Below are 72089 nucleotides of genomic sequence, written 5' to 3'. Positions count from 1 at the left end.
TGGAGTGATGCACCATATGGCAGGTTTGTTGCCGAAGTGTGTATGAAGGGAGTACACGATGAGTGTACTTTGTGTGGGGTATGGTATATGTGGGAAGTACATGTGGAATGTACTCTATGTGGTGGACGATGCACCATATGGCATGTATGCCATAGTGGTGCTGTGGCATAACGTGCATGGAGTATATGCAGAGTGTACTCCATGTGGTGGAGTGATGCACCATATGGCGGATATGCCATAATGGTGATGTGCCGTAGTGTGTACGAAGAGAGTACACGATGAGTGTACTCTGTGTGGGGTATGGTATATGTGGGGAGTACATGTGGAATGTACTCTATGTGGTGGACGATGCACCATATGGCGTGTATGCCATAGTGGTGATGTGGTGTAATGTGCATGGAGTATATGTAGAGTGTATTCCCATGTAGTGGAGTGACGCACCATATGGCGAATATGCCATAATGGTGATGTGACGTAATGCATGTGGATGGAGTACACAGGGAGTGTACTCCATGTGATATAGTGATGTACCATATGGCAAGTATGCCATAGTGGTGATATGGCGTGGTATGTATGAAGGGAGTATATGTGGAGTGTACTCCACGTGGCAGCGACACTCCGTGTGGCGTGTCGTAGAGATAAGGATGGTTATGTATTTGATGGGCGTGGAACATGATGGATAGTGTCGAAAACTATGGAATAGTGTCCCGAAGTAGCTATGGCATAGCCTGTAGTCTGAAGTGACAAGTGTCACCGTGATGGACTTATGGCTAGGAGTATGCACGAAGTAGCGGAACAAGTACAAGAGGAAGCATGACTGAGGAATGTCACGAAGTGACATGACTACTGACAGTCGTGCTTGTGATGGGCGAAGTAGTGGAACAAGTGTAAGAGTACGTAGCGGAAGCATGACTGGGCAACGTCACGAAGTGACGTGGTTATTGGAAGTCATGCTTATGATGGGTGAACTGTTAAAGTGTAGGAATGGCGTAAGGGGAACGTGATGGGATGTCACGATGTGACGAGAATACGTGAGGAACCGTACTCGTGATGAGTCAAGAGCTGACGTAGCAGAATGTTGGGTAACGCGACAAGGTCACAGTGTAGCTCTGGAGCAATCTCGGGCTATGTGACATGACATAAGGTGTAGTTGTGAATGGAGTCTTGTCGTGTTAAGTGTTGGGATGAACTATCAAAAGGGACGGGTAGCATGAAGAGTCATGCTAGCCGGGTTAAGAGAAGATTGGTATCGGAGTATGGCTCTTGTCCCTATGAGTAGGTGATCAACATGTTATATGTTGATCTTAGGTGATAAAGGGGTAAGGTACCTGTGTAACATGGTGAGACACACGTGCCGGACAGATTCACTATATGTAATGGGTAATCTGTCCTAAGTACAGTTACACAGTGCTTGAGCCTCAAAGTTGGCTTACAACCGTGTGGCTTTTATGGATGGGAATGAGGATTTAGTGTGGGCTAAGATGCATGAAGGTAGTGACAGATGTATCATTTGGATTGAGATGTGTGATTCCATCGGTCGGAATCATGCGTCGAATATGGTTGTAAGAAGAGTAAGATGGATGTCTTAGTGTCTTAATCCTAAGGTGAATCATGGGTTCACTTTGGTGGATAAGCATTGGAGACAAGACTTTGAGTTGGAAGTTGTGGTAAGCGTAAGTGGTCCTCGAAGGATTTAACATAGTGAAGGTCACATAAGTGCATGGGATAGAAGGAGAGTGTTTCAAGTATAGTGTAGTTCTAGTTATGGTTCAAGTTGCTTATGCATTAGATAGAGAATGACGCTAAGGTATGTGTATGCATGTAGGTTGCCATCTGACAAGCACATGAATGGACTGAATGACATGCAAGTAGCATGGAGTCCAGGTAAGTGTTAAGTTCATACTCTTCTAGAGTCTTTATAAGATAAACAAAAATGAAAACGAAAACGAAAGCATTTCCTTTATGACGCTTTAAGAAAAGACTAAAGACGTTTTACGAAAAGAAAATGTTAAGTTTTCAAAGGTATAAGTATGTATAAGTATGTATGGCCCCTGTTTACGCACCCAAAGTATTAATTGTACGCATGTGAATGGATGACTATACGTTGTATCTATTGTATGTATTTTCTAAGAAAATCCATAAACTGATGAAGATGCATGAAAGGCATGATAGAGGATGCTTTTATGGATCCTACGAACCGACGCTCTCATGTGCGCCACGAGGTGACGCTCGTGGATGCCACGATTGACGACATTCAAGGTGACGCTTATGGATGCCACGAAAGCTGACGTTTAACCCCATGTATGTTCTTAAATGAAGTTTTCCACGAACGAACTGTTAAAGAAAGGATAGGACTGAAATGAACTGAAAGACGAAAAAACTATTTTCGGGCTTACGCCCCAAACGATATTTTCTCACGAAAAGAAATATTTTCTCATGAAAAAAGGACTGCTAAATGAAAGAATGAACTGAATGAAAGCTTCAGCTCTTTCGAGCTGACATCAACGAATGAATGAAAAGCAAGAAAGAAAAAAATGAAAGCATGAATGTATGAAGATACGTAACGGCCACATGAATGAATGAAAAGGGTACCAATGAATGGGCAGATTGCAATGCCGGGTAAGTAGTATTGGAAGTGCACCCAGTGCTGCCCCGTATGAAAGGGATTCTCAACCCGTGGCCACGGGCGGAATCCTGGTCCAAAGGAAGACCGCTAACCTCAAATACACGGGGCGTAACAGTGTGTACTGACCTATGAAAGTGATAAGAATGAATGGATGTATGTATGAACGCACGAACGCACGAACCTTTAAGAAATGAAGGCACTGACGGGGGACATGTTTTAAAGAAAGGAAAGCATTTTAAAAAGAAAAGCCTCGTCCAGTGACGTTTTCAAATGAATGCACGCATGCACATAAACATGCACGAACTCTTGAAGAAATGAAGTTTTCAATCGAACGCACGTAAGCATGTATGCATGCACGTTATAGTATCTACGAGTGATGAATGCATGAATGAAAACCTATGTTACTATATTTTAACTGTATGAAGTAATACTTATGAGTCTTCGACTCATTTTAGTTTTTATGCATGTCCCTCCCCCCACAGGAACTGTAGGATCGGGATGGACATGGCCCATGGGGAGGAGCACGGAAGTCTAGGCACGAGTTTTAAACGTACGAGAGACCTTTTTATTATAAGATTTTTTTAGCTGTAAACCTCTTTTATCCCAAAGCACATTTTAAATTATAAACATGGAGTCTCGCACCTTGTGTATGCAAGTGAAAAGTTTTAAATAGGATGGTAATTCCCGTCATCCTTTAATAAAAATATTTTGTAAAAAGTCCAACCACAACGACGGGCGTTATAACAGACCCTTAAGTTGCCATGGCGATGACTGAGTTTTTAGTATTGAGAACTCGGTCGGCATATAATGCGATCATTGGGTGACCCACGTTGAATGTGTTAAAAGCTATTACCTCGACCTATCATCTAAAAATGAAGTTCCCAACAAGAGAGGTGCATGGACCAAGAGGAATAGGTAAAATGCACGACGAGCAGGTCTTAGCCAGAGAATGTTATGTACAGGAACTTAGACAAGGGCAAGGAGAGGTCAGTATCATGGATACTAAAGAACAAACAGTCCTCTCACTTGGACCTCAGGTAATGGCGATGGAGTAAGAGACTAGATATGAAGATGCCCTAAAGCACGGGGAGGTAGATGAACCTTTAGAGCTAGTCACCCTTGAGCAGAATCATCCCGAAAGCCACGTGAAGATCAAGACAAAATTGGTACAGGGAGAGAGACAGCAACTAATAGATTTCCTTCTAAACCATAAAGACATATTCACATGGATTCATAAAGATATGCCAGGGATAGGTTAGGAAGTCATCGAACATGAGCTGAACGTCGACCCAAAGGTATGCCTAGTAAAACAAAAGAAGAGAAACTTCAGTACTAAGAAGTACGAAGCAATCACAGAGGAGGTGGATCGGTTATTAACAGCTGGATTCATAAAAGAAGCACAACATCCAGAGTGGTTGTCTAATGTGGTATTGGTGAAAAAGTCCAATGGGAAGTGGCAAATGTGTGTGGATTTTACCGACCTTAACAAGTCTTGCCCGAAATACAGTTTCCCATTACCAAGGATAGATCTGATAGTAGATGCAACAACGGGGCATAAAATGTAAAGCATTATGGATGCCTACTCGGGATACAATCAAATCAGAATAAAAAAAGGCTGATTAGGAGAAAATTGCTTTAATAACCGACCGGGGATTATACTGCTATAAGGTGATGCATTTTGGCTTGAAGAACGCAGGGGCAACTTACCAGAGGTTAGTGAACAAAATGTTTAAAGGATAGATTGGAAGAAACATGGAAGAATATGTCGATGATCACCTAGTGAAAAGCATGGAGTTTGACCAACATGTGGATGACCTTAGGGAGGCTTTCCAGGTTTTACGTCGGTACCAAATGAAGCTTAACCCAATGAAGTGTGCATTCGGAGTACAATAGGGAAACTTCCTCGGAGTTATGGTGTTAGAGAGAGGAATCGAAGCAAATCCCGAGAAGCTCAGAGCAATAATAGTGATGAAGTCGCCCGCACACGTAAACGAGGTACAAAAGTTGGCAGGCAAGATAGCAGCTCTGAACATGTTTGTATCCCGATCAATGGATAAATGTCTTCCTTTCTTTTAGGTGCTTAAGAAAGCATGAGAATGTGATGCCAAGTGCAGGGAAGTATTTACTCAGTAAAAAGAATATTTGGTTAAGCCACCATTGCTCAGTCATACCAAGCCATGAGAGCCATTATCGTTGTACTTAGCAGTGACTCCAGACGCAGTGTCTGTTGCGTTGGTACGAGAGGAAGGGAAGGAGCAAAAACCGGTGTATTACATAAGCAGGGCGTAGAGAGGAGCAGAGGCCAGGTATCCAAAGGTTAAGTAGGTCGCCTTCACTGTATTAGTAGCATGAAGGCGATTATGGCCTTATTTCTAAGCCCATCCAATAAAGGTAATCACTTCGTCGCCTCTGCAAAAAATGTTGCAGAAACTAGACATCTCGAGACAATTGGTCAAATGGTCAATTGAACTAAGTGAGTACGACATCAGCTACATACAGAAAAGCGTTGTGAAATGATAGATACCAGCCGATTTTATAGCAGAATTTTCAAATTTCAGACAAGAAGTGCATAAACTACCTAAGAAGAATCCATGGCAAGTGTATGTAGATGGATCAGCCTGTCGAGCAGGTGGAGGAGTCGGTATGTACATAGCAACAAGTGATGGGAAAGAGTCGTACCATGTAGTACGATTGGAGTTCAAAGTGACAAACAACGAAACTGAATATGAAGCAGCTTGTCGGCGTGGCGATCATGAGGGTATTAGTAGGTGAAGAAGTCGAGATGAAAGCCAATTCATAGGTAGTAGTCGGGCAAATCACAGGGGAGTATTTGGCGAGGGGATCCAAGCTAATAAATTACATTCACCAAGTTCAGGAGTAGAGCAAAGGTCTCAAATACTTTTGAATCGAGAAGATACCTCAAGGAGACAATTCCATGGCTGACAGATTGGCACGCGCCTCTTTAGCAAAGCAAGAAGAAATGCCACCATGTACGATTGATTTACAAACGATGGCTAGACCAGCAGTAGGAGAGGTGTTAAAACTGTCCGATTAAGTTGCTTAGGTGAATAAATTGTTCAACCAAAAAAGATTTAAGCACTTAATTATGCAGTAGATTATGATACTTGAGTCAATTGATAAATTATAATATTTTTACACTTAAAAAGATTTATATTGCGGTTGTTCCACATCAGAATAAATACCCCAATTTTACTCCTCTCATATCATGCCTATATGTTGCAGAGCATTTATTTTTTAGAAAGAAATACATGAGTTGCTGACATCCCTTTTGAGAATAGAGAGACATTGCAACAAAAGAAGCATTCTTCGAAAATCTCAACTGATTACAAAACCTATGAGGGGACCAACTATCACGTGCATGGGCTGGAAGGCTACGACATGAACATTTGAGATGCTACTGCGCACGTTGGTGGAGTGGCAGCTGGGACGTGCAGCAGGCTGGAACGGACTGAAGGAGTTTTTTTTTGGAGAGAGAGACATAAATGGGAAAGAAAAAAATTGGATGGGGGCACCTCATTATTTTTGGTTTTACTATTTCCTGGAGCTACAGTTTCAACTGGATTTTTTTTTTAATTTTTCAGCTTTCTGGGTTGCATATATTCATTTTCCATTCTGTGGGTTTCCTTCGATTTTATTTCTCTTACTTTTATGCTTGGTTCGAGGTTTTATCATTTCTAGGGTTGTCTCCATTTGATTTGCTGGGTATTTCCTGAGACCATTTGTTCTGCACTTGAGGGTTTATCTCATTTGGGATATTTTCTCAGATTTTAATATGGTTTTGCTTAGATTAATTTTTGCTGCAAGAAATACCATGTGTAGCTAGTTTCTGAAGTTTGGGTTGTGGAATGAGACTTGATTTGTTTTAGGTTTTAGTTTAATGCAATATTTTGTTGATAAATGTTGATTTCACTTGTTACTAGTCAGATTCAAATTGAAGATAGATTGCAGCTCTTGCTCTAGATGTGTTGTTGACGTAAGGCATAACAAAAGCTTGAAAATTATCAAGGCTTCTCTCAGTTGTTTGTTAATGTGTGTTTGGCTAGTAAAGTAGTAAATCCCTTAGAGAAATATTGCAGAACCTGAGCATAACTTCTTTTTATCTTCCATTTATCAATGCCTTGACTGGGTTGTTAATCGAGAAAATTATCTAGGAACCGAAACAAAAAGATTCTCATACCCAACCCAAGTGTTTGTTAATTTGCCTTTTTTATTAGAAACTTTAATTCCAACTCTAACTTAATTTTTACGGAAATTAAATTCATACTTTTTCTTTTCTTAATTCATCTTCAGGATTCCTCACCTTGCATTTCATTTAATTTTTCACCTCTCATAGTTAATACATTTTTTTATAACAAAATTTCAAAAATGCTTTGATAATCTTTTTGTCCCTGTAGAATAAGATCTTGAACTTATCCTTGATACAACTTGACATTTCTACACTTGGAAGCACATTCGAGACTAAGTCAAGTTTTTGGCGCCGTTGCCGAAGAAAACTGGTGCTTATTAGAGCATTCCTCTACCGCTGAAAGGACGTTTGTGGGGTTGTGAACCTCTTCACAGCCTGTGTGATATCTGATCTTTTCCCTTTTCTCTGTTTATTTTTCATTGTCTTTGATTTTCTGCTCTTGTGTGTGTGACTGTTGGTCTAGAGACCAAACATCTCGGTTGGTTAGTACAGAATCATTGGCATCTTTTAACTCTGCATCACTGTCTCTTGAAGCATCATCTAACACTAATAGCATCATGGCTGAATATGAACATCATGATAGGGAAATGGTAAATCAAAACATGATATTTAGAGAGAATCTACAACCTGTTAGGATTATCACCCCTTTTTGCATCATTTTGCCTCTCAATGCAAATGCTTTTAATTTTAAACCCAAGATGATTCCATTGCTACCAGACTTTCATGGTATGGAATTCGGAAATCCCTACTTGCATATCAAAGAGTTTGAAGAAGTTTGTTCCACATTTATGGATAGAACATGCACTGAAGAGGTTATAAGATTAAAATTGTTTCATTTTCCTTAAAAGACAGGGCTAAGACATGGTTGAATTCCTTAAGACCAAGATCCGTTGGAACTTGGCAAGAAATGCAAACTGAATTTTTAAAGAAATTTTTTTCCATGCATTGAACCAATGCCTTGAGAAGACAAATCATGAATTTGTGCCAAAAGGATGTGGGAACGATTCAAAGACCTTTTAAATGCATGCCCTCACCATGGATATGAGAATTGGAGAGTTATTAGTTTTTTCTGTGAGGGGTTGCAACAAAAAATGAGGCAATTTGTAGAAACCATGTGCAATGGTGAATTCTTCAACAAAGGGCCCGAGGAAGCCTTTGAAAATTTTGACTATTTGGCTGAAAATGCCCAATCTTGGGATGTTTTTGACTTGTATGATAGATCTGAAAATCAAGAATGTATTAGTGGGGGTGGTAAATACCACTTGAAAGATTCTGATGATTTACATGCTAAGCTTGCATTAATGTCTAAAAAGTTGGAGTCTTTAGAGTTTAAGAAAGTCAATAAAATGCATGTTTTACCATCAACATATGTGAAGATCCTGGGCATGTGACTAATGCATGCCCAACAATTCCTGCTTTTAAGTTTTGCTTGATCAATCCAACCCTGTGCATATGGTTTTTAAGAATTTTTCTAGACCTTATTCTAATACTTACAACGCAGGTTGGAGAAGTCATCCAAATTTCAGCTGGAAAAATGAACAAACTGGGCCATCTATAGAAGGACAAAGTCAGTATATCCCCTATGCAGCAGCTGGCCAAGACTTAGGACCCTCTTATTTTGCAAATCAGCCCCCTCCAATGCAGAAAAATGGAGTGTAAGACTCCGTTCAGAAGCTAACTATTACCCTACAACAATTTATGCAAAGTCAGACCATGGTCAACAACCAAAATGCCCAAGCCACCAACGACATTAGAAGGACCCTTACTAGAGTAACCACTACTCTAAGTAACAAAGAGAAGGGCAAATTCCCAGCTCAAACCCAACCCAATCCACAAGTGCAAAGTCAACCATCTCAGAATAATGGTGAAGGGCCAATGTGAAATCAGTGAAGGCCATTACAACTTTGAAGAATGGTAAAGTGTTAGATATCCCTACCCATAGTGTAGGAAATTCAGGTAAAAAAGCTAACCCTCCTCTAGTTAGTGGTGAGCCAAGCACTTCAGATTTAAATAATGATGCATGTCCCATACCTGCACCTTTTCCACATCGTTTGCTTTCTTTGCATAAAGAAAAACACCATGCTGAAATCTTAGAAATTTTTAAGCTAGTTAGGATTAACATTCCACTTCTTGATGCTATTAAACAAATTCCTGGTCATGCTAAGTTTCCAAAAGAATTATGCACTGTGAAACGCAAACTGAATGTGCAAAAAAAAGGCTTTTCTCATTGAGCAAGTTAGTGCCATTATTCAAAACCACACACCACCTAAGTACAGGGATCCTGGTTCACCTACCATTTCATGTGTCATTGGAAATTCTAAGATTGGTCAGGTCTTGCTAGACTTAGGTTCGAGGATTAATTTGCTACCTTATAGTGTATATGAACAATTGAGGCTAGGGGAATTAAAAGCCACTTCAATCATTTTGCAACTTACCGACAGATCCATAAAAATTCCTAGGGGTATTGTTGAGGACGTCTTGGTCCAAGTAGATAAATTTTATTACCTTGTGGATTTTGTGGTATTGGATATGAAGTTGTCATCCCACTTAAACTCTTCACCACCTGTGATTCTAGGAAGACCATTCCTAACAACTTCTAATGCTATAATTAATTGTAGGAGTGGTGTTTTAAAGCTGAGCTTTGGAAATATGACTTTAGAATTGAATATCTTCAAGTTGTGCAGGCAACCTCAAGAACTTGAAAACGTTGAAGAAGTCAATGCATTGAAATCCTTGCTTGCTTATAACTCTTTGTTAAATTACAATTGTGATGAACATTGGGAGGATTTGGAAGACTCCCTTGATTTAATTGAATCTACTAATCCATTTTCTTCTATTTGTGTTGCATGAAATTCAAATAAGATGTTGTGGAAGTAAATTTGAGTCACTACTAGCACTACAAGTCTCGGTACAGCCTTCTAATGAAAATACCCCAGTGCTGGAATTAAAGCTACTACCCTCAGAGCTGAAATACACCTACCTTGGACCAGAAAAGTCATTTACAGTGGTGATTTCTACACTCTTAACCCCTGACCAAGAGAGTAAGTTGCTGGAAATCTTGGCACAACACAAATCAGCCATTGGCTGGTCCTTTGCCGATATCAAAGGTATGAGCCCTTTTATCTGCACACATAGGATATATTTGGAAGATGACACAAAACCCTCTAGAGAGATGCAAATGAGACTAAACCCCACAATGAAAGAAGTGGTAAAAAAGGAAGTCTTGAAATTGTTAGACGTAGGCATCATCTATCCCATTGCTGATAGCAAATGGGTTAGCCCAATCCAAGTTGTTCCAAAAAAATCTGGTATAATTGTGCTGAAAAATGACAAGGGAGAATTGGTGCCTACTAGAGAGACCACAGGTTGGAGAATGCGTGTGGACTATAGGAAATTAAATGCCACCTCTAGAAAGGAACATTTTCCCTTGCCTTTCCTTGACCAAATCCTAGAAAAGGTGGCAGGGCATGAATATTATTGTTTTTTAGATGGCTTCTCTGGCCATTATCAAATAGAAATAGCCCCTGAAGATCAAGAGAAGACTACCTTCATTTGTCCGTTTGGGACTTTTGCCTTCAAGAGAATGCCATTTGGGTTATGCAATGCCCCAGCCACTTTTCAAAGATGCATGCTAAGCATTTTCAGTGACTTGATTGAGGACATTGTAGAGGTTTTCATGGATGATTTTTCAGTCTTTGGGAAAACATTTGATGCATGTTTGTCTAATTTACAAATTGTCTTGAAAAGATGTGAAGAAAAACAGTTGATATTAAATTGGGAAAAAGGCCATTTCATGGTGAGACAAGGGATAGTTTTGGGGCATATTGTATCTCCTTGGGGCATAGAGGTAGATAAAGCTAAGATAGACTTAATTTCAAATTCGCCTAAAAATGTGAAAGGTGTTAGATGTTTTTTAGGGCATGCTGGTTTTTATAGAAGGTTCATAAGGAATTTTAGCTTTATATCTAAGCCTCTTTGTCAACTTTTAATGCATGATGTCAAGTTTGAATGGACCAAAGAGTGTCAAAATTGCTTTGACTAGCTGAAAACATTTCTCACCACTGCACCTATCATTTAGCCCCGGATTGGTCAATTCCTTTTGAATTAATGTGTGATACAAGTGACTTTGCTATGGGGCTGCACTTGGACAGTGAAAGGATAAGCTGCCATATGTCATATACTATGCTAGCAAAACTTTGAATGTTGCCCAAAAGTATTATTCTACCACAAAAAAAGAATTACTAGCTATAGTCTTTGCATTGGATAAGTTTAGATCATATCTCCTTGGTTCAGAAAAAGAATTACTAGCTATAGTCTTTGCATTGGATAAGTTTAGATTATATCTCCTTGGTTCACCTGTCATTATATTCACTGATTATGCAGCTTTGAAATTTTTATTGTAAAAAAAAAACACCAAGCTAAGACTGGTAAGATGGATACTTCTATTTCAAGAATTTGATTTCACAATAAAAGACAAAAAAGGAGTAGAAAATGTAGTGGCGGATCATCTTTTTTGCCTTGCACCTGAAGTTTCTGAGCAGTTTCATTTAATTTCTTATTCTTTTCTTGATGAACAACTATATTCGGTTGAGACTTTACCCTGGTATGTTGACCTTGTGAATTTCTTGGTCACAAGAAAGACTCCACCTCATTGGAATGCTCAAGACATCAAAAGGTTAAAAACTGAAGCTAAGTATTTCTTTTACGATGATCCCTACCTTTTCAAGTATTGCTCAGATCAAATCATTAGGAAGTGTGTGCCCAATAATGAAATTTTTGGTGCTTTAAATTTTTACCATACAGAAGCTTGTGGTAGGCATTTTTCAGCCAACAAAACAGTGGCAAAAATTCTTCAAAGTGGATTTTATTGGCCAACAATGTTCAAGGATGCCTTTAGTTTTTGTAAAACTTGTGAACCTTGTCAAAAATTAGGAGAATCACTAGGAGAAATATGATGCCTATGCAATCCATACTAGTGATTGAAATTTTTTATTGTTGGGGAATAGATTTTATGGGACCATTTCCTTCTTCTTATGGCTATTTATACATTTTGCTGCTGTTGACTATGTTTCTAAGTGGGTTGAGGCAGCCCCTTGCAAATCTAATGATCATCAAGTTGTTTTAAAATTTTTGAAAGAAAACATTTTTGCAAGGTTTGGCATGCCTAAAGCCATAATCAGTGATAATGGCACCTATTTTTGTAACAAGCACTTCTCGACCTTAATGAAGAAGTATGGTATCCATCACAAAATCTCTACTCCCTATCATCCTCAAACCAATGGACAAGCTAAACTAGCAAATAGGAAAATTAAAAACATCCTTGAAAAACCAGTTAGCCCAAACAGGAAGGATTGGTCTTTGAGATTGTCTGATACCTTGTGGGCTTATAGAACAACCTTTAAAACCATTTTGGGCATGTCTCCATATAGACTAGTGTATGGTAAGGCTTGCCATTTGCCTGTATAGTTGGAACATAGAGCGTATTGGGCCATTAAGCAATGTAATTTTGACATTGTGAAGAAATTGCAGCTCTGTGAGTTGGATAAGTTGAGAATGGATGCCTACAACAACTCTAAGTTGTCCAAGGAAAGAATGAAGAACTTCCATGACAAACACATCCAACGTAAGACTTTTGAGCCTGATCAACAAGTGATATTATACAACTCTCGGTTACACTTGTTCCCTGGTAAGTTAAGGTCTCAGTGGAGTGGGCCTCATGTGGTGCAAACACTTGTTCCCTATTTTTCCCCATGCGAGGGAGGTGGGTGGCTCAGGTGGGTACCGTACTACCGTGGGTCACTGGGTTACGGTTTTTTGGATCTGAGAATCGAGAGGAGGGGGTGACATGAGTGAAGACGGGAGTGAAGAGGGGAGCGACTGTGTGCATGGGCGTGGGTTGGGAACTTAGGGTTTTTTTAGTTTTTACTTTTAGGTATAATGGTATAATTATACTTTTAAATTTCTTGACGTTTCATAATGGGTTGACCCGTTATCGACCCATTAAGCAATCGTATCTTAACAAGTCAACCTGTTTTGATCCGAACCTGTTAAGACTAAATTCAAACCCGCTATTATCGTGTTGTGTTCGTGTTGGGTTAACGGATCGTGTCACATATTGCCAGCCCTAATTGTTGGTCATCTCGAATGCCAGTTTCATAGCGTAATGAATTTCCTCGCCTCTTTTGGTTACGAGCTAGAGGCCTACTCCCCCTCCACTGCAACAGGAGGGTCCATCGACATACACCTGCCAAGGAATACCCTTCGATGCCAACTACAGCTCCTCTGGGAAATTAGTAAACGCAACAACAAAGTCTACTAGGATTTGTTCCTTATGGTCGAACTCATGGTCAAACTCACTAAGCTCAATTGACTAGTTCACCGATTGACCCAAGTTGTCAAGCCTATGTAGGACTTTCTTTAGAGGGGCTTCTGTTAGCACGCTCTTGGCATGGGCCTAGAAGTAGGCCTTATTCGGTGTGCTGCCACCATCAAAGCGAACACCAACTACTTTGTTTGTTGGTAGCGTGTTTCAATTCCTCTTGAGGCTCTACTCGTGTAATAGATTTGCCTCTACTTCTGTAACACACCGCTCCTTCCTTCTTATGTACGCTTATCCTTTCTAACGTATGTCTCGTCTTTATGACGTAAGCAAATCCCGAAGACAGAGATTTTGTGATCATCTGCCTTTCTCACTAGCGACTGCGAGCCATGCTATGCGTGTCGAACCATGATGGCGTGTCTCGAAAGATATCGTGTGACTTCTAGGGCACGCCCAATGTTTTAAATATATTGCAAATATTTATAAAGAGTATTTCCAGTGTTATTGAATTAAGATTGATCTTAAATACGACAATCATAATATTCTTGAAGAGTTCCAAAAATATTATAATTGTCAGAAATCATTTTAATATTATTATTAAAATGATTTCAATTATTTAAGATATTATGAGATTTAAATTATGTTGAAAGTTTTTATTAATCAAATGGTTTTATTCTCTTTAATATGTTTAGTGAAACTTCATCATTTTATTAATTATGAAGAATATTATTTTATAAACTAAAGTTAGTTAAAATAATATTCTACCTTAATTCCTCTAAGCGTTTTTAATTAAGTTAATGTTTTACGTATTTTCAAATTAGTGTTTAAGATCCATCGTTAGATCATTACGTGGATTTCCGGACGAAGGGACTGGGTTAAATACCCAGACCCCCTTACTTTTCCCCAGCCCCCTCTCTCTCCTCCCTCTCTCCTTCGGCGTACGCAGTACGCAGTGTGCCTCTCTTCACGCCGAAGCCTCCAATGCATAGCCCGATGCCGTCGTGCGCCGGTGAACGTCACCTCCACCACCAACGGCTTGCTCCCACTATGGCGAGCCTCCCTAGCTTAGCCCCTCTCCCTCACGCTCCCTCTTCCTCTCCACTGGAAGTGCAAAGCCCGAATGGGCTTGCTGTCCTTAGCGCCTCCGTGCGTCGTCCTCCAGCGCCACCACCTCCACAGCAGCTTCCTCTGCCACTGGCCACCATCCTCCAGCAAAACCAGCACCTCCCATGCAGCCACCTTCTCCCTCCGTCGCACACACGCACGCACAAGGAGACCCAAGCACTGCCTCACCGTGCGCGGCCTCTAGCGCTGCCATACGCGGCACCCACGGCCACCTAGCGACACCATGGCTCCTCCCCGAGCTCCTCCAAGTCAGCCAAGCTCTCCACCCCTCTCAAGCCTCTTACTCATGCAAAGCTTCTCCCTTTCTCCAACACACGGGTTGCACCCCTCCACCACCATGCGCCGCCACCCACGGCTGGTAACCGCCACCTTGAGCCTCCTCAGGCCGCCACCAAGCCAACCCAACCAGATACGGCCCCGATCTGACACCCACGCATGCACACTCTCTCTCACTCTCCCACGGCCTCTCATCCACTTCACGACCTTGAACCGCCACCGTGAGCCACCGTGGCGCCACCTCGATGCCACCACGAGATCCACCGCACCTCCCTTAGCCGAGCCCTAGGTCCAAACCACCACTTTATGTGGTGGGTAATCACTGCACGTGATGGACAGTCACTGCGCGTGACTGATCGCCACTCTACACGGCTAGATATGCTGTGTACCGCCTTTCACCGCCATCACAAGGCCATCACAAGCCGTTCCAAGACCACACCTAGCTATCCAAACGCCTAAACAGTCAACGTATGCGGTTTAGCCACCACGTACGACCCCTTCCTACGTCTTCTACCGTGACGGTCAACGAGCAACGCACGGGTTATCCCGTCGATGGTTGCCATCTTACAAGCACATGAATGGACTGCATGACATGCAAGTAGCATGGAGTCCAGGTAAGTGTTACGTTCATACTTCTAGAGTTTTCCAAGATACAAGAAACGCTTTTCCTTTAAGATGCTCACTAAAAGAAACGAAAGACGCTTTAAGAAAGAAAATGCTAATTGTTTCAAGGTTTAAGTATGTACGGCCCCTCCTTGGCAGCCCCTGTTTACGCACCCAAAGTATTAATTGTACGCATGTGAATGGATGACTATATGCTGTATCTATTGTATATATTTTCTAAGAAAATCTACAAACTAATGAAAATGCATGAAAGGCATGACAACTGATGCTTTTATTGATCCTATGAACCGACGCTCTCATGTGCACCACAAGGTGATGCTCGTGGATGCCATGATTGACGATGTTCAAGGTGACGCTTATGGATGTCATGAAAGCTGACGTTTAAGCCCATGTATGTTCTTAAATGACGTATGCATGAATGAACTGTTAAAGAAAGGATAGAACTGAAATGAACTGAAAAAGGAAGAGACCATTTTCGGGCTTACGCCCCAAACAATGTTTTTCCATGAAAAGAAATGTTTTCTCATGAAAGGACCATTAAATGAAAGAAAGAACTGAATGAAAGCTTCAGCGCGCTAGAGCTGACATGAACGAACGAATGAAAAGCAAGAAAGAAAGAAATGAAAGCAGGAAATGTATGAAGATACGTAACCGCCACATGAATGAATGAAAAGTGTACCAATGAATGGGCAGATTGCAATGCCGGGTAACTAGTACTGGAAGTGCACCCAATGCTGCCCCCTATGAAAGGTATTCCCAACCCATGGCCACGGGTGGAATCCAGGTCCAAAGGAAGACCGCTAACCCCAACACACGGGGCGTAACAGTGTGTACTGGCCTATGAAAGTGATAAGAACGAATGGATGTATGCATGTATGTATGAACGCACGAATGCAAGAACCTTTAAGAAATGAAGGCACTGACGGGGGACATGTTTTAAAGAAATGAAAGCCTTTTGAAAAGAAAAACCCCGTCCAGTGAAGTTTTCAAAAGAACGCACATAAGCACGTATGCACGAACTCTTGAAGAAATGAAGGCACTGACGGGAGAAACGTTTTACGAAAAGGATGCCCATGCTTAAAAAAGAAAAACCCGTCTAGTGACGTTTTCAAACGAACTCACGTATGACACATATGCATGCACATAATAGTATGTACGAGTGATGAATGCATGAATGAAAACCTATATTGTTATATTTTAACTGTATGAAGTAATGCTTACGAGTCTTTGACTCATTTCAGATGATGTGGAGAGTCCAACTGAGAACCTGGATTAGATTGGTGAGCATGATTAAGTTGAGAGAGGATGTTAGAAGAAGGAATTCTGATGTCCTTTAGTTTTAATGTCTTTTAGATTTAATTATATCTTGGGCTTGGGTTTAGTAAGACTTATGAAAGTATTAGTTTGGTTTGTTATGACTACCGGGAGATTTTGGACTCCTTAGTTTATTTTGCTGCAGTAATAACTTTATAGAGTTTTCAATGTGGTTATTTAGAGTACATGAGATTGAGTTTTGCTAATAAAGTTTTGGAGTTTTATTTTAGTTGTGTTGGGAAACATGTTCTTAAGTGACAGGTAGTAATTCTCCAGGCCAACCGAGTTTGGGGCGTTACAAAACTTCCATATTGTGTCTGATCTACTCTTTGAACATGCAGTTCACTAGCTTCTGATATGTCTCTCCTGCATTTTTAAGGCTGGACGACATTACTTGATAGCAATATAGGCCTTGTCCATTATGAAAGACGTTTTTTCTTGGTTGCATTCGCACATCTGTATCTGGTTATAGCCTGAAAAAAGCATTCGTAAAACTCAACATCTGGTGGCTTGTTATTGAGTCGACTATTAGGTCAATCCATTGCAGGAGGAAATTATCTTTTAGAAGTGCCTTGCTCAAATTGGTGAAATCTACACACACCCGCCACTTTCTGTTTGCCTACTTTACTAACACGACATCGTAGAGCCACTACGGATAACGAGCCTCTCAGATAAATCTTACATCTAAGAGGAGTTCCACCTCTTCCACGATTGTTGCATACTTCTTCCACTGGAAATTCTCCTCTTCTGTGCTAATTTCTTGGCCTTCGAATCAACGTAAAGGTAATGTTCTATCACCTCTGCATCTATGCCAAGCATGCCCTCATGACTCCATGTGAATACGTCTCTATGCTCGATAAGAAGTTGTTTCAACTGTTTCTTGAGTTTCGACGTCATTCGTGCCCTATCCTAGTTGTTGCATTTGGTCAGTCTAGATACATAGCTACTAACTCTGAGGGCTCAATAGTTTCATACTCCCCTCGTCTCAAGTCTCTATCGCTCACTCAATAAGCTCTAGTGGTGGAGGGATTTCTTCTTCAGCCATGAACGGCCTTTAACGACCAAAATATCTGTCATTGTCATAGTCGTGCGGGACCTTGCTCCCACTATGACGGGTAATGTGATGGCACCTACTGGTTGCACTATCTCTCCTGAAAATTCCTTCAATGGTGTAAGGGCTGGGCATAATCTATCCTACTCAATGCCCATCTTCAGAATTGTGTATCAAAATATGATATTTGTTAAACTTCCATTGTCGATTAAGATCCTGCAGGTAGTATAGTTCACGACGAGTAGAGTCACTACCAATGCATCATCATGAGAGTACAACACGCCCTCGTAGTCTTCATGGCCAAAGGTTATCGCAGTAGTCTTTCTGGTTTTAGTTTTCTTCCATCGTGTGTTGACAACAAACACTTCTTCATACCTTGCCCTCGTGGTGTGAGCTTTTATCTCCCAAGACGACACTTTGCCCTCAGCAAACCCTCTTATTGTGGTTCTGATTTCGCCGAGTGGTTGATTCAATCTAGCAAGGCTGCGGCAGTGGTTGATTCGGTCTGACAATTGGTGTTAGAGGCTAGGTTTTAAATTCTGCAGACTTAAGTATATGAGTTGATTAAATATGAGGTTTTAGGTTCTACAGACTATAAGAAATGATCTTGGTAGGATTTAAAGTTTAGATTCTATAGACTTTAATAAATAACTTTGATGAGATTTAGGGCTTGTTTGAAAAAAGTTTTCATCCCAAAATTTCCATCTCATCCCATTTTTTTTCCAAACATTACTCAAACACAAATACTTTCAAACTAATCATTATAATTTTTACAAACTTTCTTTACTACGAATGTTTTAATTACTACCCAAAAGTACTTAAAAAATTTCAACTTTCTTTTCTACTAATGTTTTAATTATCGCTACTCTTGAAATTCGCTCTAACCGATTTCAAGACTCTTCCCAACTATTCAAACTTCCTTACATTCGTACGCATTACATTTCTAGAATGGATCCTTCCATGAATTATTTGCAAAATGGTCCATATGACATGACTTGGCTTATTATTCAGTTATAGTCCATTTCTTTTTAAAGTTTCGATATCCACTTTTTTTAAAAAATATATATTTTAGGAATTAACACTATTTTATAAACCTTTTTAGAGTGAGACTATGAGGAAAAAAAGGAAACCTTTTACTTTGTAGAAAAGCCCGTAAACCCAAATGTTACTTCACAAAACATTATGGTAATTCTCCATGTAGGGATTGTGTGCGTCAATTCTTGCTAAATTGATAGCATGGAGTAGTTCCAACCAGCCAGCCCTCTTTCTATTAGACGGACTTTTGGTCCATTCTCTGCTTCGTTAATATTTTCAACCTTCAACTTTCAACCTTCGACTTTCATCGGCTCCCTCTCCTTCTCTCTTTCATATTTTCTTGCGGATTTATTTGGCCTTTGATAACAATTGTGATTTGGGACGTGGTTGAAGTAGCATAGCTTAGCAGAACATCATTCCTTGATAGGAAAATCACAAGGCATGTTCGAACTCACCAACTGCAACATGCTGTATCATGATCTATGGGGCAAATTATGCTTGCTTCCGAAAGGTAAATCATACCGAACAGGTATATGATAAGAGTTCACATTGCAATCAGACATGAAAGCATTCAAACAGAATATACATAAACTCTGAGCAATCAAGAACTCAACACAGCTCAATGACAGCATTGACAGAGTCCATATTCAACAAAAAAAGAGCTTAGACAGCCTTCCATGAAGAAAATGGCGGAGTTTCAGAATTCTTCCAGGTCGCAAAGTCGTTAATAGATCTTTCACCCTTAACTGCATCCTCCGAAGCAAATGATTCGAGTTCCACCATTTCTTCTGGTGTTAGTTTCACAGACAGAGCTCCAATATTCTGCTTGAAATTTTCAATCTTTGTGGTTCCAGGTATGGGGCACACATCCTTCCCTTGGTGATGAACCCAGGCCAGTGCTAGCTGTGATGAGGTGCATCCCTTCCTTGTTGCCATTTCATTAACACGCTCAAATATGGTTTTGTTATGCTCCAGATTTTCAGGTTGAAATCTTGGTAGAAACTGCATAAGTACATGCATATGTCAGCATTAATTCTGAATGATTCATAGAGTCAATGGAAACAAATGCTTAAAAAGAAAACAGAACACCATATTCTTCAACATAATTCTGTAATACATAACCATCCACAGCTGCCACGCCCTGTCTCAATTTTTCTAACACTGCAAGACCCTTAACACCAAACTCAATGCCTCAGATTCTCTGAGGGCGATTGATAATCATCAGAACAATCAGATCGATCCCTCCCCAAGGGCAATCAATGAAAGTTAAAAAAGCAATCTCGGCAGAACACTTGTATTATGATTACAAGCACTGATTTTATCATTCATCATCCTACTCCGTCTGTTCTCAATATACTGATTGTAAGTCTGGTATTACATGCTTGCTTAATTAACGTTGTTGATTACTGTATGTGTTCATTAAAAGAAACAGGTAAGCTGATCTTTGAAACACAACATTTGTGGTAGATCTACAAACCATTCGTAAGTCATTGGTAGACAAATCTTCAACAAGCTTGGGCCCTGATGAAAAGAATCCATTTCCCAGAGGACTATATGCAACAATTCCAATGCCCAGTTCCCTGAAAAATTCGGAGGCAAATTGAAAATACAGTTTCTAATTATTCTAAAACTTGGAAAGCAAATGTAAATGATGCCTCACCTGCAAGTAGGAATTATTTCCTCCTCAGCATCTCTAGACCACAAAGACCACTCTAGCTGCACAGCTGTTATTGGATGAACAGCATGTGCCCTTCTGATGGTTGATGCAGAGGCCTCGGATAGACCTATGTACTTGATTTTACCCTCTTCTACTAGTTTCTTGAGTTCTCCAATCTTATAGAATATAGAATAAAAGAATTAGCCGCGCTTAATAAAAATTTAAATAATACTAGATATAGGTATAGGGTATGCAAATCCCGTGCATTCTTTTTTTAAAAAAAAATATGGAATCCACTTTTAAAAAAATAAATTTTCATGTAAAAGATGTGTAGCCGACAGGAACAGTTGATTTGCATGTAATGGGGAATAGTGGGCATTACCAATATTAATGGTTTTTGTATTTTTTTTTTATAAAAAGATCATCAAAATTGATTTTTCTATTTTAGTTAACGACTTTTACAATAAATCATACATCAACTTATCTATTATTTCTCTATATCATTTAAATATTCTTTCTTTATTCATTTTAAATACTTTTTTAACAACTATTAAATATGTAATATTCACATATCTCTCGACATTTCTCATATATAATGTGAACACAATATCTTTTCTTTGCCAAAATGACTTCAATAGCCCAATAAAAGTTTTAAAAAAAAATAAGAAAAAGTTATATTTTCATTGTGTGGATGAACAATTAAAAAAATTATATTTACCATCTCTACATCATACATAATCTGTTTTTACTTTTTATTAGACTTTTAAAAGAGATCAAAACGATAAAAATTTATGAAGAACGAAAAGGGATAAACCGTGACTTCAATCGGAACGCGGGTATCGATGCGGTGCTGGTAGTAGAGATCAATGCAATCGATGTCGAGGCGCTTCAAGCTGCCCTCACAGGCGGCTCTAACATGCGCCGGATCGCCGCGGATCTCCATCTTCCCATCGGTATGGCTAATACCGAACTTTGTTGCCAACTCCACCTTCTCTCTAACGCCTCCCTTCAAAGCCTGCCAGCATCCCACACCCAACACATGCACAATATCATAATAAAAGGTATTTGCGCGGACGGACCTAGCTAGCTTAGCTTAAAAGGCATCAGTACCTTGCCCAGGAGAGTTTCGTTGGTGAAAGGGCCATAGATGTCCGAGGTATCGAGGAAAGTAACGCCGGGCTTGGGAGGGCCATAGAAAGCGGACATGCCCATGCAGCCCAGCCCCTGCGCCGACACCTCCAGACCCTGAGAACCCAGCTTTATCCTCCCAACTCTTTGCGCCATTTTCGATCGGTGTGAGGAGTAACTGAGGCAGTTGACCAACACAGTTTATATGCAAGATGGAGGCGGAAATGCCCACCATCGCCATTGTCACAACTAGACTTAAAAATATATTTTCTTAATAAAATAATATTATTTTAAATTTAATAAAATTATATATAAATTATAATAAGCGTAGCACTACCCTCTTGTCACAGGGGAAGGGATCGAGAGGGGCTGGCGAAAAGGACATGAAGCGAAATAATCAAAGTTTGCTAACGTAAGAGCCTACTTTTCTAACTTTGGATACATATTTTGTTTAAAGAGCAATACTGTATAACTTCGTCAATTTCCACGTATCATATTTTTTTAAATTTTTAAATTTTTTAATATTTTTTTAAAATTTTTTTTGAGTTTATTATTTTTAAACTAATTTAATTCTTCTATTTATTATTCATATATTAAATATTAATAAAACAATAAAAAATTAAAAAAATATAGTGTGTAGAGATTGTGTGAAAAGTAAGAGGTTGTGTAGATTTTTTCTTTTTAAAATCTCCCTTAATATATCGTTTCCGTAAACACATAGTCATCGAATGTGGTCCCACCGTCTCAGAGCATTAGCTTAATAAAAGCTATCTTCAAAATTAGATAAAAAGTACATATTTTTTATAAATCTAAAACCTCTCTATTCATAACTACATATTGGATTAATCATTTGATTCATCAAAATAATTATATAATATTATTTTTTTAATAATAATATTTTTAATTTTTTTTTTCATTTTTGCAACTACACTAATCATATGTTAATTAATAATTTAATTTTATACTTAAATTATTATTTTCCAACAATTGTTTTTTCTCAACCTAATTATCCAACAAACACATTTTTTTCAACCTTTCTTCTACCCAACAATCATATATATAATTTTTGAAAATGTATTTATCATGTAATATTCACTCATCAGGAAGAGCACATGTTGTGAGCAACGAGATGAATATGCCAGAATATCCTGCATTATCATAAAAGGCAAAGGATGTATATGTTGTGAGGAACGAGATGAATATGGCAGCCCAAAACCCAACAGGTTGTGTGTAGATTAGATACGAAAAAATATGTTTAAAAGAAGTGTCAATCTTGCATGGGATCGAGGAAAAATCCATTGCCTGGATTATTATAAATTCTTGTAACTTGGACACCTTTACTCGATGGACTTAGAGAAGATTGTCCACCAGATAAACTCTATTAGGTGATTATAATCCCTTAAAGTTTTAATTGTTTTTGAAAAACAGTGGGCAGTTAGAAGTAGGATTTATGATTAAAAATTATCAAGAAGACAGAGAGTATAGGCTCGAAACATATCTTCTTCCCATACTCATCTTACAGAGCCATCTCATATAATAGGTAGTATCAAGTAATTTATAAAGCATGCTCAGTGCAAGTTCATTTGCATTGCAACTCAAGTATGTAGGTATCAAAAGACTTGGTCCCCATTCGGCTCTTAAAAGGGGATAGGTTCATCAATTACTAGAGTTGTCACTTATGGACAATCAAGGCACAAAAAAATAAGAAAACCAGTTGTTCAGGTATTACTTGAGAGATACTAGAAGGGTCTAGTTTATGCTAAAATCAATTAAATTATCAAAAAGGTAGTAACTAAAGGGGAATCTAGGCATACTATATCTGCAGTTATCAACAGTGTTGAATGAGCCTCCACCTCAAATTGAGTGGTACTTTTGAGCTTGGATACAATGGCATCTGCCTAAGAAGAAAATCAGAATAAGAAGGTTTAATGAAAATTATCATCGTACAAGTATATAACATAAATAATGTACCCAAAATCACAGAAAGATGAGGAACAAATGACGTTCCCATGATAACTTGTGGGGGCTGAAAACTTTAATATATGTAAACAAAATTACAGGCTAAGCAGTTCAAATTATACAACCACAGGGTAACTACACACAAATTCATACAATTAACATTGAGCTCCAATTCCGAGAGGTTCAACAGCTAGAGAGATATAACAATTAAATATGCCTTTGCTTTAGCTAGAGCCATTACCAAATGTGTTGGCTTTTCCCTCCTAATAACTTTCTCATCTATGTCTACACTCTAATTCACAAGCCCGATTAATTCCTGATGAGCTGAAGCAGTACCCATAAAATACAGATTTCGCCTAATCCAAATAAGACATTCAAACTTCAACACCAAATTTCGAATATGAAAAACACAATCAAACCCCAACTAACCAATTTAGAAATTTAACAAGAAGAACAGAGATTCAGACCCAAAATACATATAATATACTTTTACTGGAATGTAAAGGATGATCTTACGGTGGAGAGTTGACGGAGGAGAGGAAGACGCTGAATTAGAGGGAGCTGGGAGTTCCTTCATCTCTATGTCTTGGGTCATGTTTGATGAAAATGGACCTTGAACTGGGCTGGATATAGGGTTTCGCCTACTTGTTCAACACTCCAAGTCGAGAAGAGATGGGAGATAGAAATGGGGAAGGAATGAGATTAAAAGAAAAAGGAAAAATGTTAAAACAGATTCATGGGCTGTTGGGAAAGAAGAAAGGGAGAAGAAGAGAAACATCTGGGAGAAGAAACGAAATCACGAGCGAAAAGGGGGAAGGCGGTTGGAGGAAGGATTTTGTAATAAAATAATAGGATAGACTGTGAACAGTGGGTCTTCAAATATAAAGATGAAAGTAAATATACTATAGCTAAAACTTAAAGCTTTATGGTTTATTGAATCCAATGCCAGCATTTTAACCCCAAACCTCTTCAAATTTTGAAGATCCATTCATTTTGAAGAGACCAATGTCAATGCTCTCAATTGTCAAAAACCAAGGCTGAGAGGGAAAGACAAAGAACATGCAAGGGAAAAAAAAAAAAAAAGGAAATGATAATATGCCTTCTCATTTTGATTCCTCATTTTAATCATTCATAAAAGATGTAAAGATTTTTTACATAAAAATATAAGAATGTGAAAGTATATAAAAGAACACTCAATTAAAAACACAACCAAATCAATTAAAAACACACTCAAAATTTAATTAATAGCTTAAAGTGTAACTTGATAATTTTGGTAAACAACTAAGAAAGTATTGATAGTAATTGGAATGTATAATATATATATTTTTTAACCCAAGATCAGTTTATTACCATCGGTTTAATAGCTCAAAATTTAGTATTGATAGTAATTGGAACCCTAATCCGAAACCCTAAAATAATTTAGGGGTTTCAATCTTTGAAACCCAGATGGAAACCCCTAAATTAATTTAGGGTGAAGGGTATCTCGAAAAAAATAAAAAAATAAACCAATCACGGAGAGATTCACACATGAACACAACACATTGTACACATTGTTCATCAACCATTCAAACCAGTGAACCACATGCATAATCAAGTCTCCACAGCACACAATTCACAAAATCTCATCCTCCATCTTCGATTAAACCCCATCATTCCTCCAATTTCCATTCCATAAAATAAATATCACAAAAAATTGTAGTAGATTTAGGGTTTGTTACATTCGGCAACAAAGATGAAGACAGAGTTACGAGAGGCTGCAAAGACGGCTACGGTGACAGTGAGTGACAGAGTGAGACACAGAGAGCACAGCGACTGGCACAGCGACTGGCAAGCGACGGAGTGAGACATAGAGAGAGAGAGAGAGAGAGAGAGAGAGAGAGAGAGAGAGAGATTCTGGGTGAGTTCGTGAGTGGGAGGGTGATCTGGCTGGGGGGATTCTAAACAAAAAATGAAATGACGTCATTTTTCCATCGACGAAACGGCATCGTTTCGTTATGGGTATATTTAAAAAATAACCCATCATCGTTTCATGCCTGGGTTATTTATATATATATATTTATAATACGGGGCAGGGCGGGGGTCGCCCCTATCCTGCCCCTACCCCCGCCTTAGGGGTCAGTACGGGCGGGTGGGGCAGCGGGGGCCACGATGCCCACCCTTACTCTGAATCTGATTTGGAAAATGTGAAATGATCTGATTTGTTCAGTCACTGTTTTGGAATGATTTGGCATTTGAAAAACCTTTGGCATAATGTTCTAATTCTGTTCTGACTCTGATTTTGATTTTGTTCTGACTCTGATTCTGATTCTGTTATGACTCTGATTCTGATTCTGATTTTGATTTTGATTCTGTTCTGACTCTGATTCTGATTCTGTTTTGCCCTGATTTGTGGCCCTGTCATGGGATACAATAGTGACCTCTGACCCAGTCACGGGATACAATAGTGACCTCTAGCCCACCACATGACATAATAGTGGTTTTCTGTTCTGAGTGCAATCGCTTTGATATTCATGGTGATTTATGTTCTGCTTGGCTTTCCGCAGAATGCACAACCCTACCATGGGGGTTAAACATGGAATTCTGTTTTGATATGATGTTTCAGTTATGATATGCTAAGGAAATTTTGAATAAGAATGTTTTTCTGAAAGTCTTGCTCTTATATTTTTTATAACATGTTTCGATTTTGCATTCTGAAAAGAAGTTTTCTGATTCTGCATTCTGAGATAAAATATTTTGTTCAGCATTTCAAAGTCTAATAACATACTAGTATATGTTCTCTGATTACTGAGTTGTTGATAACTCACCCCCTTATCTCTAATATTTTCAGATGATTTTGGATATTTCAGTTATGGATCAAGACTATGAAGCATTGGATGAAATGACTTAAGAATAGTGGATTAAGAATAGAAAGTCTCGATGAGTATTGGCGATTTTTGTTAAGAAATTTCTTTGTGTTCTGATGATGTGGCATTTGAAGAATTGATTATATTGAGGAAATTAGTTTGAATCAAAATTTCTTTATAATATTGAGAATTTTGAGTCTATAATTATTGTTGAAATTTGAGTTTAAGTGACTTGTAGAGAAGTTGATATTTTTAGGGTTACTGTATTGAGGATTTGGTAAATCAGTTTGGGTGATTGTTTAAGTTGGAAGTGGTTAAGTTTGATTTGGAGCTTTTGGAAGTATATTAGCAGTGTTGGAGTTGATTATTAGGTAACTGAGTTAACTCCCGGACCCTCAGGGATGGGGCATTACAATCAATAAAATGAGTCGTGACACACATGCAATTAATGTTTTGGATAGAATTCCAAGTGTCGATGGTCAAACACACTCTTTGCTTGGTTGTCAAAAACATTTTCTTCAAGCTATCATTCTCTCTCAAGAATACCCTCATACAATCTCTCACTACCATAAAACAAAAAGGAATAGGAAACCTAAGATCAAGCAATTTAGTGTAGTCTTGAAACCGTTGGCCCTTAACAACCCTTAAAGGTAACTCATCCAGTACCACCATCCTAGCAAGGGTAGCCCTAATTTTTTTTTTCTCATTATAATTGGTCATCCCTAGGGTCTACTGCTCTTCCCCTCATTCAACTCATGCCTCTGGGACCAAGAATTGGCTCCCCTTCCCCTATCCAATTTACTCTTATAGTTTTTAGAGTAAAGGTGGATGTGTGCTCTCATGGCTGAAATGCCTTGCCTTTTGGGATGACATTTCCACATTTTTCCACAATGGTTATAAGTTGTTGTAGGTTCTTCAGGATCACAATCAGACACTCTTGTGAAGTGATCTCATACCTCTGACCTATTCTTTAGGTTTTTATTGTTTGGTGAAGGGCACGAGATACATTAGAAGGTAGTAGCAGTGTATACCGAAGAGTCTAATGGCTCACTAGACTCTTCGATTATGGGAGCCTTGATAGACTGTTGTAGTTGTGGTCCTTCTAGACAAGATGCGGAGGTGGACGTAGGAGTACTTGTGCCCTCACAATTCATGATTTAAGAACTAAAACACAATACACAAACAAAAGAGTATGATTAATGATACAATACAAAAGCAGCCCCAAAACTCAACCCAAACATAGCCCCAAAAACAAGTTCAGAAACAACCCCCAAAACAAGTTCAAACAACAAAATAACTACCCCTTACAAAAATTTCACAACCCCACCCTACTCCAGCTGAAAAACAGCCCAATGCTAGCTCAAATTTATACAAAAACAACCCCAAAAGTTTACATAATACAAGTTCACATTTCACACAACCCAAAAATAGTCTCTTGCAAAAACTCCACACAGCCCCACCCCACTCCAACTCGAAAACAACCCCACACTAGCTCAAATTTATACAAAAATAGCTCCAAAAAGTTCTCATAATACAAGTTCACTAAACACACAACACAAAAATACAATCCACAAACATGTATATACGTTTGTCCACAAAACAACCCCAACTATAAAACAATGATAACATAATAAACATACATACTTATGAAAAATTGCTATGGGCTCCAGATAAATAAAAATATACAAAATAAAAAGAGGTCACTCCACATAAATCAGTTACATAAAATCAGCCAAAATCAGTCACATAAGATGTAATAAACCAAATCAATGCCAAATCAGCAATGGGTACTAGAGGGACTTAACTATGGTGAGTGTGGTGAACCAAAATCTGAAAGCAGGTACTAGCAGACAGCGAGACACCAAATCAAGAAATAAGCATACCAAAATCCAAAAATAGACCAGAAATAAAAAATGAACCAAAAAATTAAAATAAAATCTGCTTGTAATGGAAGAGGCACTTGCCGACATCGATGGGCAGTGGGTGAGGATGCCACTCATAGTGGATCTGGCACAAAGTGAGTAAGTGAGAGTGAGTGTACTAGAGTCCAGAAGGGTCAGACAGCGAGAGGGAGTCGAGGGATGGCATCTGCACACCGGGGGAACAGATCAAGGGGCGATCGACGAGCTAGAGGGACCGTTTCTCAAGGATACTAAGAGTGAGAAGTAAATTGAGGGAGTGAGGCTGATTTCGCAGGGGAGGGAAGTAAGGAATATATAATCTAGTTAAAAAATGTCATTTTTATAGAAAACGGCACCGTTTTGGAGGAAAAAGGGCAGCGTTTTGACTGAATTTGGGTTGGAGTGTAACTCATGCTTATACAAAGATTTTGTTCCACATGTGCTCAACATGGCGCTCAAGCAGAAGATCATACAGAGAGTTTGCTCAACACTAACTTGATATGGTGTTCGAGTAGTAATCCAAAGAGAAAGTTTGCTCAACATGCGCTCGACTCATGGCTCAAGCAATGATTTACTTATCGAAAGGCCGGAGGTCTGGAACTGCATGCGTGCAGAGACCGAGTGGGTCACTCATGGTGTTGCAAGCCAGATTTAGTGTAACATCTGGGCCCAACACGAAACTCGCATTTGAATTTTTTTTATATATGGATGAAAAGCTCACTTGGGTTTTAATGAGTAAATTTGGGTTCCAGCTATGTGCCCATTTTATTTAAGAAGATTTGTCCCTTGGCTCATTTTTTTTTTTTAAATGTTTGTTATCAATTTCAAATGAATTAAGGTTATAACTCTAGAGTCCCTCTTCTCATTAAAACTCTTAAATCCATGTCTTTTATATATATAATTAATAAGCCTCGTGCACCATCCTTTTTATTTTTCAAATCCCAGTTAATCTCTAGCTAGTTGCTCTTCACCACACATGCACCTTATTTTATTTCCCTCCCCATGTTCAGTAACGCGGCTAATGCCCATCGAGCGGCAACAACAACAACCGCTGCCATCCATGCATGTAAGTTCCGCAGCATAGATACACCCATCCCCCATCTCGCAGCCGCAAACCGAACGGAAAAATGACCTTGTACAAGCATATTTCTACATCTCTAGTCGCGCCTTCCTCCACGTTCGGAAATAAAAACCCGAACCAACCCCACACGTTTTTGCAGATATACTATAACGCCCCGTACCCAGATGGGTCAGAGAATTACTACCTATCACTTACAAACCTATCTCCCAACACATCTAAAATCTCCAAAGATTTCATAAACAATAAACTATCTCATATTTTCCAAATATACATATTATAAACTCCACAAAGTCATCACTGCAATAATAATAATAAACCAATGGTCCACAATCTCCCAGTAGTCATAACATAATAAACTAATAAAAACCTTAAGTCCTACTAAACCAAATACATAATTAAATCTAAAAGACATCAGAATCCTTCTTTTAACAGTAGTACCCTAGGGTACTCGACAACCTCTCCTTAGCTTAACCATGCTCACATTTTCTAATCCTGGTCCTCAATTGGACTCTCCACATCATCTGAAAATATTATGAAGATAAGGGGTGAGTTTTGAACAACTCAGTAAGCAAAGGACATATACTAGCATGCAAACATGAGCATTTACGGAATACAGTATGTAGAACAAAATATTTTCTAGAGTTATCATGCAAAACAAAACATGTTTCCAAACATATAAAACCCATAGTACTTTGGCATAATATAACCTGAGCATCATCATCACATCAAAACAGAGCATCTTATAGAGCAAAAACCATGTTTCACACCCGTGGTAGGGTTGTGCTATCCCCAGTAGCCAAACCGGGCAGAGATAGGTGTGGTGCGTGGGGGCTATCGGCGGCGAGTTAGGGGCTGAAATCACATGGGGGTGATCACCGGTCGAAGGGAAGGTGAGAGGGAGGGGCGGTGTCGATCACCGCCAGCGCACGACGGCGGGCTGGAGGACGACGCACGGACGGAGAGAAGAGAGAGGGAGAGACGTGCGTGCGGGGAGAACCAGGGAGAAGGAAAGAAAAAAAAAAAGAAAGAAAAAGAAAAGAAAAGAAGAAAAGAAAAAAGAGAGGAAAAAGAAAATGGAGGGAAAGAAATGAGGTCCAATCCCCACATCTTGGGTCACAAAAATGATCCGACGGAAACGATTTCAAAATAACAAGTAAAATAAAATATTTCAAATGTAGTGATTAAAATGAAAATAAATAATTAAACCCAACAATAAGTTAATTAAATATGAAAAACAATTTAAATGTATTACAATAATCAATTATAAGAAAGCACTTCAAAATAATTTTCACAAAATTAAAATCATAAAAATAAACCCACTAAAAATCAACCAATTTTAAAACAAGAGAATAAAATTTTAAATTAATAACAAATCATCTTTCAATTAAAAAAATACACTAAAATACGGGGCGTTACATAATCTATTAGACTCTAAAAATAGTCTCTACCCCCAACCATCTAATTTCTCTTAGTTTTATAACAATGATATCATCATAAATAAAAATACTGGACTACTTCCTAGGGATACATGTAACTTGCTTACCAAGGGGCTTAAATTCTTAACAAGTGAAAATGGGGGAGATAGAGGCTTACGAGCATTGTAAGCATGCAACGTGATTCGTGGCTCAACTGTGAACCTCCGGCAAGGGTGAGCAACAGTGGTTGTTCCAGGCGACAGAACATGAAAATGGGTGGGAGAGAGAGAGAGAGAGACAGAGAGTTGCGCGTGGGGAGAGAAATTCTCACCGAGGGGGCTCACGTCGTGCGACCCGGAGGAGCAGCGACAGTAACTGGGCGACGTGGGGGAGCATTTCTTCCCAACAAGTAATAGAGGCCTGAGTCAGTGGTGGCAGTGGTTTGACTCTGCAATGCTCGTGGTGGTTGGGCAGCTCGCCAAAAAAGCTTACGTGGTGGAGGTGTTGCTCTATTTCCGTGTAGTGGAACAATGGCTTCCGTGAGGTTGAATGTGAGGTTCTGTGGTGGTTACCAACCACTAGGGGTACTAGCACAGTGGTGGTAAAGCATAAAGTGTGGGGCTAGCTTCCACGAGTGTGGTGGTGTAAGATTGACGGATGGCGTACGTGGCATGGGTGTAGTCGATAATGGGTCGTGCTCTATTTTTCCTTGATTAAAACAGGGCTTCCGAGCATGTGTTGGGGCCGACTGCTATGATTTCCATTTGGTGTTGGGGGTAGCCCTCATTCTATGCTCCGGTGGTCCAGTGCAGCGGACTGGTTACGGTGCACGTTGGCTTCCAGCATGATTTGATCACGGTGTTGCCGCGTGAACGTGGCTGCTTTGGTTTGCGAGACTTAGAGGACTTCGTGTGGGCTTGGTGGTGCAAGGTGAGTATCGTGGTGGCTGTGTGGTGGTCAAACGAAGAAGGCAGGCCCCGGCTTGTGGCTCACACGGTGTGCGGCTATAGGAATGAGTAAGATCTTGAGGTTTGTGGCTTAGCAATTGGGTGGTTTGTGAGTTTTCCGTGGGGTGATTGGTGGAGGTGGTTGTGCGCCTGGGTTGTTTTAATGGTGGCAGTGGCTGAGGGGAGGGCTACAATGGCTGGGCGATGGTGTTCACAGCGTGGGTGAGTTTGTTGGTAGTGCTTGTTACACTTGTCCTCATGTTTTGGCTTTGTCTAAGAGAGGCCTCGGCAGCCTGAGGTGTACCGAACATAACTACAAAATCGAGAGAGATGGAAGGATGAGAGACCGGGAGGCTCGAAGAGAGGGTGAATGTGAGAAAAGATAGGAGAAAGAATGTAACACCCCGTATTTTAGTATATATTTTTTTTAATTGAAAGATTATTTGTTATTAATTTAAAATTTATTCTCTTGTTTTAAAATTGTTGGATTTTTAGTTGTGTTATTTTTATGATTTTAATTTTGTGAAAATTATTTTTAAAGTGCTTTCTCTAAATTAATTATTTTTATGCGTTTAAATTTCTTCTCAAATTAAATTAACGTGCTGTGGGGTTTAATTATTTATTTTCATTTTAATCATTACATTTGAATTATTTTATTTTACTTGCTGTTTTAAAATCGTTTCCGTTGGATCTTTTTTGTAACCCAAGATTTGAGGATTTGGACCTTATTACTTTCTCTACATTTTTCTCTTTCCTCTTTTCTTTTTCTTCTTTTTTTTTTTTTTCCTTTCTTTCTTTTTCTTTTTCTCCCCATGCTGCCCGCGCGGACGTCTCTCTCTCTCTCTCTCACGCCGTGCAACCGTTCCTCACCCAGCCCGCCGCCATCGCGCCGCCGTGTGCGACACCGCCCACCCCATCGTGCTCCCCACCGGCCGGCGACCTCCCTCGCCGATTTCCAGCCCCAGCCGCGCCGCCGCTAGCCTCCACGCACCACACGAAGCCGCGGCATTCCTTGCGCCGCTGCGCCGCCGTCGCGCCACCTCCAGCCACCATCTTCTCACCACATCATCCTCGACCTCCTAGCAACCCATTGGACCCAACCCCACCTCCGATCTGTCACCGGTGAAGCCCCACCATCAACATTTCCGTTTTGGGTGTTTTTGCACTTCTACCGCCTTCTGCGCCACCACCCACGGCCAACCACCACCACCACTAGCCTCACCGACATCTCTAAGCCCTACCCTATCAATCTCGGGTCTTCGTTTGCACCCGTTCCAAAGTGGGTTTTTGAGACCTACGGCCACAGTGCATTTGGCACTATTTTGTTGCTGCGTTGCCGCTTCTAGCACCTTCGTGATCTTTCAAAAATTATATTATAGCATTGTAAGTATTTTTCCTAAAGAACTTTTGAGATTTAAATGTATTTCTGCGCTAATTCTTATTTATTGTAATTTTGTTGGTTGTGCCGGACTGAGTCCGAGGAGTAAAGGGGGGTCGTTTGGATTGGTGGTTGAGAAATTATTTTAGAAGGGAATTTAATTTTCTTTGTCCAGTACAATTTAGTTTTTGGAGGTATTAGTTTATATTTTCTGTTATGGAGTTGTGAATGGGAAGAAGTGTGCTTTGTGTAGTATTGTTGGTTAAACTGTTAGTAATTGTTTGGGACTGCGAACTGTTGGAATAAGTGTGAGTTATTGGAATCTGAATTGGCATTGGTCCTGATGCTTGTATTGGACAATACTGAGATTGGTATAGAATATTTTGGGTCGAAGTGTGGGCTGTCCAGATTGTTATTTGGTTGTTTGAGTTGGATTAAACTTGCTGAATTATGGTCTAGAAATTGGGTCTTAAGTTGTCTAAGATCAAATTTGTGTTGTTGGACTTTAATATTTAGTTTATATTATTTTTATGAATAGGTGACGAGACGGATAGAGACCGTATTCAAGTCATAGTTAATGCGCTGCAGGAGTCAGGTAAGCGGGGTTCCTATGCTAGGCCTTACACGAATTATTTGAGATTGAGGTTGATTTTCTAAAAACTTTGCATATTTTTGTGGTGAAATGAGAACTTGGGAAAAACAAAACCAACCTCGGTCGTTTATTTGCATACTCATGAAATCTGTACGAAAAAGAGAAAAATATGTTCTGGCATGCATTGTGTAGACATGAGCTAAATTTTGTCATGTGGTTTCTGAAATCTGGAAAAAGAGCGATATTGAGAATATGAAAAGTTGTGCATTTATTTAGAAAGCTGTTCTAGCTTTTGTGTCCAGCGTGTGTAAACTGTCTGATTCTGTTTTGGTACTATGTATTTTTTTTTATATAACATCTGAAAACCTTTGGCATGGTGTACTGGTTTTCGTATCTGACTCTGTCTCTGCTTTGCTCTGCTCTGTTATGCTCTGCTCTGTTTGGGTTGATACCAACTTCTCTGTCTCTGAGTGCACCCACTTTGGAAACAAAGTGGTTTTATTGTGGTCTTTCCTGTGTGCACACTCGGGGCTCCGAGAAGAATAAAGGAAAGATTTCACCTCTGTCTCTGCCTGGTTTGGCCACCGGGGTTAGCACAACCCTACCACGGGGGTGAAACATGGTCTCTGCTCTGTTTGATGCTCTGTTTTGATCTGATGATGATACTCAGTTTATGTTATGCCAAAGTATTATGGGTTGTACGTGTCTTAAAACCATCGTTCTGTTACTTTTGAAAATATGTTCTGTTCTGCATGATAACTCTGAAAAATATTTTGTTCTGCATGCTATACTTTGTAAATGCTCATGTTTGCACGCTAGCATATGATTTTTGCTTACTGAGTTGTTGATAACTCACCCCCTATCATTATAATATTTTTCAGATGATGAAGAGAGTCCAAATGAGGATTTGGATTAGATTGCTGAATGTGTTTAAGCTGAGGATATGTTGTTAGAAGAAGGACTTCTGATATTCTTAGTTTTAATGTCTTTGAGTTTTATTTATATCTTGGGTTTCAGTGAGATTTATGAAATTATTGGTTGGGTTGTTATGACTACCGGGAGATTTCAGACTTCTTAGTTTATTTTAGCTACAGTAATGACTTTGTGGAGTTTTAAATGTGGTTGTTTAGCACTCTTGATATTGAGATTTGCTATTAAAGTTTTGGGTTTTCTTTTTAGTTGTGTTGGAAAATAAGTTCTTAAGAGATAGGTAGTAATTCTCCAGGCCAACCGGGTTTGGGGCGTTACATTTGGTATCAGAGCCAGGTTAGAGATTCTGCATACTATAAATCTTGGAGGTTTAGATATCTGTGGGTTTAAGAAGAAACTTCAGATTTGAGGTGTAGAATTTTAAAGAATAAGAGATGATTATGTGGATATTTAAGATTTAGATTTTTCAGACTTTATGATTGAGTTTTGAGATTTGGAGATTTTAGATCCGACAAGCTTACTTGGTGGACTATAGGAGATAATCTTTATAAGATTAATTTAAGGTTTAGATTTTTGAGGTTAGATTTCTAAAGACGAAAGAGAGTTTAGAGCGATGTCAGGTTTACAATTATAGATGGTAGGAATGACTGTATGTGCTGGTTAAAGATATGGCTAAGAATGGGTAAAATCATGTGTGCAGTACCAGAAAAGTTTAAAGGTTTAATTGGAAATTATGGTTTTTATTTAAATTGAATTTATTTGGTTTTGTTTGATTTTATTTTATTTGAATTGAAATTATGTTATTTTATTTATTAAGTTTATTTTGTTTTGTTCATTTCGTTCGAAGCTGAAAAGCGGGTTAAGGATTAAGTTATGGCAGGATGATGGTACGACTGAGAAGGCTATTGTTATATTTAGCAGAGTAAACTTGAACTTTTATCAACTTGGTGTGCATTTATAATATCAAGGTTTGAAAGGAACGGCATAGTCTGGGTGATCTATTTGGGGAGTAAGATATTTGAGATTTTCGATTTCATGGATGTATGACACGAGGCTTTAGAGTAGAAGATTGTAAGTTCAACAAACTTTAAAGATAGACTTACGGAAATTTCACCAAAAGTTTAAGGTTTTGCAGATTTTAGGAAATGATTGTTATCATTTAATGTTTTAGATTTTGAAAGCTTTGGGAGTCGATTGTTTTATTATTGGATATAAGTTCATCGATCTTACAGATTTCGGAAATTGATTCTTATATAATTTAAGATTTTAGAATTGCAATTTGAAGGACTGATTTATAATGAGATTGAAATTTTTAATTCTGCAAGCTTGGTGTGTTAGCTTGATTTATTTTAGAGACTGATTAATCTGTGACCATTAATGAGGTTGATCGAAGTTGAGTTATTGATATAGGAAATTTTAAGGGGATTATTTCTTTGAGGATTGAAGGTATTGGTCCAGTTTGGATAATAATTGTTATTAATTCGAGATTTTAGTGGTAGGTTTTGGGATTAGATCCATATCAGATTTAAGGATAATAGTTGGTGCAGATCCAGGAATTAATTCTTGGTGAGTTTGAGGAAAGTGTGTAATAGTTCATGGTTTTGGAGATAAAGAATTTTCTACCAAATGTAGTGAGAGTTTTCTGGTTAGTAGGCGTTGAGCTACCTCGTACTCAATGGTATTAGGTTGTGTTATATTTAAGGATTCAAACCTTATGCTGATCTTAAGGAATTAGAGATTAAACTTTTGGTGGTGCGGAATTAGGATATAATTCTTGTTGATTTTGAGATAATAGGTCTGGATGATGGAAATGTTTATTGATGGTTAACTTTGGAAGTGGCTAATAGGTTACCAACTTGTAGAATTCAATGAAGGTTTGTGAGTTTTAACATAGGAGTCGATTGAGGTTAGCGCAGATCGTGTTACGAAAATAGTAATAATCATTGGGATTCCTTGGATGTTGTGTAAAGGCTCTTGTGGAAAGATGAGATTTTGGATAGCATTGCCACCCTAAGAATACTGGACGTGTTGTGCCACTGGGGGACTAATACGAGTATGATGGAATTGCCTATAAAAATAGACTTGAGAGAACATTACTCATGCTTGTTGGGAGTTGTTGATGGTATGGTCTTTTCGAGCGTGTTTTGAGTTGTATCTGGTATCCTGCTTTAGCGTGATATTTGACCTTACAAATTTCGAGGACGAAATTATTTTAAGGGGGGAAGGATGTAACACCCCATATTTTAGTGTATTTTTTTTGTTAATTGAAAGATTATTTGTTATTAATTTAAAATTTATTCTCTTGTTTTAAAATTGTTATTAATGTAACACCATCTTCTCTTCCCTTCACATTGTGGTCACCTGCCCTCTGCTTTATACCCCAACCGAAGTTTCTCCCTTCCCTCTCCTCATCTCTCTGCCATCACTGCCCTTACACGCTAGATGACTGCAGGTCGCCGTCGTTGCTTAACCACCACGCTACCGCCCATCACTGAACAACTGCAACAACCCTTGCACAAAAAAAAAAAAAGGAGCATGGTTATGTTAAACACAGCTAGCTTCCATGCTAGCCTCGTGGTCACTTGTCGTTCGTGCGTTGTAGCCCAGTCGTGAGCAAAGTTTTAAATTTCGTACCATACCGGCCGGTACGGCCGAAATTTTTCGTTTCGGCCGTATGGCCGGTACAGGTATTATATCTGTTCCATACCGGTTAAAATACCGGCCGTATCGGCTGGTACCGGCCATTTCGGACTGAATTTCGGCCTGTACCGGCCTATATTTCGGCCGATACCGGCCGGTACTGGCCAATATTTCGGCCTGTATGTTTTTTTTTTTTTTTCATTTTTTCAAACTACAAATTTATTTTTTAACCCCTAATTTAGACTAAACTATTTATAATTTATATATATATGTATTTATATATAGACTATTATTTTGAAATATAATTTTTATATATATTTATATATATAATTTATTTATATATCGATTATCCCGAAACGTTATCCCGAAACGCTATCCCGAAACGGTACCGGTACCGAAATATTTCGTTCCAGTGCCTTGACCGGTACGACGTCCGGTACGGTATTCAAAACATTGGTCGTGAGCCCGCAAGTGGAGCCACCGCAGATCACTGGCAAGACTCCACGGTCGAACTGTAGCCCCCATGTTTCATGGTCTGTAACACCCTCTCCCTCTTTCCCTCGAATTCTATCTCTCTCTCTCTCTCTCTCTCGATGCTCTTTAGCCAAGCCATACACCGTAGATCTTGTCCAACCGCCGCTTTCGTAATCCCTAGCCACCCCTCTCGGTGAGTATGGACTTATCCTTATGCACGGTTTGAATCTGGAAGTTATAATCTCATAGTTCTTTCTTTGTTGTGACCATGCATGCTTTACCCAAAGAGCCCATGTATATATTTTTATTTCCCTAAACACCCCTATCATCACAGTGCTCTTTAGCCAAGCCGTACACCATAGATCTAGTCCAGCCGCCGCTTTCGTAATCCCTGGCCACCCCTCTCGGTGAGTATGGACTGATCCTTATGCACGGTTTGAATCTGGAAGTTATAATCTCATAGTTCTTTCTTTGTTGTGACCGTGCATGCTTTACCCAAAGAGCCCATGTATATATTTTTATTTCCCTAAACACCCCTATCATTAGATGGTCCATACGACATGTTTTTATATTAAACTTGATTTCATAGAAAATATTTAAAGACTTTAATTATATTACCTGGTATTAATTTTATGGTTTGATTTTGGTAGAAAATTATAAGTGTTTATTTTTTTAAACACTTTAAGCCTATTATATGAAATAAATCTTGGATATTTTTAAATTAGATATAATTAGTAATTTATTATAATTTTACATATAAGTATTATTAAGAATATTTTATGAATTAATATTGGTTAAGAAATTTATGACTTCCTATTAAATTATATGTTGCCAATATTAAATTAGTGTTTTAATAATAATTTATAGAGATATGAGTTTTAATTATGATTATGTTAATTTTCGAAATGAGTTTAAGTTGTTTTACCATATTTGATAAAATTATATTATAATAAGTTAAGATTATTTTTTAATGATAATATATTTATTAGATTGCTGATAGTAGTTCTTTTAGAAGTTTAGTAACGTTTAGTATTTTGTATAGGTGACGATTGGTATTCATTTGACACGATTGTGGAAATATTCAGAAAAGTTAAAAAGTTCAGGTAAGTAGAGTTCCTATGCTAGATTTGTATAAAATGAAATTAACTGAAGCTGGTTTGTAAAAAGTACATGTTGTTTTAAAAAGAAAAGGTAAAAAAACAATCTCAATATATGTTTTGCATTCACTAATGAGATATGTATGAAAGAGAAAAAAAATGCTTTTGACATGAATAGTGTAGATATGAGCAATATTTGACTTGTTTCTGAAATGTGCAAAAGAGCGAATATAATATCTGTGAATTTTTTTACATATGATATAAAAATGATTTGGATCTATTTTTGATCAAATGGAAATTATATGAATATGTTCGACACGTGGTTTGATATGATATGGATATGAAAAACCTTTGGGATACTTATTTGTTTTGATTCAGATTCTGAATATGGTTCTAATATGATAATACTGGTTCACGTGATATGGTTAGTACCAGCATGATATGATATGATAAGAGTGCATCCACTTAAGAAATAAAGTGGTCTTTCATGTGTTCTTTTCTGTGTGCATACTCGGGACTCCAAGAATGAATAAGGAGATGTTTCATAGCATGATACTCCCTAGTTTGGCCACCGGGGATAGCACAACCCTACCACGGGGGTTAAACATGGTATATGATATGATACGATACGATATGATAAGATAAAGATGTTCAGTTATGTATGCCAAAGTGTTTTTTAATATGAAAATGGTTTTCGAATATGAAAATGGTCTTTGATTATGAAAATGGTCTTTGAATATGAATAGTTGGTTTTTTATTATGAAAAAGATTGAAAAGTCGCTCTGATTTTCTGATAATAAGTTTTTGAGATCTGCATATGAAAATAAAATGTTTTGTTTTTGCATACCAAACTTTCTAAAAAGGCTCATGTTTAGATGCTAGTATATGTTCTCTACTTACTGAGTTGTTCATAATTCACCCCTTATCTCCATAACATTTTTCAGATAATTTTGATGGTATAACTGGGGATCAAGACTAGAAATCATGTATAAGGCTACGAGAGCATAGTGAGATAAGTACAAAGAGGGTACTTAGGTTACCTGAGCATTTTATTCAATAGTTCTATTTTGCACTGTCGATTGGGTATTTTGGAAGGTTGAGGTTTATTTTGAGATTTTGTGGTGTTTTAGATTATTCATTTTAGAGTAGTTGATTTGAAATAACGAGTTGTATGTGTCATTGAAAACTTTGGAGTCTATGACTATATGATTGAGACATGATTTTGAGTGATAAATAGTAACTCTCCGACCCATCCGAGAACGGGGCGTTATAGTTAGTGTTAGAGCCAGATTTGAGATTCTGCAGACTTTATGGATTGAGGTTTTGGAAATTTGTGGTTTAGACTATAATATTTGAGATTTTGGATATTTGTGGGCTTGAGGAAATAATTGTCAGATTTGAGGTATAAACAATTGTGGACTATAAGAGATGATTTTATTTGTATTTAAAGTTTTAGAATCCGGCAAGCTTTTGGGAATATGTTCTACGACATTCGAGGTTTTAGATTTTGTGGATTTTAAGAATTGATCTTCATGACAATTGAGGTTTTGAAAAAAAATTAAGATTTACAGATTAAACTATATGATTATAATCTATAATACAATTATAATATATATTATAATATACTACAATATACTATCATTATATATTATAATATGCTATATTATATAATATACCAAAAAAAGGGACTGAAATTGATAAAATCGGAAGTACTGGTTTAGAGGATAACCGGTGTAGTATCAGTTCTTCAAATGTCAAAACCAGTATATACTGATTCGGTTCTAAACTATGTCCAAAATCGGACTGAACCGAACCGGTTACACTGCTAGTCAAAGTCGATCTAGTGCCACCTCTGACTCTAACTCCAACTTTGACTTTCTAAAAAAATCCAAGTTCGGCACCAACTTATCAAAGTTGGAGTGGAGTCGGATTTGGAGTCGAAGTTTTAGATTTTTGGTCAGCCCTAGATGCAATGGTTGAGAAATGTAACAGCCATAGTTGATGTGACTGTCTGATAAAGAATAAAAAGCTACTGTGTGCTCATCCGTGTTTTTTTTTTTTTCTTAATGATTATGGAAGTGACTATTAATGATTAAAGATGTTTAAAAGATAAAGAAAAAAATTATATTTGCATTAGTGTGCATATTTGGATGAACATTTGACTTGCACCCTAACATTGTAAAAAAGAAAACACAGATTCACTAACAACAGGTTCTCAATTATTCTACCACTTTACAATAAATATAATAGTTTTTCAAAATTCAAACATATCAAAATTAAATCAAAAGAAACTCTTAAAACCCAATTTTTTTTATACAAGTTGTCAACTTATTATTTAAAAAACTGCTATTACGTGGTCTAAGTTATATATCATAATTTTTACCAGAAACAATATTAATATTGTAGGTGTAAGCTACCTAACTTGATATATGACTTTAAATTTATAACCTTGTTGTCTTGCACGTTTCATCTTCCACTCTTTCTAACGTTTAGATTCTTTGTTTTTTTTTTTTTTTTTTCATTTTATTTTCTTATTCTCATGGTTTACTTTTCTATTTACATAATATTATTGATTTTATTTGGCTATTCTCATGAATTTAACATGAGAATTCTCAAAATTTTTAAAATTTTTTATAATTTTATTCTCAAACATCATTTAAATACAAAACACTTTTTTACTTTCAAATTTTCGTTATTTCTCATCTAATCATTATTTAAATACAAAAATCAATACAACTTTTATAAACTTCAAAATAAAAATAATATTTAAACAAAATTTTCTCTCTCATTTTTCAAAACTCAATAAAACATATTCATTCAAATTATTTTATTACTATTTCAAACATCCAAACATCGCCTTAGGACTGTAGGAGTTGTTCTCATACCGTCAAACCATCTTTACATCAAAACGTATTAGCATTGCTGGTTAGCATCCTACACACTACACACCACACCTCTTTTATTTTATTTTTTCATAGTAATTATGTGGCGTATGAATAATGAGCAGAACAATTCAATTAGTTTAGTATGAATAAAACTGATAAAAAAAATTAAAATATACATAGTGCATGGATGTTGAGTATATAGGAAAACCATTTTTCAAACTGAGAAGTTGTTCTAAGTTTTGCAGTGCCTAGCGAATCTCTCCATTTCTGAGTTACGTTCATTGAGGAGACTAGCCGTTATTACTATCACGTTGCACTGAACCGCTGGTTAGGGCACAGAGAAAAGAATATACAGCAAACGAAAGGTACCAGAGATCTTTCTCTCATTTTTGTCATTTTTATTTTTTTAGGGGTCAGTTTTAAACTTCCGGAATAAATCACTGTCTTGAAATTATTTATTTTATTATTTTTAATCATATAATATATATTAAGTTATTTTATATTTCATTAATTGAAATAAAAATTCTTTAAATTACAACCCAATGACACCATCAGTCGATGCTATTATAGACGATAGATTTACGACCAATAATAAATTTATTTTTCTTGTTATTCTTTTCATTGATTATGAAGTTAATTTATTAGATTATCATTGAAGATTTCTTGCCAATTTGACACTTTTATTTTGAGAAATGGGCTGTAAAAAAACTTCAAATATAGGAAGGACATTTCACTGGTCAAGTCGTCAGAAGAATTCTAGAAAACAGCCTTTCGCATTCTATTTCGAAATAATAATAATAAATCTGTTAATGATTCTAAAATTCAATTATAGCTTGTATAATTCCCAAATTTATTTTTTCCCAAAATTATTTAATTCGAATTTTTTGTGTAATTGATAATATTGAGAATTTTTTATTTAAATAAATTTAGAAAAATAAATTTAAGAAATTTCTATTTAAATATGCATGTTTGGAGATTTTTCATTTAATAATTGATAAATGATAATAGAAAATGTATTCATCAATATTAATCAATCATTAAAAATAATTCCATTATTAATGAAACTCACCACTTCTTTAACTCCCCCCAAAAATTTAAAACATATCTTACAAACATACCAACACACTTTTAACAAAGAAAAATGATAAACACATATTACTTTTCATAACACTTTATACAACAATATTTTTAAAGGAGGAATATTTTTGTAAAAGATCTTATAAATGTAATATTATTTTAAAAATACCCTTATTTTACATATGTGTTGCGAAATGTGTTGTAAAATATATTGTATGGCCATTTCATTACCCAAGCATGTCTGTCTCCGCTTGAGATTGTCAAAGATATTACCTAGTTCTAGTCTTCGGTTTCTAGCATGGGTGATGGGGCTTCAAAGGGAATATTTCCCCTTTCCCTTCTTTGGGTCAAGCTTGTGCCTGTAATGTCCCAAGGCCCAGGAATCGAAATAATCGAACCTGGACCACAGTCTTGGGAAGAAGGCGTTGACCAGCATGAGCAACGGCACATCCCTGTCCAAGCAATGGGTAAAAGGTCGTGATGCATAAAATGCGCTAGCATGGAGCACAAACAGGACTGAGCTGACAAGACTCCAACAGGGTGGACTGAGTAGCATAAAGCTGACAAATAAAGGGGTATCATTCAGTATGCACCCTGAGCTCTCTCTTTTCTCTTTGGTTCTCCTATCGAAATCGTTAACTGACTTGGACATTGGAGGTGTCCCAAATACACCCAACCACCTGATTTGACTTATTTTATAGGATCAAGGCATGGTTAGAAACTAGCGATTACGAAACACCCCTTAACAAGACTTACCCATGAAGTTATTTGTTTTTATCGTTTAAATTGCTAAAGAAATGGAGTTTGAATTTTAACTTGTAATCTTCGTTCGAGTCGGAGAGTCTAAAATTTGTAGCCAGGAGTGATGCCACCATCTTACAAGCAACACCTCACTATCTCTTTCCTCTTCTTTATACAATTACATTTCACAAACGAAAAATGGCTTTGTTGCTACTATTTCCCTCTCACAATGACTACCCCTCAACAAACACTTTTAAGAAAAAACAACAAGAAGTACGATCAGGTGGTTGAATTAGGCATAACTTGGGATGTTGAGATGAAATACAAAAAGAGTAATACTAGGTACAAACATTAAATAGACAAGCTACATACAAGTCTTTTGTAAAAAAGTAGGTCACACCAATAAAGAATAGTTTTTTTTATACTTTTTTTTAGGTAGGATCCACTTTTTTACAAGAGCTTGTGTAAGATTTGTCTATTTGAGACTTGTACAAATCATTTCTCATACAAAAATGATACATTAGTACAACTAAATATACTCGGTGGAATGGTTACTTGGGCCCTAGAAGAAGTAAGCCTTTGTAATAGAAAGCCTAAGCCCAAGGCTTAACGAATCAAGTCCAATAATCCAGTAGGGCCGCAAGGCCCAACATTCAAGCAACATACACGTGAGGGATAAGGTGATAAGTAGATAATGTCTTCACCGTTACAAGGAAGGTTATCTTATCGGATCATTTGAAATAATAAGGGATCAGCTTGGCGGTTAGTCCGTTCCTAATACTCATCATCGAATTCTTGTGTTTATAAATAACACCCAAAGGTAATGCATAACATTCATTCATAAATACAGTTCATTATCGCTTTCCTAACTTAGGCATCAGAGGTCCTTTGGGCACACCTTGCAGCCATATTGTTTGTTGTAGGTCACACATATAGTTAGAGGTGTGTGGAACACGTCCCAAATAGTGGCGCCGTCTGTAGGATCTTTCTCCTCAATAGACTCCAGCGTGATTTCCACATGCCAGCTACCACGCGATCCCAGACAACTCCCAACCAAGATATGACGCCGATAGACATGGAGGAGAAGCTGGCGGATACCGAAGAGAAGTTGAGAAAGACGATGGCATTGGTGGAAGAATTGAGGAAAGAGAATGAGAAGTTGAAGCACCAGAACAATGTAACACCACCAAACCACGATGAGCAAACGGAAGGAGATGCACATAGCGCGGGGGCTACAAATGCTGAAGAATTAGAGAGGAAGAGACTGCATGAAGAATTCCATACCCTCCTAGATAAATACGAAGAGATGGCAAAGAAAATGGGAGGGTCCTCTTCCGTGGAGCAGTTTTAAAATGAATGGATCTTCCATACAGAGAAGAAGTGATGGCAGTACCACTCTCGCCTAAATTCAAAGTTTCTTAGATCGAGATGTACGATGGATCTCGAGATCTGGTGGATCACTTGGAGAATTTCAAAGCACACATGACTGTCTATGGCTTCCCAAGAGAAGTCGACTGCCGACCTTTCCCATTAACGTTGAAGGGCATAGCAAGGGGCTGGTTTGGAACCTTGCGACTAAGTTTGATCAAAAGTTTCGAGGAATTGGCTAAAATGTTCCTGACACAATTCATGGCGAGTAAAAGGTGCCGGCGACCTACCGCCTACCTCCTCACCATTAAGCAATGGGAGGAGGAAAGTTTGAAAGCATATTTAACCATTTTCAATAAGGAGAGGCTAACGACTGATGACCAAGATGAGAAGATAATGCTAGCTGCCCTATTAGGAGGCATATGGCCAAGGGGCCCATTCATGACCACGTTGGCTAGGAGAACCCCCTTGACCTTGAGGAAATTCATGGATAGAGCTAATGATTTTGTCAATGTAGAAGATATGTTGCAAGCCCTCCTAGAACTAAGGAAAAGGGAAATGAAGTTTGAAGTCAAGAACTCTAGCAGTGTGAGAGACAAGAAGGGCGGGACAGGCCATCAAGACGGGCGACAGGAAAGACACTCGACCCAGCAGGACCAAGGCCCCCGGCTCATCCAGAATAACCTAAACGTACAAGAGAAGGAGGGCACCTCAAGGAAAGAAGCACACCCATCAAGGAGGGGGCAACATTTTTGTAGGTATCATCAATCGGATACCCACTGGACAAAAGATTGCACGACCATAAAGAAAAAGGTGACTGAACTAGTGGAAAGTGGAAAGCTCAAATGAATGCTCGCCGAACACGTGAAACCAAGAAGGGAATAAGAGCGGGGGCGCAGTTCTAGACAAAATAATAGCCCCAAACGACGGAGACAAGGAAGAGAGGATGGGCATGACGTCTCCCACCAAAATTGTGATCAAGACCATACCACTTTAGGGGAACTCTGCACCATTGCAGGAGGATTTGCTAGAAGGGGTACAACAACATCCAGCAAGAGAGCGCATGCCTGAAAAGCATGGTACCAGGAAGTATACATGGCAGATTGGCCATACAAACACCCCAGGCTTAGCACCACATTTTGTAGCCCCACGACGATGCTTTGATGGTAACTTTGTTAGTCTCCAACTACACGACCTGATGAATCTTAGTCGACAATGGGAGTTTGGCCAAAATTTTATTTTGGGAGGCTTTCGCCAAGATGGGCATTGATCCCAATAGACTGCGACCTTCACCAATCCCCCTAAGGGGATTCTTCAGTGATAATGATGACTAATTTCTTGGTAGTCAAGGCACTGTCATCTTGTAATGCCATATTGGGGAGATCGACTCTAAATGGTCTAAAGGTCATCACCTCGACGTACCACTTAAAGATGAAATTCCCAACGGAGGCAGGGGTAGGAGAAGTTTGAGGAGAACAGGTCTTGGCGCAGGAATGCTACATGTACGAACTCAAGATAGGGGCAACTGACATATGCATTATTGAAAGGAACTTGGAAGATAAACCCCCACCTCCGCCACCCGCCCTATTTGACTAGGAAGTGGAAGCAAGGGATGCGGGCAATTTAAAGCAGGCGAAGGCAAATGAGCCTCTAGAGATGATAATGCTAAACCCAGACCGACCAAGCACCACAACATAGATGGGAACACGACTTCCCTCGGATTGTAGAGAAGCGCTAAAATAGCTATTGATCGAGCACAAGGATGTCTTTGCGTGGAGCCATAAAGATATGTTGGGGATTGACAATGCAATTATAGAACATAGACTGTGTCGATCCAGAGGCACAGAAAGTCTGGTAGAAAAGGAGGACACTCAACACAGAGAAGTGTACGGTTATAGTCAAGGAGATAGATCGCCTCCAAGCCGTGGGATTCATTAGGGAGGCCTATTACCCCGAGTGGTTGTCCAACGTTGGGTTGATTAAAAAGGAGAATGGAAAATGGAGGATGTGTATAAACTTCATCGATCTAAACAAAGCTTGCCCAAAGGACAGCTTCCCGCTACCACGAAACGACGTCATCGTCAACGCCACGACGGGACATCATATCCTAAGCTTTATGGATGCCTATTAAAGGTATAACCAAATCCGCATGTACCAGGCAGACGAGGAGAAGACATCATTCATTACTAACAAAGGGCTCTATCAAGTCATGCTTTTCAAATTGAAGAACTCAAAGTGTGCTTTCGAGGTGGATTCGGGGAAATTCTTAGGCTCCATTGTCTCTGAAAGAGGCATAGAGGCAAGTATTGAGAAGATTAGTGCCATCCTTGATATGCAGTAGTCGCAAAATACAAATGAGATCCAATGGCTGGCAGGAAGAGTGGCAACTTTGAACAAGTTTGTGTCTAGGTCCACGGATAAGTGCCTACCCTTTTTTAGAGTCTTATGAATGTACACCCATGGAATGACGAATGTGATAATAAAGCTTTTCCGGAGTTAAAGAAATACTTGACTTGCTCGCCCTATTGAAGCAGCCTAACTAAGGAGACATTCTGTACATGTACTTGGCGGAATCCCCCCAAGTCGTCTCTACAATTCTAGTTAAGGAAGAAGGGACAATGCAGGTGCCGATATACTACACGAGCCACACATTGAAGGGCGCAGAGGTTAGATACCTATGAATGGAAATGATGGCATTCACCTTAGTAACAGCCACTCGGAGATTGCAGCCGTATTTCAAGCTCACCCCATAAAACTATTAATGGAAAACCCTGTTAGGAAGATACAGTAGAAGCTAGATAGTTCATGCATACTAGTCAGTTGATCAATCTAGCTCAGTGAGTTCGACATCGACTATTTTCCAAGGGGTACAATAAAAAGGCAAGCCTTAGTGGACTTCGTGGCTGAGTTCACAGGCTTTCCCCCAAGAAACAACTGCCACCCTCCTTGGAAAACTGTGTCTGGTTTTTGTTAACTAATCCACCTACCGAGTAGGATGAGGAATAGAAGTCTACATAGTCGACTAGAAAGGAGAAGAATATCACTACATGGTGACACTCACATTCAAGACTACCAATAACGAAGCCGAGAATGAGGCTCTTATAGTAGGCTTTTCTATCGCGAGAGCCTTAGGAGCCACCGAGGTCAAGGTGAAGGCAGATTCCCAAATAGTGGTTAACCAAGTAATAGGAACATATGCCACAGAGGGAGAGAAGCTGAAGAAGTACTTGAGTTGAGTATTGGAGAACCGCGACCAATTCTCCTACTTTAGTGTTGAGCAAATACTGAGGAAAGACAACTCAATTGTGGACAGGTTAGCCAAAGCCACCTTAGGAATGGATGAGATAGTCCTGCTTTGGGAGGTGCAAAGGAGAATGATTGAAATTCCAGCAATCGGGCCGGATGTGCACAAGATAGGGCCTACAAAGCCAAAGTGGGTCAGGGAGGTAGCTGAGTACTTGGACATCGGGAAGCTCTCGGAGGAGAAGGAAGAGGTGAAGAAAATCAAAAGGAGGGCGGTGCGATTTGTCAGGATTGATGGGATCCTGTACAAGAAAGGATTTGCCGCCCCATTGTTGAGATGTATCTCATCCTAAGAAGTGCAGTATGGCGGAGTTCCATGAAGAGGTCTGTGGCCACCACTCGAGCGAAAAGACTTTGGCTAGGAAGGTCGTAAGTGTGGGGTACTATTGGCCCAACACTCTCAGGGACGCCAAGAAATTTGTAAAGAAGTGCTCCAAATGCTAGATCTATGCCCCCGTACCACATTGCCCTCCCAAAAGGCTAACTTCTATCATCGCCCCATGGCTGTTTGTGCAATGGGGAGTCGATCTAGTTGGACCTTTCCAGCCGAGAAAGGGTGGAGTGAAATATATGATTATCGACATTGATTATTTTACAAAATGGGCAGAGGCTGAACCCTTGGCAACTATCACTACAAGAAGCATTACAAAGTTCTTGTGGAAACATATTATCTACTGAATTGGAATTCCTCAAAGGAAAATCTCGGACAACGGGAAGCATTTTGATTCAGAACATTATAGAGAATGGTGTAAAGAGTTGAGAATTCAAGCAAAATATTTGTCCCCTGGACACCCCCAAGCCAACGGATAGGCGGAGGCGATGAACAAATCCCTACTTGGGATTTTGAAGAAGAAACTCATGAACAAGAAATGAGAATTGGCAGAAGAACTCTTAGGGGTGTTATGGGCCTACAAGACCATTATGAAGACCCCCAAGAGTGAAACCCCGTTCACTTTGGCCTTTGGGAGCGAGTCTGTCACCCCAATGGAAGTTGTCTTGCCTACATACCGTAGCCGCCACTTCAACCAGCCTCAAAATGATAGGGCGTTGGAGGAGCACCTCGACATTTTGGAAGAGGAAATGGAAGAAGCCAAGGTTCTAAATATCTCCAACAAGAGAAAAACAGAACATTACTTCAACATGCGAGTAAAGCCCAGGACCTTTAAGGTAGGTGATTTGGTACTAAGAGAAACAAGGGTGATAACTTAGGACAAAGGGAAGCTCGGCCCCCGATGGCAAGGACCATACGTAGTGATCACCAACCATCGGCCATGATCATACCACCTCAAGGACAGTGGGGGAAAGGAGCTGCAACATCCCTGGAATGCTGAGCATCTAAAGAAGTTTTATCCTTGATATTATAGACGTACTTTATAAAGTATGATCAATAAAGGCAGTTATTTTCTTAATTCATGCATATCATCTCTGTGAAAAGGGGTGCGGTGGTCAAAAGACCCTGCGACCTCCTTTAAACCAACAAAGTCAAGTACAAAGACTCGCGGTGAAATGGGCGTGGAGGTCAAAAGACCCCACGACTCCCCTTAAACCACCAAAGTCGAGTCCAAAGACTCATGGTGGAATGAGCGTGGAGGTCAAAAGACCTCACGACCATTAATTACTTCACAATAATGTGAAAAGAGGGCTAAAGTAAGAACCAACGAAACAAACGGGAAAGCGTAGCCAGACCACAAACAAATGATCATCTATCACAAGAAAGCCAGTTTGTCCAACACATTGTCCAAATATACCAAAAAAAAAAAAAAAAGGCCAAAAATATACCACACGTTTCTTATGAAGGGGGAGTCGTTGGAGGCCTCGAGGGTGAAGCCACAGGCAAGAAGGCGCCAGGCATGGTATGGCTCCCCAAAGCGTCCACAAATAGGCACGGAATCTCGTTAGGTTTGAAGGATTCAAGATCCAGCTGCCTCAAGTTTGTCCGAAGGTGTGCCAGCAGATGCAATCCTAACTGAGCAACGCCAGCCCCATATCCATATCCCAAGGCTCGATCACGGATGCCCCTAGCTGCCATCAACTATAGAGACTGGCGAACCAATTCATTTCTAGAAGAAGCCACCTCTGATTCCAGCTCTAACAATTGCTTCCCCTACTCCTTCACTTTCGCATCTAGGTGCAATAAAGAGTTGTTCAATTTATTCCGATTGGCATTTGCATGCTCTCTGTCCATTTTGTAGGCAGTGTGCCTGCTGTGCAGCTCCTCATAGGATCCCCTCGCCTTTGCAAGCTCAAGGCCAAGCTATCTACATGCTTCCTTTGAAGAGACCAATGCCTAGGAGAGCTCCGAGCATCGTTGCTCAGTGCCAACCAAACCTTGTTGAGAAGAGTTTAACTCTTTGCTCACAAGGGACAATTGGTCGCAAGTGGAATCCTACTCATACTCTACCAATTGCAATGTAAAGTTATTACGAGCATTGATGGACTTGGCATGAATTAGCTTGCTACGGAGCTCATAAGCCTCGTCGTGAAGAATCTCAAGGTCGTTCTCCGAAGAGCGGATATACCCATCCGACTACTCAAGGAAGGATTTCACATCAGCCTTTTCGGCCTTCAGTTGGGCCAATTCCCTCTTAGCCCAAAAAGTAAACATATGCCTGGCACACAACTCTGTCTCCAACTCAACACGGTCAACCACAATCCAAAAAGCCAGATCTTCCATGACTTACAAAACACAAGGATGCAATAAGGAAGAGGATACCCACGTAAAAGGCAACGAAAACAAAAGAGTAGCATCATACTAAGGACAGGCAGCTCCTTAATCGGTAGATCATCTCCACGATTGCTTCACACTGAGAAGGGTGGCAGATAAGAAGGCCTTTCTCGCCCCCTTCCTGTGACTCGTGACCCATCAACATAGGGCCATCCCAAGAATTGTACTGGGGGAGAAGACAAGGTAAGTGGAACTTCCCCCCCAGGGAACTAAGATGCTTTCCTCCATTGGGCTAGTAGAAACAAAGCTGGTGTAAGGGCTGGGCCCCCATCCACTCTTTCCCCCATGGGGGAGGATTCCACATCTCCCCAAAAAGAAGAGGGAGATGGAGAAGGAATGGAGACCCATTCCAAATCCCTAGGCGGGGTCTCGCCCCTGAAACAGTCGATGGAAGCGAACTTGGAACATAATCTTGATCTCTGTTGTCTGCATTACCACTCTCCATCACCAATGGCGCCACTAGATTACTTTGGGAGCCACCTTCAGAAAATGGGGCAATCTCAGGCGCTATAGCCCAGTGACACCCAAAGAGAAAGCATCAATATGTCTACCCCGCCCTTGCCGCCGCTTGGCGGCGAGCTCGAATGAGGGATTCTGGGAAACTCGAAAGAGGGGGTGCCAACCAAATCAAATTCCCTCAAAGGAAGATCGAAATCGAATGCCGTGGCTAGGTTAGCAAGTGCTTGACCCATAAGCCCATCAAGATTGCTAAGTCCTGGAGATGCAGGCGGCGACATACGAGTGGGGGAAATAGTGGGTGAGACGCGCCCAGCAACCAAATCAACGCCAGAATCCACAACAGGAGTTGGCTTAACAACATTTCAAGGAGTAGAAGCGATGGGCGCCTCGCCCTCAATTGGGCAGGGACGTTTCTTAGGGGTTTCAGAAGGTGGTGAGGCAGGTCGTTTCTTGGAGGAAGGAGCCCCGACTTTCAATTTGCAACCCTTGACATGAAAATGTTCAAGAACAAGAAGGAAACTGTCCATATTGGCGAGGGTCAAGAAAGCCTCGATCTACAGGGCCTCCTAGTTGTCTTGGGCCCATCAACAGGAGATTGTTCTCGGATTTAATCTCGGTCGGTTAAATCGATAATAATTTTCTTGTCATCGGGAACCCTTCCCCAATTGGCCCGAATAGGAAAGTCCCGTCTCTCAGCCTCTGAGGATGGAAATTCCCATCCTCAACCAGAAATAAGGAAAAATCTCTTTTGCCATTGTTTGGCATTCAAATAGAGACTTTAAGTCGCGCCAAACGCTGAGAACGAAGGCGAAAGTAGTAGATGTTACCTTGCAAGCCTTTAACAGAATAGAAAGACAATAATTCACGAGCGGTTAAGTCGAGATACTCCTCCCGAAGAGGTTCAAGAACCATATGAAATACTTTGCAAGAACACAGAAGCACCCACGAAGCATGTGAATGAAGTTGAGTATGAGCTAATCCCAACAGGACGAGAACATCGCGCATAGGGCGAGAAGGGGAGGCGGGCACAAACGAGCAATGTGACTCCTTGCAAAACCCTCCTCGTCAACCACACCCATAAAGGGGAGGTCAAGGGCCACAGAATCCGGAATGTGTTAGAAAACCCTTAGTCTCGTTAAATCCCTGGCGGTGAGGGAGGAATGCCAATTAAAGCCTTCAAGAAAAGAACGATTTTTCCAGCAGAGGACTTTGGCAAGAAGGAGGAAGAAACCCAACGTAGGGTTTGGGAAGGAGCTTGATTGGGAGTATGAGAAGAACCGTGTTGAGCCATGGCAACGAGTCTTGAAAGGGAAAAGATTAGAGATAAAGAAAGGTCGTTGAAATGAAAACATAATTTATAAGATTTGTATGTTTTTAAGATCACATGTATTGATATTATTTAGAAATAGAGGTCCGACTTGGATACAAGAAGTGTTTCATTTCATTTCATTTCATTATTATAATTTTTTTAAATTTTCACATAAAATATAATAAACAATTCAACTTTTTCAAATTTTAAAATAATACTAATATTAAAAAGTCGTATTCTAATAATATTTTATTCAACTTTCATCTCAACTCATCTTTTCTTAATTCATTATCCAAACGAAATCATAATTTTTTTGTATATATAATTATTTATATATATAATTTATCCAACTATCCTGAAACATAACTGTACCAAAACATAATGTTTGGCTCAACCCGAACACCCAAACATAATTCAAAACTTTTATAAAAATGCATCATCTTTAAATTCAATCGCTTTATTTTATACCGGGCCGCCCTGTCCCAATGAAAAAGGGGGATATTCAAGTTCAACGCCCAAAAATGAAAAACCATGGAACTGAGACCACATTCGATGACTGTGTTTTTACGTAATTGATATATTAAGGGTGATTTTATAAATAATACGTATCCAAAGTTCGTAACGTAGGCTCTTACGTTTGCAAACTTTGACTACTTTGTCTGGTGTCCTTCTCACCGACCCCTCAGGCCCTCACGATCACATCCCTGCTTCGCCTCCATCTTGTATATAAACTGTGTCGGTCCGCTGCCTCACTTACTCCTCACACCGATCGAAAATGGCGCAAAGAGTTGGTAGGATAAAGCTGGGTTCGCAGGGTCTCGAGGTGTCGGCGCAGGGTTTGGGCTGCATGGGCATGTCCGCGTTCTATGGCCCTCCCAAGCCCGAAGAAGACATGATTGCTCTAATACACCACGCCGTCCACACCGCCGGCGTTACCTTCCTCGACACCTCCGACATCTATGGCCCTTTCACAAACGAAATCCTCCTCGGGAAGGTACTGATGCCTTTTAAACTAAGCTAGCTAGGTCAGTCCGCGCAAATCCCTTTTCTTATCTTGTACATGTGTTGGGTGTGGCTTGCCTGGCAGGCTCTGAAGGGAGGCGTTAGAGAGAAAGTGGAATTGGCTACAAAGTTTGGTCTTAGCTATTCCAATGAGAAGAGGGAGGTCCGCGGCGATCCGGCGTATGTGAGAGCAGCCTGTGAGGGCAGCTTGAAGCGCCTCGACATCGATTGCATCGATCTCTACTACCAGCATCGCATCGATACCCGCGTTCCCATTGAAGTCACGGTTCGTCCCTTTTTCGATCTCCTTAAATTTCTATGTTTTCCTCTTGTAAAAATCTAAAATCAAGATACAGTCTAAAAGGAGCTTTTACTTTATAATTGAAATACGCTCATCCAATAGTAGCTGCTGTCGACCGGATTTCGGCTACCGGCCACCAGAGTTTTCCGATTTCCGAATCCGGTCAAAGTCCAGCGATCTCTCGGGATGGCTGTCAGAATAATTGCAAAAAATTCTTAAAAATAATTAACATTAGTGTTATTGAGATTTTAGAATTTTCTATTTGAAAGTTAACGCCGTGGGGTTTAATTAGATAGTTGTAGAATGGATAGGATTATGACATAGTGGCGTTTGATTGAACATGGTAGAAGTCACTTTTACACGCAAACCATTGTTCCTAATTACATGCAAACCTATCGATCCTGTCTGGTTACCCATTTTATCACAAGCGCTGCTAATTCTTTTCTTCTATATTCAATAAGATTGGAGAACTCAAGAAATTAGTAGAAGAGGGTAAAATCAAGTACACAGGTCTATCCGAGGCCTCTGCATCAACCATCAGAAGAGCACATGCTGTTCATCCAATAACAGCTGTGCAGCTAGAGTGGTCTTTGTGGTCTAGAGATGTTGAGGAGGAAATAATTCCTACTTGCAGGTGAGGCATCATTTACAATTGCTTTTCAAGTTTTAGAATAATTAGAACCTGTATTTTAAATTTGTCCTCCAAATTTTCCAGGGAACTGGGCATTGGAATTGTTGCATATAGTCCTCTGGGACGAGGATTCTTTTCCTCAGGGCCCAAGTTTGTTGAAGATTTGTCTAACGATGACTTCCGAAAGGTTTGTAGATCTACCACAAATGTTTTATTTCAAAGATCAGTTTCCCTGTTTTGTTTAATGAACACATACAGTAATCAACATTAACATCAACGTTCACTCACAAATGGTGAAATCTACAGTGTTGATGTAAATGTTCATTGTAGTTCTATTTGGCTAGCCCACCTCGCCAATTTCTCATATAGCCAATCAGAATGTTTAATTCCTTTATTTAAAGGTTTTCACCTCCCTGTAACTCTGATGGTCAAATAAAATAATCACCAGACGTTGATTTTCCATCACTTCCTTTCTATTTACAGGAAACTAATTTTGTTTGATGGTTTTGAACTATTTCTTTGCTGCTACTCCGCTCATCAAACAAAAATTGTTTGCTGCTTATTTGTTGTTACTCCCAAGAGACTTGACTAATTGTTTACTATTAATCTAAATAAGGCATCCTTGAGGTACATTTCTCCTATTTGGAGGCTGCACTTCAAGAAAGATGTTGGTTACTTGCATCAATCAACTTAACATATTCAAATACATCAATGACGCATCCTACTGAAACAACCTTAATGAAGCAAGCGTGTAATTCCAGACTTAAAATCAACTTGAGCCTGCCTTCGTCTATGGAGCAGGACGATGAATTATCAAAACAGTGCTTGTAATCACAATACAATTGTTCTACGGAGATTGGTTTTTTAACTTCATTGATTGCCCTTGGGTAGGATCGAAATTTGGTTGGGTAGACGTCTCTTTATTCGAGGGTTGAATAACGATCTGGTTGTTCTGATGATTATCAATCACCAGAGAGAATTTTGAGGCCTTGAGTTTTCCTGTTACTTCTCCTGGATCTTTCAGTGTCTTGAAAATTGAGGCAGGGCATGGCAGTTGTGGATGGTTATGTACTACAGAATTATGTTGAAGAATATGTTGTTGAAAATTTGGGCTTAATGCTGATATATGCATGCACTGATGCAGTTTTTACCAAGGTTTCAACCTGAAAATCTGGAGCATAACAAAACTATATTTGAGCGTGTTAATGAAATGGCAACAAGGAAGGGATGTACCCCATCACAGCTAGCACTGGCCTGGGTTCATCACCAAGGGAAGGACGTGTGCCCCATACCTGGAACCACAAAGATTGAAAATTTCAAGCAGAATATTGGAGCTCTGTCTGTGAAACTAACACCAGAAGAAATGGCGGAACTCGAATCATTTGCTTCGGAGGATGCTATTAAGGGTGGAAGATATATGAACGACATTGCGACCTGGAAGAATTCTGAAACTCCACCATTTTCTTCATGGAAGGCCGTCTAAGCTCTTTTTTTGTTGAATCTGGACTTTGTCAATGCTGTCTTTGAGCTGTGTTGAGTTCTTGATTGCTCAGAGTTTATGTATATTCTGTTTGAATGCTTTCATATCTGATTTCAGGAAGATCAGAACAAATAATTGGTTCCTTAACCGGATCCTTGTATGCAAATGTGAACTCTTGTCATTATAGTGTAAAACATGCCGGTATCATATACTAGTTCGGTATGATTTACCTTTTGGAAGCAAGCATAATTTGCCCCATAGATCATGATACAGCATGTTGCAGTTGTTGAGTTCGAACATGCCTTGTGATTTTCCTATCAAGGAATGATGTTCTGCTAAGCTATGCTACTTCAACCACGTCCCAAATCACAATTGTTATCAAAGGCCAAATAAATCCGCAGGAAAATATGAAAGAGAGAAGGAGAGGGAGCCGATGAAAGTCGAAGGTTGAAAGTTGAGTAGCCAATTAACGAAGCAGAGAATGGACCAAAAGTCCGTCTAATAGAAAGAGGGCTGGCTGGTTGGAACTACTCTATGCTATCAATTTAGCAAGAGTTGACGCATATTGTTTTGTGAAGTAACATTTGGGTTTACGGGCTTGTATTTCATTCACAAAGTTGACTCCCGGAGCTTCTCTACAAAGTAAATTCCTATAAGAGAAATATTATTTACAGTCTTGACTAAAGGATTACATGTGCAATCTCATTGATAAATGAGGACAACAGAAGAAAAAAATCATTTTAAAAATAATATTATTGTAATTTTTTTTAAGTATAATTGTATGGACTTGCATGAGCAGTCCCAATTTAGAAACTATATGCAGATTAACTCATTCCTAAAACAATTTTTTTTTCATTTTTTTAAAAAAAGTGGACATCGAGACTTTAAAAAGAAATGGACCATAACTGAATAATAAGCTAAGTCATATCATACATACCATTTTGCAAACAATTCATGGAAGGATCTTTTCGAGAAATGTAATACGTACGAATGTAAGGAAGTTTGAATAGTTGGGAAGAGTCTTGAAATCGGTTAGAGCGAATTTCAAGAGTGGCGATAATTAAAACATTCGTAGTAAAGAAAGTTGAAATTTTTATTCAATCTCATACTTTGTCCAAGGTGTCCGTGTCTAATTGAAAGTCCACACATCCTGTAATACCCAGTCCCTAGAACCGAAGCCCAAGCCGTTTGGGAGACCAACTTTCACTACAAAAAAATAGGGCATTTGAGACAAATTATTTGCGACGAGAATGACTATTTGAGACAAAAATAGACTCATTTTAACAGGAAATAATCTTTTTGGCAGGAAATAGCTGGCAGGAAATAAGTTGTTTTCTTGTAGTGTTTTCATGAGAGAACGACGCCGTTTTTAGTATGATCTTTCCCCTCATATTTTAATTGCTTTTCCCGATTTCTTCTCTTCCTTTTCAGTTTTCTTTGCTCCCGAAATTTGCTCCACCCCGGTATCCAAGACCTCCACGTCTCTACGGTTTCTCTTCTACTCCTTATCCTCATATCACAACTCCCTTCTAACATGCACTCTCCCTCTGATAGTCACCATCAAATGTCATCTTTCTTCTCACCGCTGCCATCTTGCACTAACGCTGTGCAGACACCCGAATCACCATGCTCAAACACTGCCCAGCCCTAGCCCAACTCAAGTCAGCCACTGCTGCTCTGCCCTGCTCCACAAACCCACACGGCGACACTGTGACCATCCTAAGGCAAAACCTATGTTTTTAAGTAAGAAAACAGAGTAAATAAGTGCTCTCAACCCTGATACTTCCCCCACGATTATCCACCACCCTCATGCACCTTCATCGGCAAATAGAAGATGCCGAAAGGCAAGACTTGACTTTCGGATTGCAACCCCCACTACTCGGTTGTCGTGCTCCTCTCCTCCGCAGGCATGCAACACAAAGTGGAAAGCACCTACTTCTCTCGTCACCATGCCAACCGCCCATGGAAACCACCATCTGAGGCTAACGCCGCCACAATCCACCGTCTTATACCATCCTTTTGGTTGTCCAGCACTACTTCCATAGCCCTCACTTTTGCATGCATGGAGCGTACGTAAACTACCTTCTCCCCACCTCTCAGGCTCTCTCTCTCTCTCACCACTTTTCTCTTCCGTCCACAGTGCACTACCGCTGCCTCAGCCACCTCGCCGCCGCTTCGTAGTTGCTCTCACGGTGAGTCTTTGTTGCACGACTCTGGGTCTCTTCTAAAATATGGCCTTTGCATTTTACATAATATTCTTATAACGTAGATAGTGGAGAAGATGTTTTGAATATTACAACATCACCCTTCTGAGTTATAAACCAAAGCATGGGTTGTTTGAATTGTTTTTTAGTTGGGTTTGAGTTTATATTTTGATCTATTAAAACATTTTAAATGGGCTTTATTTTATTGATATTACTCAAGAAGTTTATGATTTTCTGCTGCATTATATGTTGGTAATATTAAATTATTGTTTTAATAATAGTTTATAGAGATATGAGTTTTAAATATGATTAAGTTAATTTCTGAAATGAATTTAATTTGTTTTGCCATTTTTTTTGAAAAAAAAATTTACTATAATGAGTTAAGAATACTTTTAATGATAATATATTTATTAAATATCTGATAACTAGATAGTTACCAAAGCTATTTCCATTGTTTGAATTTTAAGTAAATAGAGAGTTTTAGCAAGTCCTTTTAGAAGTTTTGTAATGCTTAGTGTTTTGTATAGGTGACGATTGACATTCATTCAGCATGATTGTGGAAAGATTCAGAATAGTACTAAAGAAGTTCAGGTAAGCGGGGTTTATATACTAGTTTTGCATAAAAGAAATGAATGAGGTTGACTTTGAAAATAAGCATGTTTGTTTTTGAAAAGAAATCTGAGAACGACCTCAGATGTTTAGTCTGCACATGCATAAATTCTATATAAGAGAAAGTATTTTCTATCATGACTGGTGTAGACATGAGCTAATTTTGTGCATTCTTTTTTGAACTATGCAAAAAGAGTGAATATGAAAATCTAAAAGTTTTTGCTATGAATAAATGAAGATGTTTTGGATTCTGTTTATTTCAAACATGTGAAATGATCTCAAACTATTCAGTATTTTGTTTTGATATGATGTATCATCTGAAAACCTTGGCATGAAGTTCTGATTCTGTATATGAATATGATCTGATTCCGATGATGTTCCATTCTGTTTCTGTTAAGGTCCAGCCATGGGTATAATGGTGGTTTCTAACCCTATCATGCGGGTGAAACATGAAATGCAGCCCAACCACGGGTATAATGGTGATTTATAACCCTACCACGTGGATGAAACATGGTATACCACCCGGCCACGGGTATAATGGTGGTTTATAATCCTACCACATGGGTGAAACATGGTATATGGCCCAGCCACGGATATAATGGTGGTTTATAACCCTACCACAGGGTGAAACATGGTATTTGTCCCAATGTGATGCAATGAGATGATATGAATATAATGTTTCAGTTTGGATATGTCAAAGGATTTTCTTTTCAGGAACAAGTTTGTTTTTCTGAAAATTTTGCTCTGATATTTTGTACCAAGTTTTGTTTATGCATTTTGAAGATAAATATGTTGTTTCTGCATTCTGAACGTAAATGTTTTGTTCTGCATACCGAACCTTATAAATGCTCATGTTTACATGCTAGTATATACTCTCTGCTTACTGAGTTGTTGATAACTCACTCCTTATCTCCACAATATTTTTCAAATATTTTTTTTTATAGATCAGCTGAGGATCAAGATTATGAGGCATTAGTGAGATGATTTAAGTATAGTGGTTTAAGCATAGGAATTTTTTTATGAGTATTGTCGATTTTTATTAAGAAATTTTATTGTGTCATGATGACTTGACATTTTGGAAAATTGGTTATATTGAGGAAATTAGATTGAACAAAATTGTCTATATAATATTGGAAATTTGGAGTCTATTTTTTTATATTGTTAAATGGTGAGTTTAAGTGTTAGGAAGTAACTCTTCAACCCGTCTGGGACCGGGGCGTTACACATCCCGTCTAAATTAAACAACGAGCTCAAAAGGTTGAAAACTATTCCAACTAAATAAATAAAGAGTAATGATATATACAGTTATGGAGTGCACAAGTACCGTACAGTCGTTTTGAAAAAGAGTGGAGTCTATTATTAAAAAATTAATTTCTTTTTTCATGTGAGTCCTGTAATTATTCATTTTTTTTAAAGTGACTGCATCGCGCTTGTAATACCCCGTATTTTTTTTAGTGAATGATTATTTTAATTAATTTAAATATTATTTTTCTTGTTTTAAAATTTATCGGATTTTTCGTTGGATTTATTTTATAATTCTTAAGTTGTGAAATTTACTTTGATGGGCTTTCTTGATATTAATCAGTGTTTTACATTTAAATTTACTCCTTGCTTTAATGAATAATTTTATTATTGGACTTTAATTATTTTATTTTATTAATATTGAGTTGCAGTGTTTTTAATTGGCTTTTATTTATTTTTATTGTGCCTTTTTCTTTTGTTGGACTTTTCTATTTTCAAACTGGGCTTGTTTGAGTGTATTTTATTTTTTCTTTTGAGCCCAACCCATTTTGGTCCCAAGCCCAACCCGTGAGCTTTCAACCAAGCCCATGAAGCAGGAACCACTTGACGTTCCATGTTTGGTGCCATGCACGTACGTGATCTTCGCATCTAGGGTTTTCAGCAACCGCCCACTATTTTTTTTATCACAGAAATCACCCGTATAATTATACACTTTCAGCTTAGAACTTCGAAAACTACCCTGTGCAGTCACTCCATCCTCTCCTCTAGGTTTTTCTTTTTATCTCTTTACCGTATATATATCTTATATTAATGTGTTAAGCACCCTCAACTTAGATTTGGTGCCATTGCCCTCTCTTCACACTTTCAGCCATCTAAACTTATCTGAGTCTCCACCCCCATCGTGAACCTCAGTACAAACCGCAACCAGCCACCACCTTCTCCTTAAAACACCAACCGAATGGCTCGGTTTGCATCCAGTAAACCGCCACATCCAAAGCCAATCCACGTGCCGTAACTCCACCAAACACAGTTTGCGCCGGTACCTCCGCCTCTCAAAGCCCACCACTCAAGCCGTGCACCACCACCCTCTCCGTGTAAACACCACCTCTGTTGCACCACTGAAAAATAGAGCACCAGCCAAGCCAACAAGTCGCTACTCCCTGGACCCAGTCCACGCGGAACCTTAGCCACATGAAGCCGCCACCCAACGCCTCCTTAGCCTCCGCTGCAAGCCACAGAAATCCTCTGTTTTAGACACCCGAGTATGGCTCCATTCGAGTATACGAGTTTAAATTGTGATATATGAACTTGTCATTTTTCCAAAAGGGTCCTTATGTGTTTTGTTTAAGCCCTAAAATACCCTTACATCAGACTGATTATAGGTTTATCATGTTTTGGTTTATATATATTTGTAGGTTTTGTTTTAACATACCAGTTTTTATAAAGGAAATAGAGAAAGATTTGAGAAATTATTAGTGATAGTATATAAATTTTAAGAAGTATATAGTAACTGCAAAATTTTATTTAGAGATCTTTTAAGCGAAACTAATTAGTCTATTTTTATTAAATGAAACTTTTACTTCCTAACTTTTAATCAGTTTTATTATAATTATGTTAAGAGAGTTTTTTTAAACTAGAGATGTATTTTTGTGGCATAGTTTTATTTAGTATAATATTTTTATGAAATTTAGAAATGACTTACGAGTATAATAGTGAGAGGAATTAAGTGGATATTGATGATTTTAGAAAGCGAAGATTTATAATTCGAAATTATGAGATTTTAGGTTTTGAGGCATTAAATAGGTTATTTTAGAAGTTTAGGCTTATATATTGAAATACGTGATTAATTGAAAATTTACGAGAATTTGGTTATTTTATAGGGGACGCTTAATTATTGTTCGACATCTTTGAGGAAAATTCTGAAAAAGCTAAGAAGTCAAGATAAGCGGGTTCTATGCTAGACTTTGCATTAAAATAAAATGAGCTGAGGTTGATTTTTTTAGAAAATATACATATTTGGTTATGAAAAGAAATTTGAACTACCTCAGTTATTTGTTCTGTATTATTCATGAGATTCTGTTTAAGAAGAAAATATTTTCTGTCATGACTGGTATAGACATGAGCTTATTTTTTACATTCTGTTTCTAAACTTTGAAAAAGAGAGCGAATATAAAATTTTGTGTATAAGTTATGTTTTTGTGATCTGATTCTGTTCAGTACTCTGTGTTGATAAGATGTGGCACTTGAAAAACCTTTGGCATGACTTTCTGATTCTGTTCTGACTCTAATTCTGATTCTGATATGGTGATTCTGATTCTGTTTTGCTCTGATTTGTGGCCCTGTCACGGGATACAATAATGACCTCTGGCCTGCCACGAGATTTAGTAGTTGTTTCTATTCTGAGTGCAATCACATTGGTAACATGGTGATTTATGTTCTGCTTGGCTTTCCGCAGGATGCACAACCCTACCACGGGGGTTAAACATGGTCTTTGTTCTGATATGATGCTCTGATATGATATAATAAGACGAAGACGTTCAATCATGTTGTGCCAAATGAGTCTTTGAATATGAAAAGTTGGTTTCTGAATATAAAATGTTTGAAAAGTCGCTTTGATTTTCTGATAATATGTATTTTTTTTTAGATTTGCATATTGATACTGAAAAGTTTTGTTTCTACATTCTGAACTCTGTATAAATGCTCATGTTTACACACTAGTATATGTCCTCTACTTATTGAGTTGTTGATAACTCACCCCTTATCTCCATATATTTTTCAGATGATTTTGAGTAGTCTAGCTAAGGATCAGGATTATGGAGCATCGGTGAGATGATTATATAAGCATAGTGGATCACTCATAGAAGATTATGAGAAGTGGCGGATTTTATTAAGAGATTTTGTAGTATTCTGATGATGTTATATTTTGGAGTCTATAAATATATTGATGAATTGTGAGTTTTAAGTTATAGGGAGTAACTCTTCGATCCTTGCGGGACCGGGGCGTTACAGCGCTTGCACTGTCACGATTGCAATTATCATTTCTCATAAATAATTGCACTATAAATTGAACATGACAACATAGACTTTAAATATCATCACCTCAATTCCATCTAGCATTTAAACTAGTGGTATCCAAAACAATCTCAAAGACCACTAAATTCTACCAAAATCCTAATTGAAGTAGACTTGAATATGGGCTAATCTACCAATCCTACACTCCACTTAGCTTGACCACATCCAAGAATCTATTCAAAAGAATAGCATCATTTCCGAAGGTAACCTATATTCTTAGAATTGGCAAAGATCATTTCATAAATTTGCAGTGTCTACTACCTTAAATATGATAATAATCATTTCATAAATTTTGCAAAGTCTATAACCTGAGATTTGATCAAACTCACATACTAGAGTCTACAGAATAAATAACCTCATATTTGATCAAAATCACATATCCAAATATGTGGTTTCTATAACCATTAATCTAATAAAAATCATTTCCTAAAGTGAGCAATCAAAAACCTTAAATCTAGTCAAAATCATTTCTTCAAATCTGGAGAATCTAAAACATGGGAGATGCTTGGGAGTGAGATGAGATAAGAATTTTGTAAATAGTAGTAAGATAGTTTATGAATATTAGTGAGATACTTTGAGATGAGTATTTTTTAGATTTTGAGAAAGGAGAGAGAACAAGTTGAATAAAAATATTATAAAGTTAAAATATTGTTAGAATATAGTTTTATAATATTATTTTTGTTTGGAGATTTGAAAAAGTTGAATTCTTTTTTATTTTTTGTTTAAAAGTTTGAAAAAATTGTAATGATTAGTTTGAAAGTATTTGTGTTTGAGTGATGTTTGGAAAAAATATGGGATGAGATGAGAATTTTGGGATGGAAACTTTTTTCAAACAAGCCCTAAATCTCATCAAAGTTATTTATTAAAGTCTATAAAATCTAAACTTTAAATCCTACCAAGATCATTTCTTAAGTCTATAGAACCTAAAACCTCATATTTAATCAACTCATATACTAAAGTCTGCAGAATTTAAAACCTAGTCTCTAACACCAATTGTCAGACCGAATCAACCACTATCGCAGCCCTGCTAGATTGAATCAACCACTCGGCAAAATTAGAACCACAGTAGGAGGGTTTGTTGAGGGCAGTGCGTCATCTTGGGAGAGAAAAGCTCACGCTATGAGGGCAAGGTACGAAGAAGTGTTTGCTGTCAACACACGATGTAAGAAAACTAAAATCGTAACGACTACTGCTATAACCTTTAGTCATGAAGACTACGAGGGCGTGTTGTACGCTCATGATGATGCATTGGTAGTGACTCTACTTGTCGTGAACTATACTACTTGCAGGATCTTAATCGACAATAGAAGTTTAGTCAATATCATATTTTGATACGCAATTTTGAAGATGGGCATTGAGTAGGATAGATTATGCCTGAACCATACACCATTGAACGATTTTCAAGAGAGATAGTTCAACCAGTAGGTGCCATCACATTACCCATCACAATGGGAGCAAGGTCCCGCACGACTATGACAATGACAGACATTTTGGTGGTTAAAGCCCATTCATGGCCGAAGAAGAAATCCCTCCACCACTAGAGCTTATTTAGCAAGCGGTAGAGACTTGAGACGAGGGGAGTATGAAACAAGGAGAGATTGTTGAGCCCTTGGACTTAGTAGCTATGTATCTAGATTGACCAAATGCAACAGCTAGGATAGGGCATGAATAATGTCGGAAGTCAAGAAACAGTTGGAATAACTCCTTATCGAGCATAGAGACGTATTCACATGGAGTCAGGAGGAAATGCTTGGCATAGATGTAGAGGTGATAGAACATTGGCTTTGTGTTGATCCAGAGGCCAAGAACTTAGTGTAGAAGAGGAGAATTTTCAGTGGAAGAAGTATGCAACAATCGTGGAAGAAGGGGAATGCCTCTTAGATATAAGATTTATTTGAGAGGCTCGTTATCCGAAATGGCTCTACAATGTTGTGTTAGTAAAGAAGGAATATAGAAAGTGGCGGGTGTGTGTAGATTTCATCGATTTGAACAAGGCACGTCCAAAAGATAATTTCCTCCTACAATGGATCGACCTAATAGTTGACTCAACAGCAGGCCATCGAATGTTGAGTCTTACGAATGCCTTTTTTAGGCTATAACCAGATACGGATGTGAAAATGCAACCAAGAAAATATTTCTTTCATAATGGACAAGGGCCTATATTGCTATCAAGTAATGTCGTCCAGCCTTAAAAATGCAGGAGAGACGTATTAGAAGCTAGTGAACCGCATGTTCAAAGAGTATATCAGACACAATATGGAAGTCTACGTAGATGACCTATTGGTTAAGAGGAAAGATGCGGACCACCATGCAACGAACCTGCAGGAAGCTTTCACCATGTTGTGAAAATATAAGATGGAGCTCAATTCGGCCAAATGTGCCTTTGGTGTGGGATCAGGTAAACTCCTAGGCTTCATGGTGTTGGAGAGAGGAATTGTAACCAACCCACAAAATATCAAGGCAATAATAGAGATGAAGCCCCCCCAGAGCCTGAACAAAGTACAAAAGCTATTTGGTAGAATAGTACCACTGAACAAGTTCTTGTCGAGATAAACAGACAAATGCTTGTCATTCTTCTGGGTGCTACAGAAGACCCAAAATTGGGATGGAAAATGTGACAAGGCCTTCTAGCAGTTGAAGGCATACATGTCCAACCCTCTATTCTTGAGTCGAACCAAATAGGGGGAGAACTTGTATTTGTATTTGTCAGTTAGGACAGAGGTTGTAACCACCATACTGGTCAAGGAAAAGGAAAGGAAGCATAGGCAAGTCTATTACATGGGCCTCAAGAGGAGTGGAAACATGCTACTAGCAAACAAAGTAGTTAGTGTTCACTTTGATGCTAGCAGCACACCGATTAAGGCCTACTTCTAGGCCCATGCCATAAGCGTGCTGACAGAAGCCCCTCTAAAGAAAGTCCTACATAAGCTTGAAATGTCGGGTCGATCGTTTAACTAGTCAATTGAGCTTAGTGAGTTCGACCATGAGTTCGACCATAAGGAACACATCCTAGCAAACTTTGTTGCCGCGTTTACTAATTTCTTAGAGGAGCTGTAGTTGGCACCGAAGGGTACTCCTTGGCAAGTGTATGTCGATGGACCCTCCTGTTGCAGTGGCTGGAGAGTAGGCCTCTAGCTCATAATCAAAAGAGGCGAGGAAATTCATTATGCTATGAAACTAGCTTTCGAGATGGCCAACAATTAGGAGTGACAATATGTGACACGATCCGTTAACCTAACATGAACACGATACAATAATAGTAGGTTTGGGTTTAGTTTTAAAAGGTTTAGGTCAAAACGGGTTGACCCATTAATATACGATTGCTCAATGGGTCGATAACGGGTCAACCCGTTTTGACCCGTTAAGAAAGTTAAAATTAAAATTATACCCTTATACCTAAAAGTAAAAACTAAAAAGACCCTAAGTTCCTAACCCACACCCATGCACACAGTCACTCCCCTCTTCACTCCAATCTTCACACATGTCGCCCCCTCCTCGCGATTCTCTTTCCCACTTGAGCCACCCACCTCCCTCGTGTGTTGCAGCGTCGCCACTCAGCCCACAATCATCGGTGTCTCATCTCAGACTCTCACCCTCAATCTCGACTCTCGATCGTGTCTCTCAAGTCTCAACCCTTTCTCACGATGGCGTCTTAGGCCATCTCTCACTTCTTCCCATCTCCTCGACCATATCTCACGACGTCGCTCGACCAAATTCTAGTTCTACATCTCTTCTCTTTTTCCTTGATTTTTCTTTGTAAACTTTTCATTTTCACTCTTTTTATTTGATGATAAAGATCTCGATTGGTTGAGGAGGCTTTCGGTCCCTTTTGGTTTTTTACTTTGTGGTGCTTCAATTTAATATATGTAATTGCTGCTTATAGATATTGATTTCTCTTCGCTATTATAGTTTCTCGATTGATCAATTTTGATTCTAATTGATTACTTATCAATCAAGTTGCCAAAATATTGTAGAGTGCATTTGCTTTCTTTGTATATGCTTTTAAGGATTGTATATCAATTTAATATTTACTATGTCATTTTTTGGTTTTCTGTTAAAAAAATATGTAATTGCTTACAAAAATTAGATAATTGCTTCTGTAGTGATTATTAACAACTTAATATGATGTTACTTTGTAGGAATAAACCAAAGCAGATGAAATCATGCATTTGCTTGAATAATTGTTTGTCTTGTGTTGTGATAAAATATTTATGTTGTTATAGGTTCATTTCAGTGAATACTTTTTTTTTTTTTTTTTTTTTTATGTCAGATGTCTAAGGCAGCAGGCGAGAATGTTGATTTGATTCACTTGGAGTTGGAGGAGCTACTTGAAGATGTTATGGAGTGGGATATCAACAAGACCAAGGAGGACGCTTCAATTCCTTCTATAAATCAATCAAAAGTTTAGTTGTGTTTATTATTATTCGGATTGTAACTTTAATGTTATTACAATATATTTATGTTTGTCTTGTTTATTGTAAGTCTGGACTTAAGTTTAATATTTGGTATTGTTGGGACATAAGTTTGGACTTTGTCATATTGGTTAGAACTTGGCCGGATTGTGTCTTTGTGATATTAGTTGCTTGTATTGTGTCTTTGTTAATCGGTACCCTATTCTATCTCTCTTCCGAAAGTTAACTATCATTGTGAACTTATGTGTTTCATCCTTTGCATAAATCTTGTCCCATTCTACTTACAGTTGGCCTTTTCTTTTCGAAGGATATTGGATTTTCATATTGGTTTTAATTTCATTAGATGTTAACAGATGAATAATAGTAATGATTTTTTTATTAGTAGTTAGTTTTATGTTTTTGGAAGATATTGTGATTTTAATTTTAATGTAAAATATTATGAATTAGGTTAAAATAAAACTGGTTGAATCTTGTTAGTTCAACCCATTAACATAAAACGTGTTGAAATGGATTGAAATGGGTTGTGTCGTGTTGACCCATTTTTTTATTAATTCATAACGGTTCGTGTCGTGTCGTGTCAACCTGTTATGTTAATGGATCGTCTTAGGATTTGAGATTTTGACACGTTAAGCTTAATGGGTCGTGTTTGTGTTGACCCCATATAATATAATATTCATGCTTTGACATGACATGAACACAACCTGTTAACATGATTTGCCACCCTTACCAACAATGAAGCTAGAGTCTGAAGCACTTTTGACAGAACTTGCCTTAGGAATGGAGGCTCTTTCCCTCCATGGGACATAATGACATAGGTATTGGAGACCACATCTGATGAAAATGAAGTATCAGTGGTAGGAGCGGCTGTGCTATAATGGACATAGGATGTGGCGAGGTGCATGGCCACAGAGGAACTCCCAGACGAACGAATGGAAGAGAGGAAGGTGAAATCCAAGGCAGCTAGATTTATCGTTATAGAAGAGATACTATATAGGTGAGGTGTCTCTGTTCCACTACTACGCCGTATCTCTACGGATGAACTGTATTATGTGATGGCAGAAATATACAAGGTAGTCTACGGAAACACTCCGGTGGTAGAACCCTAGCATAAATCATGAGAGCAGGATACTACTAGCCCCATGCATTGAAAGATGCAAAGGAATTCATTAGGAAGTGTGTGAAGTGCTAGTTACACGAGATTGTGCCTCACAGCTCCCCAAAAGTGTTAACCACAGTAGTGACATCATGACCTTTCGCATAGTGGGAAATTGACATTGTAGGAACCATGTCACAAGAAAAGGAGGCGTCAAGTTCACAGTGACCGCAAAGGCGTTGCGGACAATTATGGTTGGTAGATTCATAAAGTTTCTCTAGAAACCCATCTTATGTCGATATGGCATACCATGGTCCCTAGTCTCGAACAACGGATGGTAGTTCGAGTGTGACTAGTACAAAGATTATTGCACAGTATTGGATATCAAAGTCAAATACTCTTCTCCCGGCCATCCACAAGCTAACAGGCAAGTAGAGGCAACAAACAAGACCATGTTTCGCATAGTGAAGAATAAGCTTGCAAAACAAAAGGGAGTGTGGGAGGAAGAGCACCTAGGGGTGTTGTGGGCCTACAGGATCACCGTGAGGACGCCAATGAGAGAAGCCCCATTCGCGGTGACCTTCAACAGTGAGGTAGTGATACCAATAGAAATTGGCATATCAAGTCATTGGGTCCAACACTACTGTGAAGTGTCAAAAGGTATAGGCTTGGAAGGAAACCTTGACCTACTGGAGGAAAGGAGAGAAGAGGCAGAAGTAAGAGCAATAGGAGAAGAATTCCTCAATATGTCAATAAGAAAGTCAAGATTTGAGCATTCGAAGTTGGAGACCTTGTGCTAAGAGAAGTCGGGACAACCACCAAGAGGGAAGAAGAGGGAAAGCTCAGACCTAGTTGGGAAGGACTATATGTCATAGTTGTAAACAACAGGCCAGGCTTATACCCCTAGAGGACATGAATGGGAAGAGACTACCACACCCAGGGAACACAGAGGTAACTTGGATATCGAATAAAGAACATTCTTACGAGTACACAATATCTCATGCAATGGCTCATTTCAAGAGATTTTCAGCAAGAATGATAACGTCCTTCGGGCAACTGGCCGAGTGTTAACAATGTATGTGTGATCTAAGTTAAGACTCACAACTATAAATTAACAACCAAATGCTAACATATGCACATGCGATCATGGTTAGTCTTCACTCAAGCAGCAGTCGAGAAAATGTCCCACTCCCATAGCACCCCTTCCGGGCGAGCAACCACGTGTAAAAGTGCTCATGTTATTGGGGTAAAGAGTTGCAACTATCAATCTGCAATCAAAGGCTAACACACGTGCATGTCGCCGAGTAGAGAAAATCTTCTGCTCCATTAGCACACCCTTTGGACAAGCAAATGCGTGTTAATAACACGCATGTGATCATGGTTAACACTCGCAATGCTTAATCAGTGACCAAAGGCTAACACATGAACATGCAATCAGGCTTAGCCTTCACCCAAGCAACAGTCGAGAAAATGTCCCATTCCCTTAGCACACTCTTTGGGCGACCAACCAAGTGTTAGCAACACTCATGCAATCATGGTCAACACTCACAACTATCAATGGGTTACCAAAGGCTAATGCACGCACATGAAATCGAAGTTAGCCTTTGCCCAAGCAACAATGGAGAAAATCTCCCGCTCCCTTAGCATGCCCTTCAGGCAAGCCCGAGTGTTTGAAACACGCTTTCGATCGGGACTAAGACTCGCAGTTATCAATCGAAAACCAAAGGCTAACATACGAGCTTATGACTGGGTTAGCCTTCACCGAAGTAGCTGTCGAGAAAATCTCCCACTCTCTTAGCACGCCATTTGGATGAGCGATCAAGTATTAGCAACACGCATATGATTGGGGTTGACACTCGGAACGATCAATTGGCTACCAAAGGCTAACTCACGCGCATGCGATCAGAGTTAGCCTATGCCTAAGTTGTACTTGAAAAATCTGCTACTCCCATAGCGCACCCTTCAAGCGAGTGATCGAGTGTTAGCAACAGGCATGCAATTGGGGTTTAACACTCACAACTATCAATCGATGACCAAGGGCTAACACACGTGCATGCGATCAGGGTTAGCTTTTGCCCAAGCAGCAATGGAGTAAATCTCCTGCTCTCTTCGCATGCTGTTTTGGCGAGTGACTGAGTGTTAGCAACATGCTTGTGATTGGGGTTAACATTCGCAACTATCAATTGGTGACAAAGGCTAATGCACCCGCATGTGATCAGAATTAGCCTTCGCCCAAGTAGCAGTCAAGAAAATCTAGCATGCCTCTCGGGCCAACATCTAGGTGTTAGCAATGCTCTTGCAATGAGAGTTAACCTCTACACTAATCTCTGCTGACCAAAGGCTAACGCATTCGCTTGCAATCGGAGTTAGCCATCACCCAAGCAATATTCAAATTCCCCCATAAGGTCTCATTACGTTCAACCACACACACATATCCATCACCGGCCTTGTGGAGCGGAAGTTATGGTTGTTGCATTGATTTCTGTGTGATTATTCGCTTGTCTCAACATCTCTAAGTACCTCACTCTACAATCTTTCTCCACCTGGCTAGCCTTAGACGCCTCCTCCAACTTGGCCCGTTGTAACACCCCACTTAAAAATACCTTAGGCCTCGACCCGAATAGCTTTGACCCTAGTTAAGTAGGGGTTGTGATAATTGAGAAGAAGGAAATTTTTGGAGTTGAGTTGGCATAAGAACTCACACCTTTGGGTTTATTTGAATTATTAGAAACCTTTTAGAGCTTTATTAATTTTGAGGATAAGAAGCCAAGAGGCCAATAGGGGAATGACAAATGGCATATTGGAGGTTTGCCTCATTAATGGGCTAAATAATTTGGGTTGAATGCTATTTGGAATTGAGAAGGCCCAAGAAATTGGTTGTTTAAGGGCCTAAGCTTTTTAGGTATGGAGGCTAAGGAGAGACACCTAGACTTAAGCCCAACATAATGGACATAAGAAATTAGGCCCAACATAGTAAGCATTAAGTTATTGGGCCCAACTTAGTAAGAATTAATGCTATAGGCCCAATTGAAGAAAGACCCAAAGTTGTGATCCAACGTAGTAGACTTTTGAAGCCAAGGATACACCCAGTAAATCTGGACATAAGACCCATGGATAAGCCCAACCCATGAAGCCCAAGCTTTGTATTTTATTTCATTCTTCCAAATGGGACCCATATACACCATACCATTAGTCTCTCTTCTTCCAAAAATCAACCACACGCCCTTAGGGTTCCCAATTTCAACTTTGGTTAAGTTTTTAACTTGGGTTAAGGATCACTATTCATCTCACACATGAATAGTAACTCAAACATCATGATTTTTGCATAGTTTCTTGAAACCCTTTCTTCATAGTTTTTTAAGTCTGATATTCTTATCTTTTGCACTTGTTTTTCATCCCTCTTATAAATCTCTTGAAGTTTAGGATTAACCCAACCTATGTCACATGAACCAAAGGCATGTCAATGCCAGCTAAACCACCAATCAGCTCATTTGAAGCAAACTGAGTACCCTTCTTCAAACCACCCAAAACCAACGCTCCTTCAACCAATTTTCAAG

The 72089-nt window shown here is 38.9% G+C and overlaps 3 protein-coding genes across 3 annotated transcripts; 2 read left to right on the top strand and 1 right to left on the bottom strand.

Annotated features, from left to right (window-relative positions):
* Positions 1 to 19079: 19079 nt before the first annotated feature.
* Positions 19080 to 21595, bottom strand: LOC109020707 (probable aldo-keto reductase 2). The gene is made up of 5 exons (XM_019003229.2): positions 21345 to 21595; positions 21049 to 21249; positions 20238 to 20410; positions 20055 to 20157; positions 19080 to 19579 (listed from the first exon to the last, which is right to left on the bottom strand). The coding sequence occupies exons 1-5, from the start codon at positions 21516 to 21518 to the stop codon at positions 19241 to 19243; spliced, it is 990 nt and encodes a 329-aa protein (XP_018858774.2). The 5' UTR covers positions 21519 to 21595; the 3' UTR covers positions 19080 to 19240.
* A 23155-nt stretch (positions 21596 to 44750) lies between these two features.
* LOC109020710 lies at positions 44751 to 45539 on the top strand. Its single transcript, XM_019003232.1, has one exon. It carries the CDS (start codon positions 44751 to 44753, stop codon positions 45537 to 45539), a length of 789 nt encoding a protein of 262 aa, XP_018858777.1.
* A 7559-nt stretch (positions 45540 to 53098) lies between these two features.
* Positions 53099 to 56168, top strand: LOC109020709 (probable aldo-keto reductase 2). Its single transcript, XM_035683545.1, has 5 exons — positions 53099 to 53480; positions 53574 to 53774; positions 54251 to 54423; positions 54505 to 54607; positions 55565 to 56168. Exons 1-5 carry the CDS (start codon positions 53262 to 53264, stop codon positions 55901 to 55903), a joined length of 1035 nt encoding a protein of 344 aa, XP_035539438.1. The 5' UTR covers positions 53099 to 53261; the 3' UTR covers positions 55904 to 56168.
* Positions 56169 to 72089: the final 15921 nt, after the last annotated feature.

This window comes from Juglans regia, chromosome 12, assembly GCF_001411555.2.
Source record: "Juglans regia cultivar Chandler chromosome 12, Walnut 2.0, whole genome shotgun sequence".
Lineage (NCBI taxonomy): Eukaryota > Viridiplantae > Streptophyta > Magnoliopsida > Fagales > Juglandaceae > Juglans > Juglans regia.
This window is presented reverse-complemented; position numbering and strand designations above follow the sequence as displayed.

What these genes read in the sequence shown, in the direction of transcription:
- LOC109020707 (XM_019003229.2), bottom strand. Translation starts at nt 21,518, where the DNA reads ATGGCGCAAAGAGTTGGGAGGATAAAGCTGGGTTCTCAGGGTCTGGAG. An exon ending in GCGTTCCGATTGAAGTCACG is followed by an intron (nt 20,411 to 21,048) that starts GTTTATCCCTTT and finishes ATATTCTATAAG; the next exon opens with ATTGGAGAACTCAAGAAACT. An exon ending in GAAATAATTCCTACTTGCAG is followed by an intron (nt 20,158 to 20,237) that starts GTGAGGCATCAT and finishes CGAATTTTTCAG; the next exon opens with GGAACTGGGCATTGGAATTG.
- LOC109020710 (XM_019003232.1), top strand. Translation starts at nt 44,751, where the DNA reads ATGTACGATGGATCTCGAGATCTGGTGGATCACTTGGAGAATTTCAAA.
- LOC109020709 (XM_035683545.1), top strand. Translation starts at nt 53,262, where the DNA reads ATGGCGCAAAGAGTTGGTAGGATAAAGCTGGGTTCGCAGGGTCTCGAG. An exon ending in ACGAAATCCTCCTCGGGAAG is followed by an intron (nt 53,481 to 53,573) that starts GTACTGATGCCT and finishes CTTGCCTGGCAG; the next exon opens with GCTCTGAAGGGAGGCGTTAG. An exon ending in CTAACGATGACTTCCGAAAG is followed by an intron (nt 54,608 to 55,564) that starts GTTTGTAGATCT and finishes GCACTGATGCAG; the next exon opens with TTTTTACCAAGGTTTCAACC.